General features: G+C 46.3%; 1 protein-coding gene across 1 annotated transcript; it reads left to right on the top strand.

The window, feature by feature from the left end:
- The first annotated feature begins 34104 nt into the window (after positions 1–34104).
- OLIG1 (oligodendrocyte transcription factor 1) lies at positions 34105–34947 on the top strand. Its single transcript, XM_057697947.1, has one exon. It carries the CDS (start codon positions 34132–34134, stop codon positions 34945–34947), a length of 816 nt encoding a protein of 271 aa, XP_057553930.1. The 5' UTR covers positions 34105–34131.
- Positions 34948–72089: the final 37142 nt, after the last annotated feature.

The following is a 72089-nucleotide window of genomic DNA, read 5'->3' on the forward strand; positions in this document are numbered from 1 at the left end:
ATTTAAAAATAATAAAAAAGTAAAAATGAAAAAGAGATGTGAGACCCACCCTAGTTGAAGGGGGGCTGGCCAACTGATCTTTCCAATTGGAATTGAACTTGGCGGGGAGGCAGCGGGGAGAGTGGACTTTAAAGTAAGGAAGATACCATTATTACAAGGATGTTGTACATTTCTCTTTGGAATATGGAAGCTCCGTAAATTGACATAATAATTTCACCTCCTTCTTCTTCTGTACTCCAACCTGACCCTGATGCTTTCGATCCCCTTACTGTGCTCACTTTCCTTTTCCCCGTACTATATATTTTAAAATTTGTTATTTTCATTGTTTATTGTCTGTAGATCTTTGTCCATCCTATCACTGGTATAGATCAGTGCCCAGCACATAGTACGAGCTCAATAAACAGCGGTTGAATGAGTGAATGAACGGGTAATGAACGCATACAGAGGATTTTTACCACCAAGCCCTTTCCTAACTAGAGCAGAAGAGGCAGGAAGCTTCCCTGGGACTCCCACATAGGAAAACACAAGCAGAATCTGATTCTGTGAAAAATAGTGCATTGTTGAACTCTGCCCTTCCCCAAATGCTTTTTAAAACACAGCCGAATCTTGGAGGCTGGTCTGATATTGGTCTTGGGCTAAGGGGCAAATAAGGGGTTTTCTGAAATAATTTATCAGTTAGGATCAACAAATTTACTAAAGCTGTAACATCTTACAAACTTACTAAAGCCTGTAACAGCTAACAAAGTTACTAAAACCGTACCATTCTCCACTGCTTCCTTGAGTCCCTTGGGTTAGTTTTTGAGCATAATTAGGATGCAGACCTCGAGGTCTCAGACCGACCTTAAAATTAAATGGACTCATAGTTGGACAATTTGTCCTGATCCTTTGGGAGGCGAACTCCTCGGATTAAAAAGAAAAAAATAAAGGGGGGTGAGTATTCAGTGTGATGAATCTTTCCGATGGGAAGCATATCTGAGAGAGGAAAAATATTTCCTGGTACATTAGCAGCTCCCCAAAACCATCCACATCAAAGGGTAGGAGGGTGGCTGCAACTTTTCAGTTCAGACAGTCAGCAAAAACCTTCACATTACATATCCGAAGGGGGTTACAAAAAAAAAACAAAACTCCTCAGTGGTTGTATTTATCCCAAATGCAAAACTGTCCCCTTTGTTGAGGTCGGCTGAACCAACTCGGCCAGGAGAACAATGTCGAGTCTGCTGGCGGGCCATGTGCTAATGTGCTCATGCATTACAGGCCGCAACAGATGGCTGTGAGAACACCCGGGCGGCGCCTGCCTGGGTCAGGACGCAGAGCCCAAAGCCTGCTTCCCAGTTCTGTCCAGTTATCAAAACACCGCTTCTCTTGGGAGAGATGATGGCTGTCCTGGGGAGGCGGGCCGGGCCCCTTCTGCTATGCAGGGCACCATGGGAGAGCAAAGGTGCAAAGGAATCATTATTGGGGGGGGGGGGGGAGGGGGGGGCAGTGGGCATTGTTGGCTTGTTTGAACTATGTTGCAGAATGGAAAAGTATTTTCATACAATTGAAAGTCAGAAGGAGAAAAACAAGTACCGTATGCTAACGCATATATATGGAATCTAAAAAAAAAAAAGGATTCTAAAAAAAAAAAGGTACTGATGAACCTAGTGGCAGAGAGAGAATAGAGATGCAGAGGACAGACTTGAGGACACGGCGGCAGGCGGGGTGGGGGGAGGCAGTGCGGGGAGGGGAAGCTGGGACGAAGTGAGAGAGTAGCATCGCCATACATACACTACCACATGTAAAGTGTATAGCTAGTGGGAAGCTGCTGCATGGCACAGGGAGATCAGTTTGATGCTTGGGGATGACCTAGAGGGGTGGGATAGGGAGAGTGGGAGGGAGGCTCAAGAGGGAGGGGATATGGGGATATATGTATACATACAGCTGATTCACTTTGTTGTACAGCAGAAAGTGACACAACATTGTAAAGCATTTATACTCCAATAAAGATCTGAAAAAGAAAATAAAACTAATAAAAAAAAAGTCAGAAGAAGGGAGACACATGCTATATTTTCCAACATGTTAGCTCATGGGTACTGCTCACATTTTTCATCTTCTTCTAGGCCCAGGATTTGGTGCTTTGCGTGTAGTTCTAATTTCTCTCCCCTTCCCTCCGAGGAGTCTGTCTTCTTTCCTTCCCCACACCTCAGTGAATCACTGAGGACAGAGAGTAACCCACCCCCCAAACAAACAAACAGACAAAAAACCCAGCTTTCTTGCAGCTGCAAAGAAGAGTCCAGAGAAATTCCTTTGGGAATGTAGCTAAGTAGGATGCATCTGGACTCCTCTAATGTCCATCCCTGTTTCTCTGCAACTAAAAAAGGAAACCCACACGAGCCATCATCTTCACTCTTCCCAGCCCCACCTTGAAGCAAAGGCTTGAGCAGGTTGGGCCGAGCTGACCTCTTGAGGCTCGCATGTTCCGGGAGAGGAGGCAGGACCCTCAGTGACTGTCTTGTCTCCCCGCCTGTGGAGCCAGGCTGAGCAGTCCCAGCAACCCTCCCCACGCTCCCGTTCATGTCCCCAGGGCTGGGGACCAGGACTCCCTCTGAGCAAGGCTTCCCGGGTTGAAAGTAGCACAGGGAGGGCAGTATCTCAGATTCACCCCAGATCCACACAGGGGCAGAGAAACACCTACAGGCACAGAAAGGACTTTAAACCCCTATCCTCCGACTCTCTGAAACAGGCAAGCAGGCTTACCCTTGCCGTTTGGTCTTCAAAGTTGGTTGGTCTAAGCGTCACGGTGTTCACGCAGGGAGCCCTGGGAAGCTGGCACGCACCCCAGCCTCTCCCCACCAGCTACCCGTGGTGCTCCGCATTTCTGTGCTAATACCAATGTCTAGATAAATGTGCTGTCTCCAGAAAGCCCTGTAAAAATGCCCATTGCCTGGGAGGGAATACACAGCAAACCATCAGCACAGGTCAGTCTATAAAGTATTATTAATAACACCAAGTAGGGTCTCGAGAGCCTGGACAGGTGAATCTACCTAGAAGGGAAGCAGGGGAGGTCACGAAGAGAGGGACTAACAGGCCCAGTGCCAAGCTGGCCACAAGCAGGCTTTGGGGAGGGATATTGAAGGGTGTATTTGTTAGGATACAGGTTAGGTTAGGTGCTATAGCCAAGAAAGCTCCAAGACAGTTAAAGTTAAATGAAGCTAAATGCAGGGGAGATTGTCCAGGGCTGGTCTGGAAGCTTGATGGTATCAAGGACCCAAGTTCCTTCCCCATTGGGGCTCTGCTGTCCTCAACACACAGCCTCTACCTATGGCCGAGAGGATGATTCCAAGTCCTGCCATCGTGACCATATTCTGGCAAACAGGACTGGGGAAGGCGTGGACCATCTCTTCCCTTTACACAAGTACATAAGCGGCACACCTCATTTCAGCTCATATTCCCTAGGGCAGAACTTAGCCGTGTGGTCACTTCTAACTGCAGAGGAGGTTGGAAATGTAGCTTTCCTCTGGGTGGCTATGTGCTAGCTACAACTCCTGTTACTAACGAAGGGAGACAGATATTAGGGGACACAAGAACAAGCCACGCGGGGCTGGGGGAGGAAGGTCCCAAAGATCTCGACATCTGCAGCATTGAATTCACCATATGCACCCGACAAATGTTTGTTGTGGACCAAACATGGGCTGGAATCCATTTGCTAAGGGAAAGGGGGTGAATTTCCACATGAGTGGTGGGGAAAAGAGAACTTTTAAATAAAAACAGGCCACCTCTATGACATTTGCTGGTTTGTAGGGCCTTTTACATTTTATACTCATTGCCTCATTTAAAATGAGGAGCCAGAAACTTCCCTGGTGGTCCAGTGGTTAAGACTCTGCGCTCCCAATGCAGGGGGCCCGGTTCGATCCCTGGTCAGGGAACTAGATCCCATACGCATGCCGCCGCTAAGAGTTCGCATGCCACAACTAACGATCCTGCACTCGGCAACGAAGATCCCGCATGCAGCAGCTAAGACCCAGTGCAGCCAAATAAATAAATAACTAAATACTAAAATAAAATAAAATGAGGAGCCAATGAAATGCACATCATCCATTATTCCCATTTCACAGGTGAGGAAGCAATGCTCTTGGGCTTGACACACTCACTCGGTGTTAAGGGGCAAAGCCCAGAGGTCTCTAAGTGACTCTCTTCACCCCATCAGGTGGACTGGACCAGCTCCCGTCCCCAGGGAGCTAGTCTCTTGTAAACGAACATGTTACAAGACCAGGCTTTTCGAGAAATCACCCTCCTAATCTTTGTACCTTCTGTACTTGAGCGGGGGTCAGACTCAGCCAGACTCAGAATCCACAGCCTATTTGGAGCTCATTACAGAAAACAACTTTTTCTTTCGGCTCACCCACGTGGCCTGTCACCCACCAAAAAGAGCCTCACTGCAATAGGACAGTTTTGCTTGTGGTGTGTTGGACAGAAAAAGGGGAAAAAACCCTATACCCCACAAAAGGCACACAGAATCCAGTGGAATCCAATCTCCCCCAAGTCAAGATTGAGGGAACTAGATGCAGAGGCTGAATTATGATGCTGAGATGTGTCAGTTTGTCACCCAAGCCTTAGAACGTGACCAGGCTCAGTGATGTTTGAAAGGGCTTTACCAAATGCCACTAAATTTATATTTGCCTCCATCACTGATAACCTAGAACTTTCCTAGTTCTGCCTAATAAAAAATTAAATGTGTTCCTTTCTTCCCTGATTCATATCCTGCCCCCTGCCCTCATTCATCGTTTTAAAAAGATTTATCATTGTGAGCTTTGTTCTGCCTAATGATTAATTTTTCCACCAGCCATTTCCCTAGGCTTCTTGAATTATCAGGTCATGGATAACTTGGTGCATGACAAGAGGTTCTGTTGATGGACCACTGCTCCATTGTGCCCTGTCGGGCAAGTTCCTGTCCTGGTGAAAGGTCTGGCTGTGCAATAGGAAAGCTCTAGACTCCAGCAGTGCTGCCCAGAGAACTTTCTATTGATACAAGGATGGAAATGTTTTATATATATCTGTGCAGTCCGATATGGTAGCCACTAGCCACTTGTGGCCTTTGAGCACTTACAGTGTGGCCAGGGTGACTGAGAAACCGAATTCTTAAGTTTATTTAATTGTAATTAATTTTCATTTAAATAGCCACATGCAGCGAGTGGCTACTGTATGGACAGTGACGCTCTGGAACAAGAGGCCACAGGACACTCTGGCAGTCAGACCTCACCAAGGGCATCATCAATCGTTGTATTTCCCCTGCCCAAACCAATGTAGTTGGGCCAGGCCCAAAATGAAGAGGCTTTCCTCAAGTCAGAAGTATGTTTTTTACCATAAAACATTATTTGCATTGATTTTGTTAGCAGAAAAAAACATCATTCAGTGCCAATTGATATCATCGGAACTTGGAAGGATCAGAGTTTAAAATGTTGACCAGTTTGTTGTAGACACACAAGTCTTGCATCGCTACTTTCCATCCTTTGCCTCCTCCCAAACCCACCCCAACACCCAAAACTCTGTTATTTTTTTACCTTCTTCTGTTTTAGCTTCCAACCTAAATCACGAGTTAGTACCTTAAGCATAGTCAAGAAAAAGCACATTTTTTTTTCTGACATCGCTATTTAGTTGCCCACATTTCCCCCTTACTCAAGTAGGTGAAGATTTGAGTTTCAAAGTCATTGTTTTAGAACGTATGCCTACCATCTACAGAAAGCTTTCCATGGTCTTCGGCAACCGTGATACGACGTCCCAGGTGGAGACTGAATTCAGTGCAGCTTGAATAAGAAAAGTTCACATTGATCGGGGCCTTTTACCATGTGCTAGACATCGTTCCAGGTGTACTGGTTCAAGCACTCCTTTGACTACTATTTTACTGACAAGCAGGCCCAGAGATCATAGAGTTAGTGAGTCGTGAAGGTGGGATTCAAGATCCCAGGCGTGTAGAGATGATGATATTACTGGCACATCAAAAAATACACATGCTCCCTCTAAATTTTTATGTTACTTAAAAACTATTGATATTTAAATTAACTTTTCACTTTGGAATACATTTATAGTTACAGAAAACGTGCTATGATATAGTACAGAGGGTTCCCATATACCCTTGTGGCAGTTTCCCCTAATGTTAACATCTGACTTAACCTTGGAGCATTTGGCCCAACTAAGAAGTTAACATTGTTACCCTGACATTAACTGAATCACAGCTTCTGTTTAGATTTCATCAGTTTTTCCATTAACGTCCTTTGTCTGTTCCAGAGAAGCGTGGAGGGTATACAACCCACGATACCACATTGCATTGAGTTGATCTTTATATTTAATTGTGTTGACCAATGACTTGCTCAAAGCAGCTCTAGATAATGCTTCTACGGAACATATCACACAAAAATTCCACTGTTGTAAAAAATGGACACAGAGAAAGCTAATCACCGCTGGATTAAGATTTGGTGGAAGGAGATTTGTAAGATTAGGGGGAAATCAGGTGAGCATGGTACACTGGGAGGAAGTATTAAAATCCTGCGAATGGAAAAGGGCTGAAACATCCTAAGGGACCACATAATTAAAGCACAACAGATGACAATTCCCTTGAAAAAAGGATGCAAGGAAAAAGAAGTGCCACAAAGACTGCTCAGAGCAGAGAAGGATCCGTTTTAAAAGTGACAAGAGAATCTCCTTCTTTTTCTTTTAACTTATTATTTTATATTGGAGTGTAGTTGATTAACAACAGTTGTGATGGTTTCAGGTGCACAGCAAAGCGATTCAGTTATACACATACATGTATCTATGCTTTTTCAAATTCTTTTCCCATTTAGGTTGTTACATAATGTCGAGCAGAGTTCCTTGTGCTAAACAATAGGTCCTTGTTGGTTACCCATTTTAAATATAGCAGTGTGTATGTATCAGTACCAAAGAGAATCTCCCTCTTAAAATCTCCTTCATAGGAGTCTAATTTCCACCATAACTTATGCTGCTGAGTGATTAAGAGTTTACCAGGGGAAAGTGCGAGAGGAGAGAACAGTGACAGGAGTCGATGCGTAGATGCATCTAGGTGCAGTTAGAAGAGTCAAGCCTATTTCAGAGTTGCCAACAAAAGCAACTGTACTTAGAAAGAGGCTGGTTGCTTTTAAATCTGCACTGTAAACATCCAGAATCCACTTTATCAGAGCCGACAGATACAGAACCTTTACTTGAAGACGTTACCAGCACACCTAGCTGAATCACCGAGAAGTTCGATAAAATTCTATTAGAAAGCAAGTGATAGGCACCAGATTTGTACACAGGCAAGATGACATACAGCATATCTCTCTCTCCAAAAACTCTCATGCAGGCATTCTCCTGCCCCCACCATATCAACAGTATCACTGACATTAGTATGATTTTTTAAAAGGACTATAAAATAATATCAGAGAAGAGGAGAGAGATCAAGAGATTGGAAAACCAAGAAACATGATAACGGTAGAAGCAGAATTTGTCCATCTGGCATATGACACTGCTACCCCAGCCCTCGTTTCCTCCCCCACCCCCAACACCCTCAACTCTCTCTTCACCTTTCTCCATATGTTCGTTCCCAGTTTGGAGTATCAGTTCCTTTCCTTGTTTTGTTTCTGGGGCGAGAGAATCTAATTAACAATGGGTAAGAAAAACATGACTCTGACCAGGAGAATGGATGTCACACAGTCTTTTCCAAATCAGAGCAGAAAGGTGCCAAGAACACATATCATTTGAGAAGTTTAACAGGTTATGCAACAAACCTAACCCTTCAGGCTAATGGAAATCACAAGGTATAAATGCACAGGAGATTTGCATGAAGGTGACTAAAATTAATAAACTAGAACATGCCCCATTGGAAAGGAGGGAAGAGCAGATGCCAAGTTAGCTGAACTGACAATAAGCAAAGCAATGATTAGCTGTGCTGTGATGGCTCGCTGACCTGGCCGACACATGTGAGAGTGATCCAATTGAAGTCAGTAACCATGGTGTCAGGGCAGGTGGGAGACAAGGATCGCCCAATGAAAGGCACACCCTTCTGGGAAGGCCAGCTAGAGAGCCAGCAGGCTGGATGATTACACCAAATCATGTTGTTCCACGTGTTCAAGGCAACCGACGCGTTATGGGTGATTTAGGAGGTGGAGAAAGCAAGAACAAACCAGAGGTCTGAAAGGTGGGGAAGGCTTCAGGAAGGATGGGGGACTTAAACTGGCCCTGAAGGATGGATCCGATTTGAGCATGGAATTGGGGGATGCTCACATTAGTCCACCCTTGGGTTTATTCTGCTCAGACAACTCTGGCATCCTTCTGACTATGAGAGAGCAAGCTAAACTCGTAGTAATGAATTAGACCTCCACCCTCAGGTCGTGGCTCACAAACCTGGCTGTTCATCAAAACCACGTGGGTGGTTTGTGTGTTTGTTCTGAACATCCACAACAGGGTCTGAACCTAAAACTACTGAGTCAGCATCTCCAGGGGCTGGTGCCGGGGAGGTGTGCATGTTTGTGATCACCAGCTGACTCTGACCCAGTGAGCTATTCCAATGACCCCATCCCAAAGATGAGGAAACTGAGGCCCAGGGAAAAGATGAGATTGGCCCACAGGATACATATAGTAAATTCTTTTGGCGGGTGGATTTCCAAGCATCCTCCCAACCGTTCTGCCCCTGTGCTGTGCTCGGAAACCCCACTGCAGGGGCAAGCAAGTGTTACCCTAATATCTCCTGGGCTGGGTCCTGACTCCCCCACTGGGTCCTGGAGGCTGTAGAGGTATATAGAAGCGTCCATACCTTGCAGTCACTTCATTCTTAACAACCCACTCACCTGGAAGAAAAAGAAGCATCTTCTTGATCCACCCCTGGACTCAGACCATTTGTCCCTGGCAAGGTGGGGAATGGTAAAAACAGAACGGCTGATGTTACAGTTTTGCCTTTTCCTGCTTTGCCTTTGACCTCAGGCTCAGAAGCTGCCCCAGCTTCAGACACACTGTCTCTGAGTAAGTAGGGGTGCTCTGTTGCCCCCTAGCCCGAACCTCATTTCCTCAGGCTGTCATCCTAGGGGTTCCTTGCAAATGCTTTTAGGCTTTTTTCTCATTTTTAAAAAGGATGTGTATAAACATGAAAGTCCTGCTCTATTTTAGCCAAAACAAACAGATTCTTGTTCCTAAATGCTCTCGTGCCTCTCCTGGCTCCTCTCATAATTTACTAATATGTCATCCCACCCCCGCCTCCAGATTTCTTTCCAGATACCTCTGAATCTCTAAGCCAGACTACGGTCAACTTCTGTCCTCCTGCAGCACTTCCTCCCACGAGGCTTTGCAGCTCCTGCCAGCCCTGCCCGATCTGTTGCCCAACTGTCTTCCTCATCTGACACCCAAAGCAGGCAGAGTTCAGAACAACTCTCAACCTGCAACTACTGGAGCCCGTGCGCCCAGAGCCCATGCTCCACAACAAGCGTAGCCACCGCACCGAAGAGTAGTCCCCGCTCACCGCATCTAGAGGAAAGCCCACGAGCAGCAACGAAGAGCCAACGCAGCCAAGAATAAATAAATAATAAACAAATAAGTAAATGATAAATAAAATAAATCTAAAAAAAACAAAAGAAACAAATATCTTTTAAACAACACTGGCCTTTTCTCTAGATGCCCTACCCTCCACCTCAGTCCTCGCCCGGCTTTTCTATTTCCAAAGAGAGTTTCTTACCTCTCACTCTAAAGGTGAATCCTCGACGGCAGGGATCTCCGGCCACCTGGCCCTGGGCACACCCTCTGCCCTCCTCCTGTCCCCTGCACACTGACCCTGACATCCCATCAGCTGTGCTTTGAAGGATGCTCTCTGGCAAGGGACAGAGGCCACTGGCGCAAGTGGGGTTTAGCGATCACACGATTTCATTTATCCTTCCTCCTCCTCAGTAACACTGAAAACCTTTGCAGCGACTCAGTAGCTCATCAAATATTTATGATGCGCCTACTGTGTACTGGGCACTGAACTAAGCCAGGGCTGGCTGGTAGATTTCTAAGTATTAAGGTTCAATACAAAGGTTTAGAAGATTATTCAGAAATTAATTCCACAGTTACCTAAAGAAATGGATCAGAGGACCCAAGTGACTCAAAAGTCTTTTCTTTTCCTCTTTGTAAGTGGACAGTTACCAAGAGACAACAAAAGACAGGTCCCGAAACTTGTGTGGGGCCCACAGACTTGGCTGTCTCATAAACGAGGTCTTAGTTACACAGCTTAGTGTGGTCCCATTGATTTAAGGACATTTATTAAGTGCTCCCCCGAGTTTAAGGGTTCTTCTTTTTCAGATGTCTGCAGCCCCGTGACTGTGGGGTCGTGGTGCTGGGGCTTAAGAGCCCAACAGGTGTGGGGCTTCCTTGGTGGCACAGTGGTTAAGAATCCTCCTGCTAATGCAGGGGACACAGGTTCGAGCCCTGGTCCAGAAAGATCCCACATGCCGCGGAGCAACTAAGCCCACATGCCACAACTACTGAGCTTGCACTCTAGGGCCCTTGAACCACAGCTACTGAACCCATGCACTGCAGCTACTGAAGCCCGCATGCCTAGAGCCTATGCTCTGCAACAAGAGAAGGCACCGCAATGAGAAGTCCACGCATCGCAACAAAGAGTAGCTCCACTCTCCACAGCTACAGAAAGCTTGCACGCAGCAACGAAGACCCAAAGCAGCCAATAAATAAAATAAATAAATAAATTTGTTTTTAAAAAAAAGGCCCAACAGGTGCAAAAAAGTTCTAACAATCTGTTTATAATAATATGAATATAGTTAATGCCACTGAACTATATGCTTAAAATGGTTAAGATATTGTATTAGGTGTTTTTTTAGCACAATTTTTAAAAAACCTAACAGATCTCTTCCAGCACCTCTCCCCTGAGGAAAATAATCCACCTCCCTGTGGACAGTGGCTCATAGGCAGGGCCAGAAGGGATCATTTCCGTGCTGGAAGGACTCACAGGGAGTGTGGGGTCCAAGGAGGAGGAGACTGCCTCACCCGTGTTGTGTCATAGGCACACAGCAAACAAGAGACAGATAAGCCACAAGGCACCACACCCCACCTGCTCTGCCAGGCAAAACGCAACCGCAGCCCAGGGTCTCAACATCTGGGCAAATACCACTCAAGGCTTTTATTTCTTGTTTCCTGGAGAAGGCAGGAATTTTCCATCTCTACTTCTCTCTCCAGAATTCTGATTGCTTCATCAATGTATAGTTCTTCTACAGAGTTTGTTCTCTGAACTGATAGAATCTTGAGTAAAAAGGGGAATGAAAAAGCCAGCCTTACACTTGGAATGAGAAAAGCACAAAAGTGTCTTTAGAACATGGCTGCCAGTGTTGGAGTTCTGCTGTATTCTTTAAGTTCGTCTCGTGTGGATGAACAAAATAAATTTGGAATCCGTTTTTCACTTCATTTCATCTCAACCAAGTATCTCTAGGTCATGGGCTGTATAAAAATTAGGATTTAATGTCACTTCTCATCTCCTCCTTCTCTTCCCTCGCCTTCCTACCGAGGACAAAAGAGGCTCTTGGCAGGGCTGGTTTCATGGGTGCGGGACCCCTGCAGTCCATTGCCCAAGTTTTCTCAAAAGAGCTCGGTGATTAGTTTAATATTTTGCTGTCACCCTCTTGAAATCCTTCATGATTTTTAAAGCACAGAACCCATACTTTCATTTTGCACCTGGTCCTGCAAATTACGTAGCCAGTCCTGCTCTTGGTGATGAAAAACTCTTTGAGGCGGTTTTCACAGTTTTTCACATGTAATCCCTCACACTGTCCCCACTTCCATGGACAGCATGACAGTCCCTTCCTGGTCATGACGGTAGAAGGAAAAATAATTTCTTCAGTCCTAGACTAAGATAAGGGGTTTTTTCCCTGTTAAAAATTTCACTCCATTTTAAAGTAGCAACACAAGTCTTAAGTAGGGGATACAGAAATTCAGTCTGATGTACTAAAATAATTTGGCTTTAAAGAAAAGAAAATTCTCCTTATGGGTCTCACTTGCACTAGAATAAGGGAAGGGAAGGCTATCTTAAGAAAAACATATTCACTCCTTAAACTCAAAGATTTGGGCTCCCGTGGAGTGTATGAAAACATTTCTGTTAATATTGAGCAAAATATAGCTTCGATCCCTAATATCCTAACTCATTCATGAAAAACAACAGGAAAACAATCACACGGAACATTACAGTCAACCAACCAATATGTGCCAAGAGCCTTCTCCCCACCACTCCCATCCCCACTCCCACAGTGGGATTTAAAGTATTTTTGTGAAAACAGCATTTGTTTTGTTTTTCAAGGGGTGGGGGATCTGAGTCAATTCTAATATATTTTGAATACATTCATCATCTTGCACTGAAAGCGAATTCCCATCTTGTGGTTCTCGGCGGAGAGTGACAGAGCCTTGTTTGTGACAGCCCCGGGCATAAGCAATCATTGTGTGGCTTAATTAGCTATTCCCCGTGCTAGTGTGAGGGACATATGTCTAGTCACCATAACAAACACCAAGAGTAGCCGGGCGCTTTCAGGCTTCTGCTATATGCAGATAAAGGCATCACAAGTGCAAGCTCTCCCAAGGACCTGCGGCCCCAGCCGGCCCCAGCATGCGCGGCCGGCTTTCATCGATTGGTTCCAGTTTATTAACAGCCTATGAACTTCTCATCGTATCCTAGACTGGTCAGGACTGTCACCTGCAACTGCCAGGCCAGAGCCGCCTCTCCAGCTCCTGGGAAACCGGACGCACCATGGTTTTCCACACAAAGAACGATGTACTCAGGGAGTTGCAAACTTCAAGAGAGGAAACGCAGATCGACTCTGAGGCAGTTCCAGGCAGGAAGGCCACCCCACGAGGAACAAGCAGCTCTAAGCTCACCTAGACTTGGCGAATCTTAAAAGCAACTTAAGTTCTTACAATGTCAGTGTTTAAATACCACTTCAAAATTGGACCTAGAGATGATCAAACTAAGTGGAGTAAGTCAGATGCAGAGAGACAAATATTACATGATATCACTTAGATGTGGAATCTACAAAAACACTACAAATGAACTTATTTACAAAACAGAAATGGACTCACAGACACAGAAAACAAACTTATGGTTACCAAAGGGGAAAGAGGAGGAGGAAGGGTAAATTAGGAGTATGGGATTAATAGATACACACCACTATATATAAAATAGATAAACAATAAGGATTTATTGTACAGCACAGGGAACTATGTTCAATATCTTATAACCAGCAATGGAACAGAATATATATATGTATATATATACATATATATATCTGAATATGTTGTAATATATAACTGAATTGCTTTGCTGTATATCTGAAACTAACACAATACTGTAAAAATCAACTACAGTTTAATAAAAAGAAGAAATATATATATATATCACTTAAAACTAATGAGAATGGGGCAGTACCAAGTTGGAGGAAGTCAGCCCATATCTCACCTTCTCTTTGAAAAAGGTAGAAAACGAAAATGGGGAACAGAAACCAGAGCATCCCTGGGTCCCCAGTGGTATTTGTCTCCTGTAATCATCTTGTGACCGTGGTCCTCTACCTCGCTCTCAGAAACACGTCCAATTTCTTTCAGCTGAAAAACTATCTTATGCTGCGTTTTGATTTCCTAGGGCTGCCATAGCAAAGTGCCACAACTGAGTGGCTTAAACAACAGAAATTTGCTTTCTCATAGACCTAGAGGCTGGAAGTCTCAGATCAAGGTGTCTGCAGGGTTGGTTCCTTCCGAGGCTGGGAGGGAGCATCTGCTCCAGGCTTGGAGATGGTCATCTCCCTGTGTCTTCACATCGTCTTCCCTCTATGTCTGTCTGTCTCTGAGTCCCCCTTTTTATAAGGGCACAGGCATATGGCAGTAAGGCCCATTGTAATGACCCCATTTTAACTTGATCACCGCTGTAAAGACCCTGTCTCCAAATAAGGTCACATTTTGAGGACCTAGGGGTTGGGACTTCTATATACCTTTTTTTGGCAGACACAATTCAATCCATAACACACAGTTGAAGGGACATAACAAGAAAGCCCCCTTTACTCTAACTGTACTTCCAGAATGAGATATCAGGGATTGGGGACATTAGGAAAATACAAAACTCAGATTTCCCATCCGCTGCCAAAGAACAGCCACACTGGAGAGCTGACCTTGCAGGTGCCCGGGCCGAGTATCCACAATGACCTCTAGGGTAACTATGAAATAAATCAATTTCCAGCAGAGAGGGGCACCTTCTCTTTTCGTTCCCTGCTCTTCCATAGGGGTTACGCTGGTGGAACCTAACTCTAAGACCATGGCGATTCTATTTCAAAGGATCAGAGCTTGAAAAGCCCTGATGGAGGAGTCGAACCCCTATGTGAGTGGACCTCGGAGATGTGATGACCGGAGGTCACCCAGTCAGTGGCAGTAGGACGAAGGCTACAATCCGGGGGTCCAAAGGCCAGCCCAGTACTCTAGCGAGGGGACAGGGTAGAGGTGGCATTAACTCCTCCGATGGCTCTGCAAAACAGTTGGGACGGCTTGAGTTGAGCCCCCCGAAGGCTGAGGAGCTCCTTCCTGGTCAGCCTTGGCAGGATGACTCTCCTCTTTTAGGAGAGGGTCTAGGGAGTCCAGGAATCCCCAGTCTGGATCTCTAAAGAAAGGCACATTGTCAATCAGCATCAGGGCAAGGCTTCCAATAACCAGACAGCTGTGGAATTAAGGTACCAAGGAGAGAGATGCGCCTGTGTCAGCTGAGAGTGGATATTCCAAGTTAGCAGTAGAGAGAAGAGCTGGGCTCTTGGAGTCAGGCAGCACCCACTCCTACCCACTGCGTACCTGGCACCCGCTACTCAATCTCGACTTTTTTCTGGAAAATTCCTGCCTCTCCCAGTCACCACAAGGGTGAGCTTTGATCATGCATATCTGTTCCTGGATAACAAGCTGACACAGAACGGACCTTGAAACGGATCCTTTTAAATTATTTTATTTTGGGGGCATGCAACATCTGGGATCTTAGTTCCCTGACCAGGGATCGAACCCACGCCCCCTGCATTGGAAGTGCAGAGTCTTAACCACTGGACTGCCAAGGAAGTCCCGAAAAGGGTCTCTTTTTATTTAGTTATTCTTCTTGGACAGAAATGGAGTGGTTGCATGGTGGTTGCAGGGATAGGATGTTGTCTTTACACAGATTAGAATAAAACTTTGTTTTCATCTTACCCGAAGTTCTTTCAGAGAATGAATAAACAGGAAGCAGCTGTCAAGAGAGCTGGGTGGCAGATATGTTTTCCTTCCCCAAGGTGTCACTTTATTCCATTCCCATAGGCTGTAAACTGTCAGGATGTATTAAGAACAATTTAAGTCAGCTACAGGGACTCCAGTGAGCTCCGTGGCCCCATCAATTGTACCGCTCTCCTCAGTCAAAGGAAAATGGATGGAATGTCAGTACAAGTATCCATTTCTACTAAGAAGATTCTGGCGAATTAAATCACTAGCCTAGAAGAACGCCCAGCATGTAATGAGGATCTGGTGTTTTATTTGTGTGAACATGAATCTCTTCCAAGGGGGCAGGTCCCTCTGAAGGCTTCTGTCGACGTTTCCCATAATCGGCACCTCCATGAGGTCAGCAGGGTGGGTTACCATCGCTCCAACATTGCAGTGGAAGAAATCAAGGCGGATGGGGTCAAGAGATTCCAGAATCATGTGGCAGAGCCAAAACTGAGACCAGGAGTAGTCCTCTCCCCTGTTCCAGACTGTTCCAGGCTATTCGACACTATTCCACACTGTTCTACACTGTTACACACTGTCTCAGCTGTACCTTGGGACCCAAAGCAGGGAAACGTGAATAACTGTGCCACTCACTCACTGTTTTCCAGCGTATTCCAACTGGCTAAGAGATTTGTAGAGCAATTTTATCTTTGCTATTAACGAGGGCGACCTCCCTCTGACCATTTTCAACCCCATGAATGTCTCTGGATCTCTTAGACACAAGGAAGCTGGGCAGCCCCCTGCGTGAAGTTATTTCAGAGGTACCTGAAGGTCCTGCATCTACTCACCTCCCAAATAATCATTTCCCAACTTCTTATTTCCTTGTTTATCTCAGATAGCCATAGAGCTGAAATGCAAATGTTTGTAGAAAAAAAATATTCAGTACAAGGCACCGCATCCATTGGTCATTCATTTCCCTCTGTGTGAGCGAATTGATTAGGGGTGTATAAGGCAGAAAGACCCCATGGAGATCACGGTGCAAACCCTCACTTCACAGGTGGGGAAACGGAGGCTCAGAGGGGCCACGGGCAGGACCGAGCCAGAGACAGCCTCTTCACTTTGAGTCTGGTGCCATTTCCAGAAAACAAGGTCCCTCCCTGGGCCTCTTTCTAGTAACAGGCGTGGGAGCCCAAGGCACAGGGCCCCAGCTGTGGCCAAGGAGCCGCTCTTTGTCCCCAGGGCTAGCAGATACTGCACCGAGAGTGAGTCTGCCTGTGGGCCAGGCCAGCTGGGAGCAAGTCACTTCTTCAAGCCTCAGTTTCCCCACCTGAGAAAGAAGGAATCGTAATAACAACAACAACACAGGACTATGGGATGAAACGAGGCTGTGTGGGTGCAAAGCTTAAAACAGGGCCTGGTGGGACTGAACCACTCAGCACATGTTCTCTCATGCCCTCCACACTCCTACCTGACTTGGAGCTGTCTAGCAATAGAAGTTGACATTTAAATTAAATCTCCATTCTCAGACACCCTGGGTTCCCCTAAATAATCCACAGCAAAGAGGAGAAGATTTTCTGCTCCTGGCTGACCCCTCTCCATCCATTCATGTCTGGGCAGAGGTCACCATTCCCCCGTGGTCCTGGCCACCCTGGGGGTCTGGCCCTGTTCCCCTGGGAAACCAACGGTCCTGGTGGCTCTGGGAAGGTGGACTGTCCTGTAGGCCATTGGCCTCCATACATGTCCCTGAAGATGGGGCTGTCCTTGGCCTCCTGAACGACTCACAGTCTGGCCAGCAGCCACCTCCAGCCCTCTGCCCCCAGCCCTCTGCCCCCAACTCCATCCCAGACAGCAGGGGGCCCAGCCCCTGCCCCTCCCCCTTTATAGGTCAACAAGCTCCCTGGTAATTCCCTTCATGCATCTGTGCAGTTAGTCTTTGACAATAATCTGTTTTCTCCAATGGAAGACCCACCCCTCCCCAAATTTTCTCCACCTTTTCAGGTGACCAACTGCCACAGGACTCAAGTCTGTGAGTTCCAGCTCTGACCCTGGGATTCTAACAGGGTTAAAAAAGCAAGATGCAAAGAGTGTTATTTGTAGGACCTTAATTTTGTGATGTAAACAACGGCCCCCACGAATCCCAGCATATATGGTTCAACATCACTGATACATACAGAAGCACATTAGAGCTTAGATTATAAGATACGGGATAGATTCAGTTAGATGGCGATAGACATTAGGTAACTTAGAAGAGCATTAGAGCTCTGTCTACTGTCTTATCACATAATCAAGTGACGTACTCGCGGTGCAGCCTGGCCTGAGACGCTAGCGCCATTAAAGCAGGCACAACACAGAACACTGAGGTCCAGTGCCAGGGCTCTCACTGCCCCCACCCCCAGGGCTGAATGGGTGGTCCCCACCCCCAGCTGCACCTTGGTCCTGTGGGCTGGTCTTCCTCACCCCTGCCGGGAGGGTCCTGTCACCTTGTCCCTCTCTGTATGCTCAGGACCACGGGCCGTCCAGCCCCAGGCAGGCCCTCCATACTCTTGTTGAGTGAAGGACATCTTGAGTCCTGGTGGACAAGGCTTGGGGGATGGATGGTCTTCGCAGCAACAGGTGCTGGGCGCTGAGAACAGAGACCTGCCCCCTCCCCCAGGAGAGGTTGGGAGCAGGAGCAGGGATCCCCATCTTCTTCCTCTGTTCACATGTTAACCCGGCTATGAGTACTCATGAGTCTTCTGTCCATCCCCACTCAGTGGCAGAGACCAGTTGAAAACACTTAAACCAGATTTAAACATATAAGAAGCCCAAGGACACCAGAAGGAAAAAAGAAAATAAACAAAATAGAGTTAATCATATGCAACTTGGGTTCCATGATATGGTACCATTCTGGCTGCCCTGGTGGTGGAGACCATCTTCCTTCTCCTTCCTCCTTCCACCCACTAAGACCCTTCAACACCTAAGGGAATAGGGGAGGGGGGCTTTCCTGCCTGCCTGCCTGTCTGAAGCTGCTTCTGGGTCCTAGTGTCCTGCCTAAGAAACAACTTCCTCTGAAGATTGAGAATGGGAGGGTAACCCCCTTCGGGGGGATCCCTCCAGGGTTGTGGCCTTACCCTGTGGTTTCCACAAGACAAGCACAATAGAATATAACACAAGGAGCCCAACATTCACCAAAAAAATACTATCAAATTCAAGGCAGGCAGTGGAGGGGCTGCTGCAGGATCAGGGCCCCTTTCCTCACTGAGTGTGTCTGAGAGGCGGATATTCACCCAGAGGGATGTGCACAAAGAGGGAGCCTGACCCCACAGGGGCAAGAGCCCTAAAAGGCTGTGACTGCTTCCCAGAGGGCAGCTGGGGTGGTAGGAGGTTCCTGGGGGTAGAGTTGAGAAAGGAGGAAGCTGCACAAGCAGGCTTTGTGGAGCCCATGAAGCGGGAGAGAGCAGAGGGGCTCCAGATAATTTCTGTAGCTGTCTGGGACATGGCAGTGCACAGCCACCCCAGGCTCTGTTCCCTCAGGCCTCCTCTTCTCTGCTGTCCCTGCTCTATCAGAATTCCATTTGGTCACCGATTAACTCCCTTTCTTCTTTGGCAACAGAATCTTGGTTTTATGAAGGGTTACAATGAACTGAGACATATGATTACATTCCCCCGTATCCCTTACAGCTAAGCACAGCCATGCAATTAATAAGTTCTGGCTAATAAGACCAAAGTGGAGGTATTAACTCAGTCTTTGGGGAAAGCAATGTAAAGGATGTTGATATAGCTGAGTGTTATGCTTTTTTACCTTCTGTCATTCCTTTTTCCTGCTACTTGGAATGCAGGCCTAATGACTGGAGCTCCAGCAGCCATCCTGGGGAGTGAGGTGAGCTTCAGGATGGAAGCCAAATATTAAGATTGTAGAGCAAAAAAAGCTAGAGGGACTCACCATAGCACCCTGGCACTGCCAATCCTCAGATTTCCTTTACAAGAGAGGAAAAAACCTATCTTGTATCAGCTACTGTTACCTGTGTTTTCCATTTTATGCAGGTGAACCTAATACTGATACACCTGGCCAAATCCACATCCTTCGTCTAAAGGGGACCAGAGCTCTTCTTATCGAAGGTGGTCAGGGGTAGGTCTGGCCCCTGGAAACATTTTTCCTAGTTAGGAAATGCAGACAAGAATTACGCACAAACTCATATGGGCTTGCAGCTGTTTCAGTAATATATTGTGGTAGAAAAACTATCTCCAAATGTAGTGGCTTGAAACTACCATTTTATTATTTCTCAAGATCCTGAGGATTAGCAATTGGTTCTCGGCCACCCAGGAGCACTAGCAACGGACTCATGTTGATGGTACGTCCAGCCAAGGATGGAAAATTCTCCCTGGTGCAAAAGTGAACAAAAGCAGTTTGCAGCATGAAAGCAATTGCTCAAGACTGCTAACAGCTCAGGGGGGATATCCAAAATGAGAAATGAGAGGCTGTCTAGTGTCCTGCCTCTCAGTGGGACTTACACAGGTCCAACAGAGGAAAGGGGAATGTTTGACCGCCTTCACGGCAGGCTGGAGCTGACCTCCCACAGGATTTGGCATCCAGTGGTAGAGGAAGGCTGGCTGCCGACGGGCACTGGCTGTCTGAGGCTCTGCGGTAACCCAGGAAACTGGGAAGAAAGAGAATAGTTACTGTATCCACTGTGGATGTTTAGTTTCCCAAAAGTCGCAAAGGTATCTGTAAAAAGATATACGGCAAAGATCTCTGTTTAGGCAGCAAAACAGTCTGAAGGTGATAAAGGGACATGATGACTGGGATTCAGTCATTCATTCATTCAGCAAGTACTTATCCAGGACTTTACATGTCCAGGCACAGACCTAGGCTCTGAGAACAAAAATATTTATAATATAATTTGGAATAGGAAAGAAAACAAAGCTCTCAGGGAAAAGGGTGATGGTCACCATGTGGTTACAGGGTTGGGGGGGCGGGCAGTGGGGATGAGATGACTGGAGAAGAAATTGGCAGACGTGTGAACACCACGAGGCTCTGTGGGAAAGGAGCTCCCAGGAGAGGAAACTGCAAGAGCAGTGGAGCCGGGGTGGGGATGAGCCTGAGAACAGCAGAAACGTCCACAGAGCCTGCAGGGCAGGGGTGGGGGGCGTGGAGGAGCGGCAGGACCGGAGGTCAAGGGGCAGGCCGACCCCATGGAGGTCCAGGCCTCTGTCCCCTGGGGCCGCTGGCACAGGCGCTGGACTTCAAAAATGCCAGCCGGTTGTAAAAATATCAAAGCTCAGGGGCAGGGTTGGGTGGAGCCTTTGGGCCCTTGGATTTCATTCTGAAGGTGTTAGGAAGCCTCCAAAAGCTTTTGAGTGAGAAGGACCGACTTCACCTGTTGACATTTTGTTAAGTATTAGGGGCTGGAGGGTCTCATCTTGCGTTCATTGGAAGAAGCTTGGGTGTTAGTCACTGGTCCAGAAAAAAGTAAAAACTGAACAGTCAGGTTGGCTTCTCCTAACATTGTGGGGCTGAGGAGGAAGAGCGGAAAGAAGGCCGAAGGCCTGCATCCCACTCCGCCCTTCTCCCCATCCCTGCTCTGCAGGCCTCATGCGTGGCGTGGGAGCGGGGCAAGCTCTGGGGGACACAGACATTTGGTCCTGGGCACTCCTCTGCCCATGGAGAGGGACAGAGCTGGAGCAAGACCCAAGCGGGGCCCCTAAAGCGTGGGCACAGGGCCCACTGCCTGAGTCTGAGCATCCAGACCGTGAGCTCAGGGAACTGGGGGCATAGAGATTTGACCATCAGGCCGTAATCTGAATGATCAATTAATTCCCCAATAGACAGCCTCTCCCACTGAGTACAGTGACTCCCACAGATGTGCAGCCATGGTGTAGCCTCAGCAAGGGGAGATGTTTCCAACACCCACACAACATCCCAGCAGAAGGCTCAGGGCAGCATGGTAAATGATGTGGACAGGATCCTACCCAGGGGTACTCGGTCAGGGACGAGAACCTATCTTAGGTACAATCTCCTTCCACTGATTTTATTTTATGTCTTATTTTTTAATTTTTTAAAATAAATTTATTTATTTTATTTGTTCATTGGCTGCGTTGGGTCTTCGTTGCTGCACACAGGCTTTCTCCTGTTGCAGCGAGCAAGGGCCACTCTTCACTGTGGTGCATGGGCTCCTCACTGCAGTGGCTTCTCTTGTTGCAGAGCACGGGCTCTAGGTGTGCAGGCTTCAGTAGTTGCGGCATGTGGGCTCAATAGTTGTGGCTCATCGGCTTAGTTGCTCCACAGCAGGTGCGATCTTCCCAGACCAGGGATCGAACCTGTGTCCCCTGCAAAAACAGGCAGATTCTTAACCACTGTGCCACCAGGGAAGTCCCATCTTTCACTGATTTTAGAAGAAGCCGGGTTTCGAGGCCCCATGGCTTGAGACCCAACCCAGGACCCCTCTCACCCTTGACCCCTTCCACCTCTCTAAGGCCATGTTGCCTAACAGCACAGAAGAGACAAGTAGGAACAGCCAGGAGGGTTGCTGGGTACGAGAAGAGGGGAGAGGGGGCATTAAGGGAAAGTAGGCACCAGCACAGGAGGCACCCACAGAGTGGACGCAGTTTGGGGTGTTGGTTGCCTGGCTCCGTTTCTTGGGACTAGAGTTGGCCTCTCTTATTAGTGCAATAAAATAAACAGAATTTTACTCTCCAGGAGTCCTGTTGGGGCAGGCAGAGCATTTGATAAGAAGATATAGAATGATTGTCTGCAAGGGTATGCTCAGATGAGAAGTATATCTGAAGAGGGTGAGTTCTGTTACAGGGAGGGCAGGGGGATGGGTTTGCGCAGACACGTTTCGGGCCTGGGGCTGGGTTTGTGTTGAGTGACCGTGTGTCATAATGGGAAGAGGAGCCAGAGAGGGGAACAGGAGAGAAAGAAAACAAAAATTAAAATCGGTAGTAGATGTTGGCTAGAAGTGGCTGGTGGGTGGTTCGGGGTGCGTGCTATTGAGGGTGATGTATGCAGTGCAAACTCAGACGTCTGGGAGCATCTCCTGAAGCCACACTACTGTGGCAGCCTGGAAATAGCCTATAGAGAAGGGGTGAGAGAGAATAGCTGCACCCCAGAGGGCATCCCAGGGCCTCTGGAGCAGCTGCAAGCCCCTCTGCTCCCACTATGGTCAGAGCAAGCAGGACCAGCAGGGGAGGAGACCAGGAAGAAGCCAGGGGGAACAGCCCAGCAGGCCTGAGCCACGCCAGGCACAGGAGACCACACGAAGCTACTGTCGTGATCCAGGCTGGTACCCACAGCACTGCTTTCCTGGTCCCTGCTCCTCTCAGCACCCCAGGATTTTTTAGACCTGAAGACTCATAGATGCCTCAATTCTTCCCTTGGATAAGGGGCCTATGAATCCCACTTTTTTGATGAGTGGGCAAGAATCTGAACCTGCAGGCAAGTCCCTGCTTTGTGAAAGCAAGTGAAAACTTGCCCTAAATGCCCTCCATCACTTTAAATGGATCCACTGTTAAAATTGGGAAGAATCAAGTGAGTTAATAATGGTTTATTGCTCTCCTTGCATGTCATTTACTACAATATAATACTTCCTGTCTCCTCATTTGCACACAAGCAGCTGCCATGCGCCAGGGAAATACAGGTCATAATAGGGGATGAAGGAGTGTGAAATTGGCCCTGACCTTAGTCTCCATGCGATGTGGGAAGCAGTGCCAGTGGCCACAGCTGCACCCCTTTCTCTCCCGTTGCTGGGGGAAGCCTTTGGAGGCCAAGCTCACCCTGGGGATATTCTAGAATATTCTGGCATTCCAGGGACCATTAGCCTAGATGGGGTCTGATTCTGGTGACCAAAAGCTCACCATTCTACACACATCTTAGGAGGTATTCTCTGATAGAAGAACTGCTGGTCTCCAATCCTGTCCACACGCTTAACAGGTATGAACATCGAGGCAAGAGGTACTGTGTGAAAGAAGCAGAATTCCCCCCTGTCTGTCTTAGTCTGGGCTCTGCACTTGGTAAGACTGGACTTGCCTCAACTCTCTCTGGGCCCTGGTTTCCTCACCTGCAAAACAGGCAGCTGCTCTCCCAACGTCATAGGGACACCATAAGGCTCAATGAGATAACAGATGTGAAGATGGTTAACAAAAAAATAAGAGCAAGGGGGAGTCCCCTGGTGATGTGGTAGTTAAGAATCCACCTGCCAGTGCAGGGGACACAGGTTCGAGCCCTGGTCCAAGAACAACCCACAGGCAGTGGAGCAACTAAGCCGGTGCATCACAGCTACTGAGCCTGCGCTGTAGGGCCCTCGAGCCACAACTACTGAGCCCATGTGCCACAACTACTGAAGCCCGTATGCCTAGAAGCCCGTGTTCCACAACAAGAGAAGCCACCACAATGAGAAGCCTGTGCACTGCAATGAAGAAGAGTAGCCCCCACTCGCCACAACTAGAGAAATCCTCTGCGCAGCAACGAAGACCTGATGCAGCTAATTCATTAATTACTTAAAACAACAAACAAACAAACAAACAAAAACCTTTCACAGTCTTTCTAAAAAAAAAAATTAAGATAAGGGGCAAGGGTGTCCCTGGGCAGGTCACACGGCCATCCCAGCTGGTTAGAACCGGCCATGCGGCCACTACTGCAGGACATCTGCCTACACATCCTCAGCTTCAGCAGCACCCTGCACAGACCTTGCTCTGTCACCTCCACAAGGCCCTGTTGGGCAACCTCAGGTTGCAACATTTCTGAAAACACGTTTTGGACTAATTGACAGACCAGAGGAAGGCAGTGTGCTGGTGTCTCAACCCTTCTACGAACTGCTTTTAAAAATAGAAGATTGCAGAGAGAGGGTGTGTGTCACCATGGCTGTGCCTGAGGGTTTTCTCTATTTGCTCCTCCCTTCCCCCCCACCCGCCTGGCTTGTCTTTTCATCCTGTTCCTATTCTCAATTCCAGCCCCCACGGCCTGTTTCCTGCCCCCCGTCCCACAGCTCTGCCTGTCCCGTCCTCAACCCGCAGTCCTCCAGGCTTTCCTGCTTACCAAACCTTCCTCCAAGAGGCCTCGGCTATAAACACCTGCTCCCTCTTCTAAACACTTAAAGCCTCACCATCCTCAAAAGCAGGATCCTCAGACCAGCAGCGTCTGCATCATCTGGGCACTGACTACAGCGAAGCGTCTCAGCATCCCGGGCTCCACCCCGGCTCCCGGGCCCGGACTCTGCACTGTAACAAGATCCTGATACTCCACGTGCTCTGGGCCACAGCAGCCCTGATTCCTTCCCAGCTCATCCATGCCCTGTAACCCGACATTGCTAGTCAGGTGTTCAGAGGTGTCTACCCCATGCCCTCAAGTGGGAGCCCACCGTTTCTCAAGGGCCCGGCACAGGGCTTTGCACATAGCAAGCACTCAGTGAACCTGGCCAGTCCGTCCAGGTTCGGCCTCTGCACACATTCATTCAAGTATTTATTGAGCACCTAGTAGGGAGGGGGCCAGCCCTGCTCAAGGCACTGGCGTAGAGCGGAGAACACCGCTCTCGTGGAGCCTCTGATCTAGAGTGGGAGCAAACAGACACGTATAAATACGTGGGCAAGTAAGCAACTGGGCCATTCTAGCTGCTGGTAAGTGCCACGAAGAGAAGAAAGCAAGGAGGAGCGACAGTGGGACCGGGCGGGAGGGGCGCCACGAGGGTGGGTAGTCTGAGAAGGCCCCTTGAAGGGGTCACCTCTGCACGAGAACTCAGTGGTGAGAAGACCTGGCAGAGGCTTCCAGCAGAGGGAAGAGAGAGGAGGGCAAGGGCCCCAGAGGATGGGCGTGGCCCAAGTTCCAGCTCACATTCTCTCTCCCTGCCCCGTTCCAGGCAATCACACACCCTCTGCATCTCATCCGTCCAAATGCACCCTCTTGGAGCAGGAAAACCCCCGGGTCTCAGGTCCATCCCTCTGATTCTGTTCACCTGGCCAATGTGCATCCTTCCGTGCTGTTGGGGAGGCTGCCCTTGGTCATTTCCTCATTCTTTTCTCCAAAGCCAAGTTTGCTCTTTCTCTAAGCACAGTTGAGACACCATCAAATATCCATCTGTATGCCCGAGGAACAGGCATGAGCAAAGAAGTTTTCTTTTCAAAACATTCTTCTTAAATCAGTTTCATTTTCTTAGATGGGACCAGGTGAGGCCATCAGGGCCCTTGGTACACACAAAGTGTGGTCCTGCAACTCAGCTGGCAGCTTCTTAGAAATACAGAACCTTGGGGCCCACCCCACCACCAACTGAACCAGAATCTGCACTTAGCAAGACCTCCAGGCAATCTGACCTGGAGCAGAGTTCTGCCTCCCCTCTCCACTGTCTCTAGAAACCTCCACACAAGAGGTTTTACACAGAACAGTAACATTACTGTGAACCAGGCACCCATCTAATTCTCACTTTACAAAGTACCTGTGAGGTAGACGTAAGCAAAATTATAAGCTTCATTTTGCAGATGAATTACCTGAGGCCCAAGGAGGTTAAGTAAACTGCTCAATTTCATAAGTGGCAGGCTGAGTTTGAGCCCCAATTATCTGACTTTGTATACGAGGGTGAGTCAAAAATTATCCGCCCTCCAGTTATATTAAAACTTCTGTTGGCTGCACTGTGTTATCAACACTTTCCGTTCAAGGCACGACTTCCGTTCAAGGCTACTGTCTCCCGAGTCTCTGCTGTGCAGGTGTGAAAGCTCTGCATCAGTTCATTTGTAACTGTGGTGCGAGCAGAAATGGATGCCCCACTTGTGATTTGGACAAAAGAAGAGCAACGTGCAGTGATTCGTTTTTTGTGGTCTGAGGGTGTACCTGGTGCCGTTATTTATCGAAGACTTTGTGTGCAGTATGGAGAAAGTGTTTTGTTGTGAAGAAGTGTGTATGAAAAGATAGAGAAGTTCAAGGCATGTCACATAAGTGTTAGCCATCAAGAAGGAGCCAGACGCCTGTCCACGTGAGGATGTGAAGACAGTGGTGCATTCGTGGCTTGCAGGTCAGCCTAAAACACTTTTTAATGAGGGAATACGAAAGCTTCTTGACAGATGGATAAAGTGTATTGAAAAGCAAGGAGATTATGTCGAAAAATGATGTATTTGTCTTTTCTAAAAGTTAATTAAAGTAAATTCTATACCCACAGTGCGGATAATTTTTGATTCAGCCTCGTAGAGTCTGCCCTCTGATCACCACGCCACATTACAGAGGAGGAGTTGGCTCAGAGGCTGTATCAATCAGCTCAGACTGTTGTAACAACGCACCGCATGCTGGGCAGCTGAAACAGCAGAAGTGTATTGTCTTCCAGTTCTGGAGGCTGGAAGTTCAAGATCAAGGTGTCCGCAGGGTTGGTTCCTTCTGAGGACCATGAGGAAGGAGCTGTTCCATTCCTCTCTCTCCCAGCTTCTGGTGACTGGTTGGCAATCTCTGGCATTCCCTGGCTTGTGGGAGCATCACTGGATCTCTGCCTACATCTTCACCTGGCATCCTCCCTGTGGATATTTGTGTCTAACCCTCCCCCCCACCTTTTTAAGGGCATCAGTCATATTGGATTAAGGCCCACCGTAATGGCCTCATTTTAACGAATTACATCTGCAGTGATCCTGTTTCCAAAGGTCACATTTCCGAGGAACTGGGGGTGAAGGTTTCAACGTAAATTTAGGGGGACCCAATCAACCCATGAAGAGGTTGATGAAACAAGAGTAACAGCTCACATTCTGCCACCAGTGCTCTAAGGGTATCAACTCACTCAGTCCTCACCACAGAACTTCTCCCTAAGTTCTATTTCCATCCTTGTTTTGCAGATGAAGGAAACTGGATCACTGACAGGTGACATCTCTTGTCCTAAGTCACACAAGGACCCTGTCCTAAGGAGCCAGGACCCAAAACCAGGTCATCTGGCCTCGAAGTTTGCACTACAGTTGTCTCAAGAGGTTATATTTATGTAGTTTCTTTAACAAGTTGTTGCTGGATTTTGGTTCAGGGTATTCAGGAAAGAGTCTCTGAAACAGAGCCCGGCATCCCTGGTGTTCAACGAGAACAGGGACAGAAGGAGCTAGAAAACCCCACATCCTCGGCGCAGAGAAAGCAGGCACTTAAAGCAAATAACACTGGAACATCACCACAGTCTGAATGAAAACCACCAAATAAGTGTCTTTGCGCGGTGCCTGGCATGTAGCCAGTACTCAGTAATAGTCGCTACCCTTATTTTACTAAGCAGCTACTGTGTGCCAGCCTCCAGGCAAGGCACCTTCCTCATAGTTCCTTCTAATCTTTATAACAGCCATAGGAGAGAAATACCATTATTCCCGTGTTATAATGAGGGAACTGAGGCTCAGATGAGTCTTACTGAAGCAACCGGGAGCTCCCATCCACCATCCAGGGATAGGACTCTGCTTTGTAAGACATAAATAGGCTGAGCCTTTGAGCTGAAAAGCCGTAGAATATTCCAGCGGAGGAGATTTGCATGTTTAACGCAGATCGTCTTCACCGGAGTTAATATTTCCAGGTCAGAGAGACTTCAGGAGAGGAAGGAGGTGGCCTCCCAGCTCCGGTCTCCTTCACTGCACCCTGGGAAGTCTGCACACTGCCTTTCTTTCTCCCCTCCGTGGTCTAATCTGGAGTCACATCCAGCCGCTGGCTCTCGCAGACGGGGAAGGACTGAGAGCCAACGGGAAAACAACAGGTGAGCTTCTGAACAGTCCCCTTCTGTGCCTCGGGCAGGGTGTCTGCCCGGGCGACCGTGGGGGCCGCACTGACTTCCAGAACCTTCTGTCTCTGCAGGTGTTTTAGGAACTTGGCCTCAGCGCTTCAGTGACCCATATTTTATTACCTTTCAGGTTTCTATAATTCATCATTCACTCCTTTCTGAAAACCTAGAATGAAAGTTTAGCAGCTCAGTGCCCCGGCCTCTCTCCATTCTCTCCCCAAACACATCGGCCTGTTTGTTCCCTTTCATCCACACTCTTCCTGTTGCATTCTGCCCGTTCAATGGGGAAAGAGTGAAACCGGATGGCTGGACCCAGTGCGGGGAAATGACTTCAGAGCCACCTTTGTTTCCCTCATTCCTTTGAGCACACTTGGCCCTGCGTCTCTATGAAAGGGCTTGTTTCAACCATTTGGAACATCTAGGGAGCGGGAGATGCTGCGGCCAGGATCACTCGCATCTTTTCAGGCTGCCTGAGACTCTGGGTGAAAGTGCCAAATTTTTGCAACAAAACTAACCATGACATTGGACATTGTGTTATAAATTAGCCACAGCCTTCCAAGCAAATTGTCTCTTTTCATTGTGTCAGTGTAAGCCTTTGGAACGTTTGGCTTCAGCTACTGACTTTGGGGAGACTGGAAGAATATTTTTGTTCGGCCTCAAACCAACCCTTCAGACACCAAGCTGTGTGTGCTAATATATGTATCTTAATTCACAGGTATTCTTATCACATCTACTCAGAGGATCCCTGTTAGTTATATTCCATTTCTCTGCCTAAAATTCTGTTAATAGGCTTTTAAGTTTTGATGTGGCAGGAAATATCACCATTCATCTTTAAAACAAAAAGATGTACTTTTTTTCTAGGCTTTTCACAATGATTATTTGAAGTTTCTTTTAAGGAAGAGTTCTCAGATCTACAGTAAGAGTATTAAAATGTGGTATTACAGAGTTCTAGGTGACATGTAGAATTTCAGCATTTGGTACTCACAGAAGCTGTGAAAATTTCTATTTCTGTTACATCACCTTGGGTTTCAAAACACACACACACACAAACACACACACACACACACACACACACACACACACACACACAGAAAGAAAGCATCTACCCATCAGTTTGAGCTATGTTACCAATAGTCAAATCAAGCTTATCTGAAAAAACCTCAGATGTATCTAATTTCTTTTCTTACTTTTCTTTTAACTTTTTTCCACAGAAAATAAGGCACAGGACAAATTTTGACTCAGAAATAATTCTTAAGTAGTAAACTTTATTAAAATCAGGTCCAAATGACATTTATGAAAAATAAAATAGCGGTCTTCCCTGGGGTCCAGTGGTTAAGACTCTGCACTTCCACTGCAGGGGGCACGATCCCATATGCTGCATGGTGAGGCCAAAAAAATAAACCAATTAATTAAGTGAAATAGAATAAAACATCTTATCATGTGTGTAAAACACATCCACTACACTCGATAATCTATAGTGTTTTAACCAGAACAGAGCCCCCTGCACTGCTGCCTTTGTCCTTCCACAGTGGAAGGAAGGACATCTGTGACCACCACAGGGCTTTAAAGCAACCTTGTAAATAACTAATAACATCACGTCAGTTCATAACAACTCGATTAACGTGCACTGCCTTTTGAAAATGAACAAAATGCACATTCCTTCTTGTTTTCCCAGTAGGAATCTTTATTTAATCTGAACTGTTTCTAACTCTGACTGAGAGTCTGTTCAGATGGTCCCCAACTGAGAGGGGACCAGATGTGTCCAAAGAGCTCTGCTCCACCAGGAACACTTACCAAAGGGTAAGCCACCTCCTCCTCCCCATCTTCTCTCTCTGCTCCTCTCCTCTACTCAGAAAGAAGTTCAGTACCCCTCCCTCTGCAGCTCCTCCCCTATCTTCTGTGTTCTGGACAGAGTTACGTGCGGATGGGATGGGGGAAGCTGATACAGCGCAAACATTAGATGCAACGGCCACTTCTCATAGCAATAGTGTAAGTTTCAACACCTCTTGGGCAATGGAAACCTTCTAGAGAATTTTGCCCTTCTTAGAAGAAAGCAGCACTTTAAAGAGAACTCTGTTCTTTCATTACAGGTCCAAGCTCCAGCCAGTTTCAAGAGCATGCTTCAGCAAAGACAACCTTTTACACTTAGCTGGCCTTCTGCAAGAAGACAGTCTCTCCAGGGACAATGGAGGGCTTTGCAACCTTTCTGTTTACAGAGGGGGTGGATGGTGCTGTACCCTCACTGAGGTGTCGGGGCCCCATTGTCTGCCACTGCAAAAGTTCCAGCTTCTCCACCCAAAGCAAGAGTGGCCAGCAGCATGGGGGGAGCAGGCGGGAGATGTGCTAGGTTTCTATGCAAGAAAAAGGAAGCCTGACACACATGCCTCCTTGGGGTGAAAGGAGTCACTAACACACACACAGACACACACACAACCCCTTTAAGCAAAGACAAGAGTGGTTGTTATGGTGGACGCAAGTTGCTCCCCAAGCATGTCCTGAATGTGGGAGGCCACGGCAGCTGTCTCGCCTTGAGCCGGCCCACGGGGCCCCTGCCAGGGGCGATAATGGCTTGCTGGCCCTTGCCAGCTGTCACACTTTGCATGCCGCTGGAGCTCCAGTCCAGCAGAAGGAGCATCCAAGTCACCAGTATCAACAAGTGCCAAATCCTGTGCCCATACTGGGCCCGCACGGCCGTCTTGGGGAGTTCTCCTTCCCCAAGACAGAGACTTTGGAAGGTTAAGGGCTTAAGAGAACCATCAGGGACACCTTCGGTAAAGAGGGGCCCTTTAGCAGGGAAGAGCTGTGTGTGTGCTTCCATCTCTGATTCCTGGGGCACAGCCCCTGACTATGGAGGGGGACGTTTAGTCTATTGTTCCAGGTTGAGCTTCTGTCTTTCTCATTCACTTCCTCTTCCTGCTGGCAGGGGAAGGCCCCAGGGCCCCCACCAAGGATGTGGGCAGAGGAGGAAGCCAGAGGATGAGGTGGCTGGGGTCCACCTCAATTTGGCATCTCAGTTACAAGACAGAGGGGTCCTCAGGGTGAGGGCGAGTTTTGCCAGAGGGGCCTGTGCAGGGTTCATGGAGGTGGGATCCTGGGAGCCGCCTCTTCATGGCTGAAACCCATCAACTCCCCAGTACTGGCTTGGCCTAGGCTGCCCCCTCCATCCTTTCATCCTGTCCTGAACCCTCCCCATCATGGCCCCCTTCTCAGCTTCCTGGAGGCCTGGTCCAGCTGGAGGGAGTTCTGGAAGCTGGCCACTGATGGGGCAGCTCTGCCTGTCCTGTCTGAAGGCACATTATCAATCCCAGAAACCCAGCACCTTCCCGCCCTCTTGGAGCCTCAGTTTCACCATCTACAGCAGGGTTTTTGTTTTGTTGTGTTGTGTTTTCAGATCTTTATTGGAGTAAAATTGCTTCAAACTGTTGTGCCAGTTTCTGCTGTACAACAAAGTGAATCAGCTGTATGTATACATATATCCCCATATCCCCTCCCTCTTGAGCCTCCCTCCCACCCACCCTATCCCACCGCTCTAGGTCATCACCCGTCATTGAGTTGATCTCCCTGTGCTATGTAGCAGCTTCCCACTAGCTATCTATTTTACATTTGGTAGTGTATAGATGTTAATGCTACTCTCTCACCTGTTCCAGCTTCCCCTTTCCCCCAAACTCCCAGCTCATAGGGTTCCCGTGAAAATCAAATGCAAGTGTCTGTTAAAATGCTTTGGGAAACAGGATGCTTTAACAAAAGGGGGAATGATTAGCGAGATCTTAAACTTATCCCCTTGAAATTTTCCTTGGTCGCTCTCCTTCCTGTCCCATATGGTTCTTCTTGGGGACTCAGGTCCTTCCTACTGTGGTCCCTTCCTCTCTCCCTAAGTGAATCCCCCAGCCTGCTAGGGGGTCCTACCATGACTCTTCCCTCTCTATGAAACCTGGGGGAAATTCTTGCATTAAAGCACTGCTGGGAGTTTGCACATTTCAGAGATGAATCTGTGAGCTAGTGGAGATTTCGCACCAATTCTTTTTTTTTTTCTTTAAGAACCTTTATTGAGATACAATTGACATATAATAAACTGCATATATTTAAAGTGTACAATTTGATATTTTTTTCTTATTAGTAATGTATATATGGCAACCCCAATCTCCCAATTCATTCCCCCCCACCCCCCCAACTTTCCCCACTTGGTTCACACCAATTCTTAGACTCCCCAGGGACACACAGTCGTTACAAAGCTTTGGGAGGATGAAGAAACGAACAAATGATTCCCACCCTCAAAACAATCACAAACGAATGCAGAGATGACCTCCGCATAACACAATCTAGGTTACGGGAAAAATACTACCAATGGTCTGCAGAGCGTGATGAAAGGAAGAAGATGAGAAATCACCAGGACTTTGAGACGAAAGGAATGCTGGAGCTGAACCTGAGGCCTGGGCAGGATGTTATAGGCAAAGCTGGAGGTCAGAAGCAGAGATCAGAGTGAGCCTACAGGGAGAATGTTGGTGGAAGAAAATGGAACAAAGCAGCCCTGAAATCAGCAAGCATGGCCAATGGGCTCTGAGAGCTGAAATCAGTCCCCATGATGACAGGCCTTTCAACAGCATCCCTCTTCTTACACCAAAGGGGACCATGGTGGAGAAGATCATTTTCTTTAAGTTAATGTCAACATCAGCGCTGTCCAACATCCAACTCACTGTAATGATGAAATGTTCCTTGTGCTGTCTAATAGATGGCCACTATAGCCACAACTAAGCACTTGAAGCAATGCTAGTGCAACCAAGGAATAAACTTCTACCTTGATTTTATTTTAATAAATTAAAATTTAACAGGCACAGTGGCTGGTGGCTACCATGTTGGATGGTAGAAAGTCCCTCTTCCTCATGCTTCTTTGCCATGTGATGAGGACAAGCTGCAGCAGTGTGTCCTGGTGCCGAGGTATAAAACTTGCACAGTCACCAAGTAATGGTCTTTTCTTTGGGGAAGAGAAAGGCTCAGTTCCACTCTGGACAGATACAAGTGTGGGGGTGAGTTGCTGTTTTCTGATTTTGTTTTTTTCTGATCAAAGGAGGATTTCTGTGCAAGTTTTTGCTTAAGCCTGAGTTGAGTCGCTGACAGAATGAATGAATGAATACATGTGCCTTTTGCGGAGGAAAGAAATCCAACCCCCAAAGCTCCTTAGTCCCTAAAGACCTTTTAATCAGCGAGAGGGAAGAGGGACAGGCTTGGAGTAACCATTCTAAAGCTACTGGTCCTTGAGCCCAGAAATTTAGTTCTCAAAACCTTGCAGGAAATCACATACTAAAAAAAAAACCTGTTACAACCATGCTCACAGCGGCATTATTCACAATGGCCAAAAGGTGGAAGCAACCCAAGTGTCCATCTGTAGAGAACTAGATAAATAAAACATACATATAATGGAATATTATTCAGCCTTAAAAAGAAACAAAATCCTGACACATGCTAAAGCATGGATGAACATTGAGGACATTATGCTAAACGAAATAAGCTGGTCACTAGAAGATAAATACAATATGATTCCACTTATATGAGGGACCTAGAGTAGTCGGATTCATAGACAGAAGGATAATGGTTGCCAGGGGTTGCAGGGGGGATGGGGAATTCTCTAATAAGTATAGAGTTTCAGTTTTGCAAGATGAAGAGTTCTGCGGATTGGATGCACAATGTGAATGCACTTAACACGACTGAACTGTACACTTACAAACGGTTAAGATGGTAAATTAGATGTTATGCGTATTTGACCACAATTTAAAACAAACCGGTATGCATATGCATACCAAAAAACAGAGGCAGAGGGCAGAAGCAGGTAGGAACAGGAGCTTTAGCTCACCATGCCACCAGTCCTCCAAGAACAGCCGCATTCCACCCGAAAAGGCGCCTCCCTCCCTCCCTCCCTCCCTCCACCCCGGCGTAGGGGGCGGGGGGGGGGGGGGGAGGACTGTCCTGTGATTCTCCGTCCGGCGCTTACAATAATCTCCTTAAGCGGTGCCAGCGGTACCTCCGCGCGGGCCTGAGGAGCGGGTGGCCAATGAGCACGCGCCTGCGCCGGACCTCGCGCCCCCATTGGCTGCGCCCAGCGGTCCACAGCGCCGCAGGTTCCCAAGCCGGGTTTAAAGGGGTCGGCGCGGGATACCGCTCTGCCATCCGCTCCCCCGCGCGCACGTCTGCGGGAGGGGCGGCCTGCTGAAAGGCCCACCCCGGGGCGTTCCTGAAGGCCGCCTCGGCCGCCCCCACACTCCCCCAGATGTATTATGCGGTTTCCCAGGCGCGCGTGAACGCGGCCCCAGCGACCATGCTGCGGCCACAGCGGCCCGGAGAAGTGCAGCTCGGAGCCTCCCTGTATGAGCTGGTGGGCTACCGGCAGCCGCCCTCTTCCTCCTCCTCTTCTTCCACTTCCTCCTCCTCCTCCACGACGGCCCCCCTCCTCCCCAAGGCGGCGCGCGAGAAGCCGGAGGCGCCTGCTGAGCCTCAGGGCACGGGATCCGGGCCGGGCGCGCACGCGGGCGGCGGCTCCCGGGCGGACGCCAAAGAGGAGCAGCAACAGCAGCTGCGGCGCAAGATCAACAGCCGAGAGCGGAAGCGCATGCAGGACCTGAACCTGGCCATGGACGCGCTGCGCGAGGTCATCCTGCCCTACTCGGCGGCGCACTGTCAGGGCGCGCCGGGCCGCAAGCTCTCCAAGATCGCCACGCTGCTGCTCGCCCGCAACTACATCCTGCTGCTGGGCAGCTCGCTGCAGGAGCTGCGCCGCGCGCTCGGCGAGGGCGCGGGGCCCGCCGCGCCGCGCCTGCTGTTGGCCGGCCTGCCTCTGCTCGCCGCCGCGCCCGGCTCCGTGCTGCTGGCGCCCGGCGCCGTGGGGCCGCCCGACGCGCTGCGCCCGGCCAAGTACCTGTCGCTGGCGCTCGATGAGCCGCCGTGCGGCCAGTTCGCGCTCCCCGGCGGCGGCCCGGGCGGCGGCGCGGGCAGCCCCGGCCTCTGCACCTGCGCGGTCTGCAAGTTCCCGCACCTGGTCCCGGCAGGCCTGGGCCTGGCCGCGGTGCAGGCGCAGTTCTCCAAGTGAGGGCTGGCCCGGGCCGGGGGGCGCGACCTCGGCCCGGCTGCCCGCCACCCAGCTTCTGCGTGTCCCCGCGCCCGGCGCCCCGCGAGAGCAGGGCGGAGCAAGGAGGGCATTTCGAAGCTTCTCGCCCAGAGAAGGGGACTGTTGGGCGTGCCCCCTCCTCGCTCCCACCCCGGGGAAATTAAAGTGACCCGAGTGGATGTTCGACAGAGCGTCGGGGCTGTTTGGGGTTCCGGGTGGATTCCAGCTGCTTTGCGCAGCGAGTGCGCGCTCCCACTGCCACTGGCACCCAGCGCCTGCCTCTCCCGGCTCCTGGAGTCGTGCGCGTTGCAGGGGTGATGTGGACTTGTAGGGCACCGTGCTAGCCCGGGGGGGAGGCGGCAGGCCAGGCCCAAAGGGACCAGGGGGCTGCTCTCTCAGGGCGGAGGATAGAGGTGGGAGCGTTTCCTTCTCCTCGGCCAGAGGTCACAGGCTCTTTTGTTTTCAGCAGCCAGTGCCTCTTAGAGGAGGCTGCCCGACCCCAGGAAGCCGAGAGACACCACTTAATCAGTGCAGACGGTCTCGGGCGTAGCAGACGGACCGATCCTCGGGGGCTGGACGGTGGGCATCGCGGTGCCGGGGGAGGGAGCGATGACAATTCCTGGGTCGATGGGTGTGCTGGGTTGCGAAGTCCGCTTTCATACCCCGACGATTACAATGCAGCTTTTGAGAATCGCATAACCGTGTGTTTTGTTGCGATTATTCGCTCTTAAATCCTGGGGTCTTCTTACAAGGGCAGTTTAGAACTCGAGATTCATCGTTTTGTCCCGCTTTCCCCAAAGGTAACCAACATCTGAGCTTGCTTAGAAACAACCACCTTTCCCGCAGACGGGGTTCCCGGTGTACTAAAAACTAGGTAACAGTGCGTTTCGCGGTTGCCCTCTTGTCAGAAAGCACCACCTCTAATTAACGTTCTGCCTCGTTAAAAGACACTGAGGGGGACCGGGAGCCCCACACCGCAGGCTGCTCGGAGGGTCCCCGCTGCGGTGGCTTCGGCGGGGTGGCGTTTTCTGCGCTGTCCCTTCGTGTGCGGGGTCTTGAACCAGCGCGTGGGGCAGGTCTTCGGGGCCGCTGTGCGACTGAAGAACTATCAATATATTGATTTGTTACAGACGTTAACAGATTACATCACCCACGATGATTTTATGATCTTTCAGCAGCTTGCTTTGGATTTTATGTTTAAGGGTTTTGGTCGTAGCCGAATTTAACTGGCATTTTATTTTTTTCTCTAACTTTGTTTCGTTGCTCTGTGACGAATCAACAAAATAAACATGTAAAGACTTTACATTTTTCGTCTGCTTTCTTTGTTAATAAAGGTGTCCTGATGGCCTGGTAGATCCAGAACCTCAGAACGAAAGGTAATAATTAAATGACGGGGGTCAAAAATTTTAAACCTGACTTCCTGATTTGTAAAATAATCCAGTCGACTGTAGGTCAAGTTCAGGCAACACCCGTGAACAGGTGGGTGAGAGGAGGGAGGGAGGAATTAGTTCTTGGGGGGGGGGGGCGTTTTTTTACCACTACAGTCTGAGAAATGGGTCATCAAATATACTTATGATCAAATTATTTTATATCTCAGAAATCCACCTTTTTCTGTCCTTGTGGACAGAAGCTTAAACAATATCTCACAGGAGGGGTTGATGGGGAGGAGTGCAGGCCAGATGGAATTACCTTCCCTACCATCCTGGCTAAGTGTCTATTTACTCACAGGGAGGGGCAGGAGAGGCCATGAGGGAAAGTAGCTCTATGCACCGACCCATTTCAGGGAAGAATTTCTCATTCTTCCTTGACTCTGCCATCAGAAAATTCACAGGCTTCTTTTATAACTAAATTTGAATTGTGGCCTTCTGTGTATTTAATGGCTGTCTTTGCTTACTTTGCATCTTGATGATGGACAGGAAGAAATGAAAATGAACAAGTAAATCAAAACCAAATCAGGCTTCCCTGGTGGTGCAGTGGTTAAGAATCCACCTGCCAATGCAGGGGACACGGGTTCAAGCCCTGGTTTGGGAAGATCCCACATGCCATGGAACTACTAAGGCCATGTGCCACAACTACTGAAGCCCATGCACCTAGAGCCTGTGCTCCACAACGAGAGAAGCCACCACAATGAGCAGCCCGAGCACGGCAACAAAGCACAGCCCCCGCTCCCCGCAACTAGAGAAAGTCCACATGCAGCAATGAAGACCGAATGCAGCCAATAAATAAATAAATAAATTTTAAAAAGTATTTCTTGGATATTAGAAATAAACAATTCCTCCAGTAGTCCTGACTTTATCACCTAGATGCCATCCTCACTTTGAAAACCATCTCTAAATGAAGCACAAAGCTACAAGGCAAAAAAGGGACGGGTGGTCTCCCTATTATCTCTGCTTATAAACTGGAGCAAGTACCAGTGCCTTATAGGAAAGGTAACACTACATGTGATTTTTTATTTAACTGAAAAAGCCACACCCTATCATGCTTTTCAGAACCACTAAAGATTATGAGTGAATTTCACAAGGATATGCAGGGTTATCTTGAGTATCATCAAAATATTTATTCGCTTGCATGTAGCATCTTATTGGCCCATGTGCCAAGCAAGATTAGCAGACCCCCTCCTTATAAGGAATTTACATCCCAAAAAATATCATCCGAGGGCATTCAGGAGTCCGGTAGAATATAAAAGGTAATTATATATGGTGTCCCAAATGCAAAGTTAGACCTCTGAACATATGTCTATGGGAGGGTAGTATATCCTGCAGACACAAAGTTTAAGCATAGACATGTACATTGTAGAGCAAGGAGCTGATTTTTGAAAGCTGCAGACAGGCTTTTTACCGAAGGAACAAGTTTGAGCTGGTCTTGGACGGGGTTGGGAATGCAGAGAGGGTATAAGACAGCCTCTTTGCAGATGCGGAGCAACTAAGCCCGTGAGCCACAACTACTGAGCCTGCACACCTGGAGCCCGTGCTCCACAAGAAGAGAAACCACTGCAATAAGAAGCCCACGCACCACAAGGAAGAATAGCCCCCGCTCACCACAACTAGAGAAAGCCCGTGCACAGCAACGAAGACTCAACACAGCCAATAAATAAACAGATTTAAAAAAAAAAAAAAAGGCTCTTTGAGAAACGTTCACCAAAAGAAACAAGTGGCTCAATGCTAAAAAAAGGTCCCTGCATCCAGCCAGCTACCAACTTGTGATCCCAGTGATGAGAGTGGACAGGACCTAAAGGGAAAATACACAAGGCCCCGAGAAATTATGTTGTTCTATGCGAGGGAGGCCAGGTGAGCAATCAGTAAACAGAGAGCAGGTTAAATGCACTGTGGGATTTCCCTTGCCCGTAGTGATGGTCTATTTACAGGTGTTCTCCTCTAAGGGAAACTGATTACACCAGGTATGAAAATACAACCTTGTAAAATGAGGTATAACTTAGAAGGTAAGTGTCCCCATCCAGAAAGAGGCTCCAGCCCCAGCAAGGAAAGTATTTCACTTTACCAAAGTGCTTCCATGTTGCCCGTCTAGCTCAGGGTCACCTGTCTAGTCTTTGCTGACTTCTCAGGTATGCAGGTGAGGCTGGGTCCAAGCTGGCAGTCAGTACTCAGTGTCTCAGCCTGCTAGCTAGACCTCGTAGGCCATAAAGGAAGCAAGCCAGAAGAAGGACTTTTTTTCTGACACACAAGGATACATTATGAACTTTCCAAGAAGGAGGTGATGGTTAAGAAGAGTTTTTTCTCACCATGGCAAACAGCACATCTATTGGGAAAATGCGTTTCCTCCAGAAGGTGTTTTCTTGCTAGCTCACTGCCCCTTCCCTCTTCTGCACACTCGTAAATACCAATAAGAAGATTACCACCTTCAGTGAAGGAGGTTCAAGGAGCAACAGATTGAAAAATGTCATGTTTTTCTAAGACACAGATTCACTTTTATCAAGCAGGTTTTAGTTGTAGGGAAATACTGTTTTCCAGCAAGGTCCCGCTTCTCTTACCAAATATAGGATGTGAAAACAGAGTAGCAAGTTAATCCTCAAGACCTAAACTGGCCTCTTTATTTATGGGTGTGTTGCAAATGACTTCTTCAGGCAGTTTCTATTCTGACCTTTTTAACTAAGCCCAGCATAAAAGCCAAAATGCCAGATCAGAAATTAATGCTCGATAAGAAATTTTTGCTCATGTGGAATTGGCCCCTCTGTCAGAAAACTTTCCCCTTTGCGTCTAGCTGATGTCGACAGGCCAGAGCTCAGACTCTGAGTTCAGGACAACCAAGTCCTTAAACATTACAGGTTGCTTGATGCTTGGGGTTAGGGGATGCCTGGATTGAAAGCAAAAGGAGTGATTTCTCCTTCACACTCAGCTTTCCTCAGTGACCACAGAGGACAGTGGACCACTGCCCAGGACAAAGGCCACAGATGCCAGATCATCTCTGAGTCCCACACAATGCCATTGGGGCAAGAGACCCTAAGGGTTATGTGTCCACCCTCCTCCCTGCTAATAAGGTGGGCCCTGGAAGGTCACGCCTGAAGCCACACAGGTAGTCAGAGGCAGAAATGCCAGGGTCCAGTACCCGCTCTGAAGAGGCAAAACTTGCTTCCTTCGTTTGTCCTGGTGGGACTGGAGTCTCCTGGAAACAGAAATCTTGGTGGGAGGTGAGGACATCCTTCCTGCCCCTTGGAAAACCTCCGGCCTCTGGCCCCATCCAGCCTCACTGTGCAGCCCTCAGTCTGTCCCTGCGAGTATTACCCAGAAAAGGCAGGCTCAGGGCCAGTCCCCTGATAGGTGACCTGGATGTAGTTGTCACCCGAACTTTCTCCAGCAGCATTGCCCCCAAGCCCCGAGGGAGGCCTAGATTAGTGACAGGAAGCGGCAGAGGCAAAGCAAACCCTTTGAGAGATCCTCTGATGGTTACAGGTTTGTCACTAGGGTTTCAAAAAGTGCTGTTCAGGAGGCAAGGGTATAGACAGCTGACAGACAAGGGCAGCAGGGCGGAGGGGGAAGCATGTTTTAGGGGCTTCCACTTTGGAGGCTGCCTTTTAGTGTTTCCATGGTGACACCGAATATGCTGACGCTGATGGACTGTGATTTTCTCAAGAGTGTGGGCATCCTTTTTTGCCAAGTGTTTTTCCTGGATGTGAATGTTTCTCCAAGAGGCTGCTTGGCAGTCAGTGGTGGCTGCCACAAAACCCCAGCACCTCGATGGGGGCCCTGCACGTGGAGCAACAGCCAGAGGTAGGTGATGGATGGGGCTGGGAGAAAAATGCTCACCATAGGCCCCAGCCCTGGGATCCAGAAGGGCTATTGTGTCCCAGAAGCTTCTAAGTAATGCGGGTAACTCCTTAGAAAATGCCAAAGTCATACAGCCAGGAGACTCCAAAATAACAAGATCAGGTGAGAACACATTGGTGGGGAGAGTAAGAGAGAGAAAAGCCACCTCACCTGGAGGCAGGCAGGTGGGAAAGTGGAGCAGCTCGTAGTGGGAATCGTAGAGCAGCACTAGTAGGAATAAAAATGACCTTGACATTGATAAGAGCTAGCATTGTGTTTATTGGGTGCCAAGCAGTGTTCTAAGCATTTTATGTGCATGACTTCATTTTGTAGGCACCACTCTTACCCCATTTTACAGATCAGAAAAACAGAAGCATGAATAGGTAGAAATTAAGGAAGCTGAGACTGGTGAAGGAAAGTCAGAGAACCAGACACTGAAAGAAATGAGGCTTTGTCTGGGGGAGGGGGAGCCCTCCCTAGATTTCCTTCCTGGTCCTCAGCTCTCAAGGTCCGCACTCCCACCGGCTCCTCTTCCGCTGGGCACAGGTCTGGCTCTGGTTGATCGTCTCAGAACATGTCTAATCAACGTGATATTGAGATCCCACACATCCCTGCACACAGTGAATAGACACTCCAGCTAATTACTCCTCTTTCTTGAGTTAGAAACGCCCTGAGATCAGTGTGGTTATTTTGGATATTTCACTTCTAGTTTTTCTGTTTGTTTCATTTGTTCTACTTTTTCTTTTTAATTTCCAGCATTTCCAGATCTGGTTGCTATAAGGAAGGATGGTAATAAGAAATTTGGGACTGTGGGTGGGGCAGAAGGCAGACCTCACGCAGCCTGCACCTGCACGATATTAAGTGTCCCTGGTCCTGCTGGTGTTCAGGCAAAAAACAAAACAAAAAACAAAAAGGAAAATAAAAGCTTTGAAGGTAGCGATCACTAGGTGTCCTCCCATTCAAATCTTAAATTCCAGAGTTGAGCCGATGTAGAATCCGTAAAGAAAACTTTGGAAGATGATAACGTTTTCTCTACCTAGGGAGTATTTTGTTGTTATTATTGAGACCGTTTGGCTTCGTTTGCTTGCTTTACGGTTTTAGTCACACCATTCCCTGTGCAGTCCTGGCTCTTCATAGCCTTTTACTTTATCAGAGACAGTTCCGGTCAGGAGGCAAAACCAACAATTTTCTCATCACCATTGGAGGAAAAAAAAAAACCAAACTGGACATCACAGCATCTCATTTAATAGACAGCTTTTGAAGTCTCTCATGACTGTGTAATCCATGGTTCTAGGGGCTCTGAGAGCATCATCAGGAGATGCCCTTTGTATTTTATGCTCACAAAGACCCAAAGTAACTCAAAGGGAGAGTTGTCAGCTCTGAAACAGAAACCATTCCTGGGGGAGGGGTGGGTACATGAGGAAGGGTTGTGCTAAAGCTGGTTGTTGGGCAGACCTGCACCCACGGGAGGGACAGAGATGGGGGAGAGTCCTTTCCTCTCCTCATCTCCTCCACCCCTGGAACCCATGGTACGCTCCAGCACCATCAAATACCAGTCTCCTTTCCCATCTCCTTTCTGCCCTCCTGTTCTTCTCTTCTGGTAGAGCCTTAGCTGTGCACTGCCCATTGGCTGTGCCTCACCATTGGTTACTCTACTCACTGGCCGCATGACCCTGGAGAGACTACTTGAACTCTTGGTACCTCAGTCTCTTCAACTCTAAGATCTAATGCTAGGAGCCCCCTCACTGGGGGTGAAATAAGGCAGTGCATGTCAACGGTTAGCACAGCGCCTATTGCAATGGTGGTTGTTTTCCCTGTGGCCACGCATTCAGTTTTTCCCATTGGCTAGAGATACGTTAGTTACATGATTATTTTACTGGTGATGGTCCCTTCAGAAAGCAGTGGTGTGCACTCAGTCTTTCCCATCTTCTCTTGCAATTCATGAATAGGGCTCATGACAGCATTGGATGGTGCCACATAAAATACTTTTCGAATGAGCAGAGCTGCCTTCCCAAATCTCCAGCTCCTTCTGGCACTGGCTCAAGCCCAGTGGTAGCTTTCGACGGGCTTCTCCTAGGGAGCCCTGCGCTAGGCTCTGTCCTTCCAAGCTGGCTTTCAGAGCCCAGCTCCGACCCACTGCTACTGTGGAGTCAAAATGCTTCTCCAAGGTAGAGGGGGCAGGGCACCGGGATTTTCCTTCTCCTGCCGATTGACTGGCAGACAATGGGTTCTTCAGAAGCCGTAACATTTCAGCTGTTTTGGCCACAATGGCCACAAGCTGAGTGGATGTCATTCTGTCCCAGCAGAGCATCAGCTCAGGACAGCTCCAAACAGTATAAACTGGTTTGTGGCCAGGGGCATAAACACCAGGCTGGCTGAATGAAGTCACTGCCTGAGTCATCTCTGCACATGGAGGCTGAAGAGCACTTAGGCCCACCGGGGCTCTGGGAAGGTGCTGGGGCTCCTCCCCACCACCAGTGAGCTCGGATTGGACGCAACCATCAAGGCTCTGTCCAACAAAGGAGTGGCTTCCTACTAGGTGGGAAACACCCTTGTTTCTTAAGCTGCGTTTGTGGTCATCTAGCCTCGGGGGATGGTGCACAGAGCAAGTGTCAGCCTGTGTTCAGGAATCTGCCTTATCAGAAATACTTGTTGAATGAGAAAGGAAGGAAAGAGGGAAGGAGGGAAGGAAGGAAAGGAGAGAGGGAGGAAGGGAGGGAGGAAGGAAGAAGGCCTTGTTACTATACAAATTTTAAATCATAGTTATATTCTGTTTCAAACTAATTAATTAAATGATCATCTTAAACTGGTCAACAGGACACAGAAGAAAATACTCTGATTAATTTCACTTGTCTCCCAAAGTAAAACAAAATAGATTAGATCTACTTTTTGGTACCCGGGTCTTAGGGAGATAGAGCGCACTGAAAAGCAAGTAGGGCCAGGCCTTGGGTGAAGCCAGTGAGGCACATCCTTAGAGACAAAATTTAAGGAGGCTCCAAAAACTCAGTTATCACAATAAAATTTTAACGCAATATGTTTCAAAAATCAAAATTGATGCAAAACTCCATGATGAACAAAATATCAAAAGTTTAAATATAGGCAGGACCAGTGTCACTGATTTTTCTCCCCAGACTCCACACAGCAATGGAGGAAAGCCCCTGTCCCCACCCCACCCCCACCCCCACTCCCAGTTCATGAGGGCAATTCCCATGCCACCCTCAAGGCCACAGTCGTCCCCTCCCCCACCCCCAGGTCCCTGCTCTCCCTGGCTGGGGAGGCTAGAGGGAAGCACTTCAAATGCTGATTCCAGGGCCATGTGACATAACAGGGGTATAAGGGGCAGCCCTCGGTGGCCTGGCTGGCATCAGAATTTTCCAGCTGCCCGCTCCCTAGCTCTGTTACCTTGCACAGCTTTACACAGAAACTCTTTAAGCCTTGATATCCTCATCTGCAAAATGGGAGGGGTAATGGTATTTGCCTCCCAGGATGAGATGACATCTGTGAGCAGAGCTCCTGGAGCCATCGTGACTGTAGACAAGCCCAGGAGCCCAGGTCTCCCTCTTCTTGGGAGCCCAGGCCGTGGGGCAGCAGTGCCTCTTGCAAAGGGAACGATTCCTGTTCCCTTCAGCTGTTTGCATGGAGACTGGAGTGGCTGCCCCTCCTGAGGAAGGCAGGATGGAGGACACACTATTTGTGTTTCTAAGGAACCTCTAAATGGTAGTAGTAGTGTTATAGCAACAATGGTGGTCCACACTGTTGCTGAGCATCTCATGAGGCATGTTATTTAGCGTCAAGCTGGGCTAAGGGCTTGGGGTCAACAAAAGAGGGCAGAGGAGGGAATCTGTTACTGAGTCCACGTTCACTGCTCTGCCGCACGACAGGCAAATGAATTGGAGATGAGGTGTTGAGGCAAGGAATATGACTTTAATTGGAAAGCTGGCAGACTGAGATGGCAGACTAGTGTCTCCAAAAAAACCATCTTATCAGGGTCTGGATGCCAGTTTCTTTTATAGAATCAGAGAGGGAGAGGCGGGGGAAGTAAAGTAAAAAGGGTTATCAGTCTTTCAAAACATCTCCTGGAATGACTAGCCTCAGAGAAGGGATATGTTAATTTCACAGGTGGGTAGGGTTCCCTGGGGTAGGCTGTTGTGTATGATTAAAGCAATGAAAAGCAGAGGTTAAAGTCAAAGAAACAGATCCAACATGGAGTCCAATTGAGCTCTTCCCTGTTACAAATCCAGCCCAACAAGCGGGAGGGTGGATCTTGTGCTCAGCCCTGCCGAGCAGAACTTCTAGCCTCAAAGTCTGAAGCCCTGGGGGACAAGGGGACCCCCTCTGCCAGGCCTGGGGCTTCATCTTCTCACCTGAGCAGGTGGTGGTGTCACCTGGGCCTGGAAGCTCGGTGATGCCACACAGGGAGCCTGGGGTCGCCTTATCAGAGCACACTTGGCAATTAAACATAAGGAGGCTTGGAACACGGTTCCATGTCACATTGAGGCCAAATTGGGTAAAATAAAGGGCTTTGTTTTCCAAGCAACAGCTGATCCTAGCGTACTGCTGCCCCTCACATCAAAATCTTAACCCTGGGGAGATGGTTCACCAAGACAAGGAACAGTTCTTTCCCGCTGTCATTGTCGTTGTCTGAAAGTCTTTGGAATGTCGTAAATATTATGCATGTCAGATTTTTAAAATCAATCCATTCATTTGAAAAATGTTTGCTGTGGCTTTTAAAAAGAGGGGTGCCTGGTTCAAGTGCACACAGGAATAATCGGTTACACTCAGTAGCCTCTTCAACTGGAATGATCCTCCCCTTCAAAGGAAAAACTCTAAATGTTTACGTTGATTTTTTTTTTTTTATTTTTAAATTAAAAAAAAAAATCCCACAGAATTTCAAAAGACCCCTCCTTATGAGAATTTGTTAAATATACTTGGTCATTCAAATGGCCTTCCCTGATTCAGCAACTAAAACTGTGTTAAAAGCCTTTGAACCAAGATTTGCAGACAGTGGGTCCTGGTCAAGCCACCCCACCCAGCTTTTTTTTTTTTTTTCCCCACCCAGCCTTATAAACAGCCTGCATAGATCAGGGATGCCAGGATGACTATTTTACTATACCTACTTTGGAACCGTTATGAAAGAAACAGAGAGGAAGACTTTGGAACTGGCTTCTATGGTGATTTTTTTAAAGAGAGATCTTTATTGCTTTCTGAAATAATAAAAGCATTAGATACTCTCATTGTAAACAAATCAGACCATTTCAAAAAGAATACAAAAGAAAATAGAAATTGTCTGTAATCTCACCACTCTGAGAAAACCACTGCTAACAATCCCCTGGTATAGACTGTTACAAATTTTCTTCTCTGCATATTTAGTCAAATATATGAAACAGATCAGAGTTCAACTAGACAGACTGTCTTGTAACCTGCTTTATTCCTTTAACAATAGATCCTGGGCAGCTTTCTATGCCAATACATATGTTCCTATGTCACCATTTCAACCTGGATTCTACTGTGTGCTGTCCTGTGATTTACTGAAGTAACTCCCTGTAAATGGACATTTCATCCTCCCCCTCAATGTCTTGCTACTGTTAAATCACACAGTAATGAACATGGTGTACATATATCTATGTGTCCTCTCTCAGTTCATCCTAGGATAAATTTCTAGAGGAAAGTTATCACATGGGTCAGGCTTTGATTACATTTGGAAACTAGGTTCCTCTAGGAAGGTAGGACCAATTTATACCCCCACCTGCAGGCCCTGAGAATGTGTGTCCTCAAAGTCTTCTCTGCACTGGGTATTTTTCTTTTGAAATATGTTCGTGTGTCTCTTTAAATTTTATATCTTTTCTTGATTATAGAAACAATACAAGATCATTGTAACATTTCAAACACATCAATTTATATCAAATAAGAAGTAAAACTCCAGCCTAAAACTTTCTATTATCACCCCACCCCCTCAGATGACCTGACTGTATTTTTTCCAAAATTTCTTTTCAATACCTATATGGAAAAAATTTTTTTTTTCTTTCTTACAAAAATGGTTTATTATTCAGATTGTTTTGCAACTGGCTTTTTTCTTTCTGTGTTTCTGTATGTACTGTGGCTTCCTTTCCATGTCAGTTATCAATAATTTATTTATTTACAAATAAATATAGGTCTCATTTTCAGTGGTTGCTGAGTGTTCCGCAGAATGGACATGCTATAATTCAGGGATGAACACTTTAGTTTTTTTCAATTTTTGAATGAACATCTTTGCTCATAGATCTCTGCATGTGTGTAGGACCTTCCTAAGATTATTCTTAGAAAAACACTTGTGCCAAAGGGTTTGCACATTTAAAATGTCAATAGCTGTTGTCAAATTACCCCTCCAAAGTTAACACTCTTGCCAACAGTATATGAGAGTGCCTGTTTCCATGAGATAAACAGGGTCTAGGCCTTCCCTTGGCAGGTGTATATTGTAGATATATTTTCTGCAGTGAGGAAAGAACCAGTCTGATAGGGCTTTGAGAATCCTTTGATATCTTTGCTCTCACGAGGGACCTCAGCTGTGCTGTCTCCTCACTCCCTCCTATCTCAGTTCATGCACACATCAATTTTCAAGGTTATGTTGATATTTTCAGCAATATTTATCACTGATGCATAAGAAAGATCTGTACGAATTGCCACATTCTCTACCCAAATCAACCAATTCAAATGGCAAATATATAACTCACTTTTATGCAACCTTGGGATTTCTGATTTCCCACGTCTGTAAGAGAAGAACACAATCCCTTCCTCACAACCCACCACTGGGAGATGGTTTGAAGACCCTGGCCATTCTTGAACTGCTCCAAGGCTGCATTGTTTAATACGGCAGCCAGTAGACACCACCAGCTATTGAGCACTTGAAATGTGGCTAGCCTGAACTGAGATGTGCTGTAAGTGTAAAATTCACGCTGGATTTGAAGGCTTAGTATGAAGAAAAGAATGTAAACTATCTCTTTAATAATTTTTATATTGATTACGTGCTGAAAGGATAGTATTCTGGACACACTGGTTAAATAAAATATACTGTTAAAATTAATGTTACCTCTTTCTTTTCTTTTAAAGTGGCAACTAGAAAGTTTTGAATTACATATATCTATATGTGTAGAGGAGAAAGTGAAAAATACAAGATTAAGTTTGGGTATTCAAAAATATTTTTAAAAGTACTAGGTTAAGTCTGGGCATTAAAAGAGGATGCTTAGTCTGAATGCAAGGAGACACTGGGAAACTAAAATGAATAAGGACAAGTGGTACGCTTGTGAGTTTCTCCTTTTCTTCCGTTTTGCCAGCCCTGCATCTATTCCTTATAAATACATACATACATACATACATACATACATACATACATACATACATCTGTGGCTCGAATTATATTTCTATTGGACGGCACTGCTCTAAGCTGTCTTTACACCTGCAGAAATTTACTCAGACTTTGTGTGTGGTCTCTTTCTCTCTCCTCCCTTCCTTCAACTTGGTTCAATAATCCAATTTACAGAAATCACTGATTATTTTCCTGGGATGGTTGACCTCTATCACTTTGGTTATCTGGTAAACTGACTCTCTGAAAGAAAAACAAAGCGCTGCTCTGTAACGTTTGCTCATTTCCGTGGTGTCAATACCCCCATCATTCATGGCCAATTCTAAGCTGCTTATGTGATGTCCTGGAACGTGGAGCTGGGAAGAGAGGCAGTGCACCTGGGTTCTGGTGAGCGGGTACAGCTGGCGCCAGCGCAACAGTGCTTATGAATCCTCTTCCTATTGGGGCTGAATCCCCAGCCACATGGAAAGTAGGACCCACTGCCACTCAGAAAGTCAAAGGTCATATGCGATCCCCCTCTCCAACCCTGGGCACCCAGAGCTTGGGCTCATGATCTAAGTGAGGCCAATCAGATACCACTGCACAAGATGCTGAATCTGGGGGCTGAGACAGATGGGCAGGGGGCTTGTTAGTGCGTACTTGTGGGGGCCACAACTGACTCAAACATTCATTGTGAGGCTCTTGTGAAAATACTGTCTGTGCCTGAGTCCAGGGGGAGAAATCCAGCTGGGGTAGCAGCAAGTGTCTGATGACAATGGTGACAACAGTGGCATCCAGAGTAGACTGCTCCTGTGGCAGGACCTTGCTTGTCCCAGTTACCCCTAAACCCAGTTTCTCAGCCTCCTCGTTGATGCAGCGAGACAGCCAATCTACCTCCATTAACCAGAGTCAAGAATGCAGACTAGCTGTTTAGCTATAACAATCAGGAGATGTGATATAACAGGTGACATGGCTGAAATACAGGGCAGAGAAGGGACTGTTTGCCACCAGATAAGAGAGTAGTTCTAAAAGAGGGGCACTTTTCTGAATCATCAGTGGACCTTTAAAAACAGGCATGTTTAGAATTAAAAGCAGGTAAAGAACAGGCAAGAGACAAAAAAAAAAAAAAGAATTAAAAGCAGGGACTTGAACAGATATGTGTACACTTATGCTCATAGCAGCACTGTTCACAATAGCCAAAAGGTGAAAACCACCCAAATGTCCATCCATGGATGACTGGATAAACAAAATGTGGTTTAGATATTTACACACACACACACACACACACAAGAAATAGTATTCAGCCACAAAAAGGAAGGAAATTCTGATACAGACAACTTGGATGAATGTTAAGAACATTATACTTAGGGCTTCCCTGGTGGCACAGTGGTTAAGAATCCGCCTGCCAAAGCAGGGACACCGGTTTGAGCCCTGGGCCAGGAAGATCCCACATGCCTCGGAGCAACTAAGCCCGTGCGCCACAACTATGAGCCTGTGCTCTAGAGCCCGAGAGCCACAACAACTGAGCCCATGCACTGCAACTACAGAAGCCCGTGCGCCTAGAGCCCGTGCTCCACAACAAGAGATGAAATGGCTATGAGAAGCCTGCGCACCACAACGAAGAGTAGCCCTCTCTTACCGCAACTAGAGAAAGCCCGTGTGCAACAACAAAGACCGAAAGCAGCCAAAAATAAATAAATAAATCTTTAAAAAAATTATACTTAGTGGAAGAAGGCAGACACAATATTATATAATTCCACTTATATGAGGTTCCTAGAGTCAGTCAAATTCATAGAGACAGAAAGTGGAATGGTGGCTGCCAGGGGCTGGTGGGAGGTGGGAACGGGGTGTTCCTGTTTCATGGATATAGAATTTCAGTTTGGGAAGATGGAAAAGTCAAGATGGATGGTGGTGATGGTTGCCCACTACCGGGAAGGTACTGAAAGCCACTGAACTGTACACTTAAAAGTGGTTAAAATAGTAAATTTTGTAATGGATATTTTCACAATAAAAAAATAACTTTAAAAGAACAGATACGTGACTAATTTCCATTACTAAAGAATTGTAGTCTAGGGTGGAAGCGGGGCTTGTGTGTGGTTTTTAGAACTCCACATGAGCACACCTGATGGAGCATGACTGGGGGAAGGTATGGGATGACTTGAATTCAAAGGGTTTGATTTCAGTGACTTTTCTGCCTATAAGTCTTCACTAGTCTCTAAACCAGAGGTGGCTTGAGTCGTGACAGCAGCTACAGATATGTGCTGTTTGTTTGTTTGTAAGTGAATTAGTAGCTGCCAACATTTGAAAACCAGGAAATTTTACATAAAAACCCAAAATTTGAATTTCTCTGGAAAAATTGCGAGATACAGCCATCGTAGCTCAGCTGCAGGGTGCAGTGAGTTAGAGCCGAGTCAGGATGACCCCCTACACCACAGTCTCCACCATTCCCTTCTCTGCTACCCCAGCTCCTCGTTTGGTCTTCGAGGTCTTTGGGCTTTCGACCCACACTCTAAATGAGCAAGCCGACCAGTGCTGAGAAAGCCAATCCCTTGAAACTGTGTCTTCAAATAGCTTATGAAATCATTCCCACGTTGACAGGTAAATACATAGGCAGCATTAGTTACATAAACCAAGGTGATATTGACAAATACCAAAAGCTCCAGCCTCATTTTAACTTTCTTACTGATTTTCTGGGATAACACTCCTTTGTTAAACTCTAAACTCAGGCTGGCTCTCCAACACTTAAGCTCTGCCTGAAATTTATTTTAAACATTTTTCCGTTTTGAATCGAATTCTCCCAGTGAATCTTGGATCTTATTTACGGAGACTTCCATTTCAAAGTAACCTGGAATACACTGATTTCCTGTGGCCTGCAGAAGGCGAGGTAGGTTGGCTGAGAGAGAGGATATAAAAACTGTGGGTTCTTTATTTTTTTTTCATAAAGCAAAACTTGGGCTCCCTCAAGCTCCTACACAATGATCTCAACTCCACAAGGAAGGGTGAGAATAGAAGCCTCTTCTGATCTGGGAGCCTGTCTTCGAGGAATTACCCTGGGAATATCTAAAACGGGTTCAGCTGACAATAGCTGAAATACTCCCAGGGTGGGGAAGGGAGCCACACTGCCTCATCATAGGGCTGATCAATGAAAAAAGAAGGAGAAAAAAGAGGAAACGAGGGGATAGCAAAGAAGTTAGCACCAATTTTCTAATTTTTATTTCTCAGCTGTCTCCCCCTTTTTTTTTGAGACATTTTTTCTTAATTGAAGCATAATTGATGTGCAACATTATAAAAGCTACAGGTGTACAATATAGGGATTCACAATTTTTAAAGCTTATCCTCCATTTACAGTTATTATCAATATTGGCTATATTCCCTGTGTTGTACAATATATCTTTGTAGCTTATTTTATTTTATTTTTAAATTTTTTAAATTTATTTTTTTATTAATTTATTTACTTTTTATTGGCTGTGTTGGGTCCTCATTGCTGTGCAGGGGCTTCCTCTAGTTGTGGCAAGTGGGGGCTTCTCTTCATTGTGGTGCTTGGGCTTTTCATTGCAGTGGCTTCTCTTGTTGCAGAGCACCGGCTCTAGGCACACGGGCTTCAGCAGTTGTGGCACTCAGGCTCAGTAGTTGCTCCGCGGCATGGGGGATCTTCCCGGACCAGGGCTGAGACCTATGTCCCCTGCATTGGCAGGTGGATTCTGAACCACTGCGCCAGCAGGGGAGTTCCTGTAGCTTATTTTATACGTGATAGTTTGTACCTCTGAATCCCCTGTCCCTGTCTCGCCAATCCCCCCTCCCCTCTCCCCACTGGTAACCATGAGTTTGTTCTCTGTACCTGTGAGTCTGTTTCTTTTTTGTCGTATTCACTAGCGGGCTGTACTGTTTAGATTCCACATATAAATGATGTCATCCAGTATGTGTCTTTCTCTGTCTGACTTACTACACTTAGCATAATGCCCTCCAAGTCCACCCATGTCGACTATCTCCCTTTTTAATATGAGAGCCCAATGCTGCTTTCGTATCTCACCTTACAGGTGAGGCTTATAAGACCTAAAAATAAATTGCTTTAGTCTGTGGGTACAAAAGTTGGTTTGTGGGTTTCAAACTCGTGTCAAAGATACCTCAGCTTCGAAACCCAATTGACCTCAAATGTCTAACTTGGTTTCCCAAGGTCTGCATAGCTCTCACCATTGGCCTGTTGGCCTGTGTGGTATCTCTGTAAACACACACACACACACACACACACACACACACACACACATTTATCCTCACTCCCCGCAGATGTGGGAGGGCCCCACACAGCTCGCTGCAGGGCTGCCAGGGCCTTTCTGATTCCATCTTTGGCTATCACTTGGGGTTCTAGTCTTGCAGGTCCTCTGAGACTTCCAGACTCCCTGTGGGCCCAGGGATGGTTTCTTTAGGGAAGCAGACATTATTTATATCATAAAAGCAGACTAGATCACGCAGTGTCACTTCAATGATATAAACAGACTCACGATAGAGTCAAAATAAGCTTCCAGCTCAGGAAAAGTGAAATGTTCTCTGTGGGTGTCCTTTACACTGTGTTGGGGTATAACATGTGAGTAACCCACACACCTAGGTGGTAGTTTCGCCATCTTCCTTAGGGAGCTTGGGAGCCCCTCAAAAAGGAAATATTCTGCCCAATATATGTTGCATTCTTTTGAGAGCTTTTCATTACCATTTATCAGGGTGATCCCTGCAGGATAGAGTCCCCAAAACACAATACTTCCCACCTCCTTGGCCCACTCTTCCCCTATTCCACCCTCTCCGTCAGGTCCCATCCTTGCCGACTCCACCCACGATTCATTCCCTCCCTCACACCGGCCCACACTTTGGGTTCTCCCACGTCCACCACTCCCTCCCACCACCTTGTCAACATCAGTGTCCCTGTCCTCCATCTGCTACAACCCTACAAGCTCTTCAAGACTTGGCCCCAATGCTGCTTCCCCCTTTACGCCTCCCTTCACCCCTCAGCACCCTCCCCCTCCTCTGCAAGTCCTCCCACACAGGGATCAGATCTAACTCCACCTTCTGCCTTCCAACATACAGAAAACAGGGCAAACCTGAGATGCATGTGGGAGGGAGAAGAGGGGAAGCGGGACGGGGTGGGAGGAGAAAGTGAAGAAGGGACGCTCTTAGAGTCAAGTGTACACACTGCTATGTTTAAAATGGATAACCAACAAGGACCTACTCTATAGCACAGAGAATTCTGCTCAATGTTATGTGGTAGCCTGGATGGGAGGGGAGTTTGGGGGAGAATAGATACATGCATATGTGTGGCCGAGTCTCTTTGCTGTGCTCCTGAAAAAATCACAACATTGTTAATCAGCTATACTCCAATATAAAATAAAAAGTTTAAAAAAAAAAAAGGACCAACTTTCAATCCTAATTGAACCCTCTGATCACCTGTTCAAAGAGAAACCAAAATCGCTCTAGAAATTAAGTGATTTCCCAGCTTTTTAAGGAATTTCTATCAGGAAATTTGAATGTTGAACACAATACTGATAGCTCCTCTGGCTACCAATTTTATGTTCTGAAATAAAGAAGTGATGGTGGGATGTTGCTTAGGAATCCCCAGGGTTACAAAATACAGAAGAAATGCGAAGGCATTCATGTTTCTAACACGATGAAGGGCCAGTTCCACAGAGCCATGTGGGTACCCAAAGGAGTTCTCATCTCCATGTTTTCTGAACTTCTCATTCATCTTTCTGTTTTCCTGGCCCTTGTTTTCGTTTACTCCTGTTAAGACATTCACTAATTGGCTTCCTCCTCCCAGAAATTAGAGGTAATAGCTAGAAATATCAGGGACTTTGCAACCAATTTAAAATCAACCAATTTAAAATCAATTCCAAGTATAGAGGGTGGTGGATGCAAGATGTACGTTTTATTGAACAGGCAAATTTTATTTTTTATTGACATGATATTAGGACAAATCTATGGGAAAATGTGATATTTTTAGCTTCTTTCTTCTATTTTCCTGCACAATTTTTAAAAAGTCTGCTTTTATAACCAATAAAAGCTTTTGGAACCTTTTTTTAAAAAATCATATGTCTAATCCCATAGCTTATTTAGCATAAAGTAAACTAAAGATTAAACAGCAACTCCCACTGAGTAAGAGAATGGTACCATCATCACTTATCAATAATTCAGATAAATTCAATTATAATAAGTTCACAGCAGCATCAAGTTCAAAATTCTACTGGAATCGAGCGCCCAGAAACACAGTGGTTATATCTGTAGTGTCAAACCCCACATCCACGTCAGAAAGAGAACAGTTTGGTGTTAGTTATAACTGCTTGTATCTCGTTTATGGTTTTGAAGCTGAGATCTCACTGTAGCAACAGGGGTTTTGATCCACCAAAAGACAATTTGCAATGGCTCCTTTTTTTTCCTCCTTGTTTTTATTTTGATCACCTTTCAGCCAAGTCCTGGGAGGCTCCTTGGCTGTCAGTGTTCCTGTTCAATACCCCACATGTGTACACACCTATCTCCTTGTGCGGGAGCCCCTAGGTAGCTACATGGCTGATTAAACAGAAGCTTGTAATCAGAGAATCAAAGCCGTGACAAGAGGTTGGTCTTTTCTTCTGAGAATCACATTTCCACCTTGTTCCCCCTCCACGTGCAGTGAAATTCGAGTTTTTTTTTTTCTGTAGCTCTTGTAAAACACCACTCAGGAAAGGCATAAATTGGGTAACCTAGACCTAACCCATTAATTCCACCTTTGAGGATTTTTCCTGAGGAAATGCTGAGGTATATTAGTTGCACCCTTTATTATTATACTATATTATATATTATACGTATTATATTATTATAATATTATACTAGGAAAAAATAATACAACAGAAAAATATAAATTAGGAAAAAATAACTTAGGAAAAAGACCACAATACCCTTCAAAATAGGAAAAAGCTGGAAAAACTTGTCCAAAAATATGAAATGGGGTTAAATAATTATAATAAAGTTATAGGATAGAATTGCATGGAGTCATTGGAAAAAATTTTGTTATAAGAATATTAAATATTAGGGGGAAATGTCATGATATAAGTGGGAAAAGCAGGTTGCAAACCAGTATGATCCCAAATGCATATCCACATGTTGACAGTGGTTATCTGTGGGAGGTTGTGTTAGCGCTTTTTGCTTGCTTCTTTATATACATTTTTTCGCTAGTGAGACTGTATTTCTATTGTAATTTTTAGAACAAAAGCTGAAAATGGTAACACCTGAACTCCTTTGGCTTGCACACAGGATCTCCTTTGCAGAGGCTGGACCAGGGCCCTCTGCTGATGCCACAGGCGTGGAGTGGACCCTGCCGGGGCACCAGGGCAGATGTGAGGATGCAGGGTGGGTTGCTCCTGGGTAAGGCTTCTCTCCAGAGGGTACCCTCCTCCTCCCCGTGACCGGAGCTTTCCTGGAAGCAGCTTTCTAATTACACACTATCAAAAATCTCCCCAGAACCTAACTCATTTCAGAGTCATGCTTGTTACCTTAGTTTCCTCTTAAAAAAAAAAATGACATTTTTACAAGAATGATGACATATGAGGATATTTATTTACATGACAGACAAAGCAGGTTAACAAATCGTATGCTCCTAACTGTGTATTTTTAATTACGTGTGTTTCTTGGTTGTGACAAATGTGCCGTGGTTCTGTAAAATGTTAACAACAGGAAAAGTGGGCTGAGGGTTAAACAGGAGCACTCTGCTATCTTTGCCACCCATCTCGCAACCCAAAATTATTCCAAGGACTTCCCTGGCGGTCCAGTGGTTAAGACTCCAAGCTCCCAATGCAGGGGGCACGAGTTTGATCCCTGGTCGGGGAACTAAGATCCCCCATGCCTCATGGCACGGCCTAAAAAACAAAAAGTTATTCCAACATTAAAAGTTTATTTAAGAAATAAGAGAACTTCTTATTAACTCTGTGGCACACATTTCTCAGAGCCGCAATTATTTAACATTTAATATAATAAAATCCTTTGGAAATTCAAAAAAATTATGTGTATGTATTTTTATGTAGATTACGAGTCTATTCACATGTAAGTTACCCAGGAAAAATATATCTGGAAAATATACCAATATGATAACGGCAGCTACATCTGTGGGATTTGGAATGGCTTTTACTTTTTCTTTAGTTTTTCTGAAGTTTTAAGATTTTTCTGTAATGAATATGATTAATTTTATATAATTATCACTTATATAATTACATATACACATCATAGATATATAATATATAAAAATAAAATCACTTTTATGAAGTTTCTTTCATAGTCAGAAAAAAACATTTCATAGGCATGTGGATTTCCCAAGAGCCCCCAGAGCAGCAGGAAGGCTGAAATTGTACATAGCTGGGCAAAGCTATCGGCGGACCTAGACGGTGATGTATGTGCTGCAGCTACTGTTCAAACTATAGGTGCTCTACGTGGTTAACATGAATTAGACTCAAGCAGCTAATAATACTTTTGGAATCACAAAGTTAACTTGGTAATGATAGTATTCCTAAATTAGAACAGTGAAGAGCTTAGCAACTATTGCCTGTCTAATGAGTGGGTGGCAGAAAGAAAAGCCTCTCTTCTTTGTAAAGCTCAACATTAAAATTAGCGTATCTGTTGCCCTAGGTGCAAAAAGGAAAGACAGAAGGCTGTTCATTCAACTGGTATTTTGCTCTCAGAGATCTAGGCTCAAGCAATTCATGGCACAGACAAAAGCAAGAGAGCCCAAAGACTCACCATCTAAAACAATAATTTTGGAGAAAATAATCTCAAGCTTTCAAGCAATGAATGGTACCTCTCTGGGGTCTAATCATTTTTCCCAGAGAAATGACGAGACAGACAAACGGAAGACAGAGAAAGTAACGTCGTGGCAATATTACAATTGATCCTGCGGTGGTCGTGAAAATGTAAATAACAAGACAGCCGTTTAAGAAGACCCCAGACTTTGACAAGAAACAAAATCTTCGGCCTGTTGTTGTTTTTATTGCAGGATTTTGAGTTGGAAAAGTAGTCCCACTTGTCAATCAGCTAAGTTGCAGGGGCTAATAGATTCTGGTGTTTAGGGGGGGTCAACACAGAATTTAATTTAACATCTCACAATACGCCCACATGCCCAGAAAATGTGGACAGCTTGATGGGGTTCACTGAGCCAAAGAAGCAAGACCCAAACAGTGCATTAATGTATAGGGGAAGAATGGTTGCAATCAGCCCCTTGTGAATTGGACAGAGGGCTTGGAGATGAAGCAATTATGAGCCATCGGGGATTAATAGTAAAGTGTGAATACCAAGCTGTATATGTTAGGGGCAGAATATGTTGCCTATAGAAAACAACAAAGGACGTTCCTTACTATTAAGTGAGATTAAACGTAATGGCCTGATTTAATCACAAAGGCAGAATTAAATTCAGATGGCAACTTCAAAGTGGACACATGAACACAGGCCACTGCTTACATTTACATATAGCTGGCATAGCTTGGCCTGTCACACAATAGGATAAAGTTTCTTTGGCCACTTAAACAATTTTCTATTCTTCACTTTTTTTGTGAACACTCACTGTATTTATTCCGCGGTTGCATTTAGTTAATAAGAAGGAGCTAAGAGTTCTATTTATTCATGGATGTTATAATTTTTAATTCTTTAAAATTATGAAAAAAAAATGGCAAAAGGTCAACAGAACAGAGTAGTCATAATCAGATTGACAACAAAATGAAGAAGCAAAAACAAAACAAAATAAAGCAAAAACAAATCTCTGATACGGTTATCCAGTGTCTTATTTTTTTATCTGCCTTCAACTTAGGAGAGCTCATCATTTGAGGTCCAAACTTAGCTCATGGGAAATGCAGCTTTTTCCCCACTCAGGCCCAGGTCTGTGTTACCATCATGGAATCCAAGCAAATTATTTTTCTTCTTTTTTTAAAAAAAAATTATTTAGTTTTTCTTCTTTTAAAAATTTTTTTCAGTTTGTTTTTAATTTTTTTGGAGTATAGGTGATTTACAGTGTTGTGTTAGTTTCAAGTGTACAGCAAAGTGAATCAGTTATACATTTATGTATATCCACTCTTTTTTAGATTCTTTTCCCTTATAGGTCATTACAGAGTATTAAGAGTTCCCTGTGTTATACAGTAGGTCCATATTAGTTGTTTTGTATATAGTAGTGTATATATGTCAATCCCAATCTCCCAATTTATCCCTCCTTCCCCTTTACCCCCTGGTAACCATAAGCTTGTTTTCTACATCTGTAACTCTATTTCTGTTTTGTGGATAAGTTCATTTGTACCATTTTTTAGATTCCACATATAAGCGATATCATATGATATTTGTCTTTCTCTGTCTGACTTACTTCACTCAGTATGACAATCTCTAGGTCCATCCATGTTCAAGAGAGTTATTTTTCAGTACAGGCTCTTCCCTTCTTTCTTCTTTGCTACTGAAGGCTTGCTTCCTTCTGCACTCCCACCTTAAAGGGAGTTCTCTTAAGAGGCTTGGAAGATATAAGCCCGTCACAGGGTTTAGAGGAGTTGAGGTCCTAATTGTTAGTGTGTCCCTGGGGAATTTCAAGTACCTGTAACTTGAATTAAAAAATTAAGTACAGTATTTTAAAGTCACAGTTGCTTCTGTGCAATGGCCAAGTCCATCGAAAGCTTTTGGGTTCATAAAAGTCCCAAGCAAATTTTATCTACATATGTAATACATAATTATTATTTTACCTATATGTGTAAAACAATTACATATATAATTTAATATACCTATATAAAATAATTTTAATTTATGATTACACATATTATAATGATCATATTGTAATCTATTATACATTATACAATGTATACATTATATATTGTATAAATGATTAATGATCCTACCCTTCAAGCCAGCAATCCTCCTTCAAAGAATTTATTCTAAATCGGCGTAGCACAAGGACTCAAAGATTTAGGTATGAGGACGTTCATCACAAAGTTGCTTTTAATATTAAAACCAAATAGGAGTTGACCAAAATGCCCATCCTTAGGCATGAGATTAAGAAATGCTGCTATGAATTTACGATAAAATTCCATGCAGCCATTCTAATAATCTGAATCTGAAATGATCTGAATTTTCTGAAATAATAATCTGGAGCTTTAGCTGATTAGATAGACAGGTAAATTAGAGAAAGATGTCATAACATATTGCAGTTTGTAGAATTTATGTACAATATGACCTTAAGTTTACCTGTGTGCGTGTGTGTATAAAGAAATGTTTAGGAAAATATTATTGGTGTTTGTGTGGTGGGATTTTGGTTTGTTTTCAGTTTTCTCTTGGTATTTATTGATTTTTTTTGGAATTTTTTTCAAAAATTATTTATTTATTTATTTATTCATTTGTTTATTTGTTTTTATTTATTGGCTGTGTTGGGTCTTCGTTGCTGTGCGTGGGCTTTCTGTAGTTGCAAAGAGCGGGGGCTACTCTCTTGCAGTGAGTGGGCTTCTTATTACAGTGGCTTCTCTTGCTGCAGAGCATGGGTTCTATGCACCCCGGCTTCAGTAGTTGTGGTGAGTGGGCTCAGTAGTTGTGGCTAGAGTGCAGGCTCAGTAGTTGTGGTTCACTGGCTTAGTTGCTCTGCAGCAAGTGGTATCTCCCTGGACCAGGGCTCGAACTGTGTCCCCTGCACTGCACCACCAGGGAAGCCTGGTGTTTATTGATTTTTTAACAATGAAGAAGAATTACAAGCAGAGAAAGAAATTTATTTTTGGAAAAGAATTATGTTTTTGAGATGATTTGGTAAACATTTGGAAGTGATTTTAAGGGCAGAAGATGAGATTTTCTGAGGCCAAAATGAAGCAAAATGTCACACAAATGTTTGGTGACCCCCTCCCTAATGAGCCCGGGTGTCTGGACCACAGGGTTCTCACCCTTGCATTCCTTCAAAGTCTTACTTTTGGTTTGGAGAATTTATCTTCCTGTTTTCAATGCCCCTTCGTGTTGACAGAGATTTTCTGAATTTGACTCGCCCTCCTTGAAAAGAATAGGTAGGTCATCTGGAGTCTGTTGCAATCGGATTTCAACCGGACAAGATTTAGGGACAAGGTGGGGAGAGGATGAGTCCCTGAGGAAGAGGCAAAGTCAAGGATGAAGTCCTCCGCCCTTAGAGAAAGCCACCTCGCAACCGTGCAGGGCTCTCTTCGCAGCAACCGGCAATCAACGTAAACGAATGAATGCGCTGAAGCTGGACGAACCGGAGTGTCTGAGCCTTGGTAACTTGCCCAACAGCAAGTGCAACTGAGAAAATGTCCCCAACAATAGTCTTCCAGGCCTGCACCACTTCACTCTGATCCTTCAACCAAACTCTCTGGCTCCAGTTAATTGCAAGGCGCCCCTCTGCTTAGAAGAATGAGGAAAATAGACAAGGTGGAAATGAACGAAAATGCACTTCCGGTTTCTAAGGGTTGCTTGTTACCGACCTAGCTTATTTACCGGAAGTGGAAGCAGATCCTGTCGGATCTCCCTCCCCAGGTGTGCGCTTCCTCAGGCACCTCTAGGCTAAGGGTCCTCTGGCTGATGGTACAGCTGGACCCAGCTGAATGGGGGACAAGTGAATGACAGCTCAGGAAGCTGCAGCATCCCTACTCGCTTCGGGACTTACTCTGCCCATACTCCAGCATCAAGTCAAAAAGAGAAAAACTGGCAAATCCAAACAAACTCACTAGATTATTCAGAGACAGGATGAGGCAAAGAAAACACGGCATCTCTCCCTTGATGCTCAGGTGGTGTGACAGCAAACTCCTTTCTCCGCCCTCTTTGAAGTCCTCTCCCAAAAGTGGAGTGGGTATCAGGTCAGAAACCTCTTCTCAGGCCCACCCTGAGTATGCAGAAAAACAGCAACTCCTTCATTTCCAAACAACATGGGAGCAGCGAGAATGCCTAGGCGCTTTAGTACAACTCACATAGAATATAGATGAGCATTTTTTAAAAAAACATTTAATGTTTCTTTCTGACTACAGAAAAAAAGTGCAGGTTCATGTTAATTCAAACAAATACCGAAATATAGAGAAAGAAAATACATGTTCTGTGAAATCTCATCTTCCAGAGAGAACCATTGTTAACACCTAGAAGTGTTTCCCTCTGGTTGCTTTCTTATGTGTATATATAGTTAGAACACATACTTTCATTTTTACGAAGCTGAGGTCATCTTATTTCATTTCCTCTGTTTTTATTTTAATAGTCTTTCAGAGCATAAGGAAACACAGTGCTCTGAGAACTCCTAGTAATAATAGTAGTGACATAGTAATCATGCCATAGTTTGTACTTTTTGCAGTCTGGATTATACGCAGGACTCTTCTCCAGGGAGCTGGGGGTATTTTTAACTTACTTTCCTAATGGACCTGGAGGAAGGAAAAATACACAGCTGAGCCTGTCTAAGAGATGAGATGACGTCTTAGAGGTGCACAGTCAAGCAGACCCGAGTCTCCACTACATCGTTGGGGACCAGTGACCTCGGGAAATCTGACATTCCTCTGACCACAGGCAGGTAATATCAGCACACAGCTACTACTTGGTGATGAGGGAGGGACACACACACACACATGCACGCGCACACACGCACACACACGAGGACTGCCGTCACCCCAGAGGTTGGGAAGGAGGGGACCACTGTCCTGGCTTCTCTTGCCGCTGCCCTCTCCCAAGGCTCTGTGACAATCCCTGCTGGCTTGTCACCCCTGCTGCACCCAGGGAGGGCTGACACTTGTAAGGCATCATCTGCGTCTTCACAGAAAGAGCAGGAAGACCAATTGCTCCACACAAAGGCCTGAAGTGCTCGTGTGAAAGGTCAGTAAGTACTGTCATCTGGGCCCGGGAGGGGACTGAGAAGGCGGCGACCACGAGAACAACAGAGCAGGGGCAGGATCTTAACCTCGGCCTGTGGCCTGGGCTGCCCGGGGTTAGGGGTGGAGGATCTCAAGTAGGAGCCGGAGGGACTTGGGAGTGAGGGCAGCCCAAGGGATGCCAGGCACCCGCGGGGCCCTCAGGCCTCCATGACTCTGATGGGTGGCTGGCTGCTCTCATTCATTCCCCAGGCTGGGCAGGTGGCAGGGTGGCCTGAAAGGAGACAGGAACCAGGATGACTAGCCCTGGAGACACTCCAGGCTCTGACAGAAGGCCCCATCTGCGACCCTCCTCCTGGGGGGTGGACGGAACCTGGGAAATCAGGGTGTTCTTTGGGGAATTGCGTGAAACACAGTTTCATGAAACCTGGAACTACTATTTGGTGTCAGATTCAACACCTTTTACGGTAAGTCCCCTATAGTTGAATGATTCTGTTCCGAGAACATGTTCGTAAGTCCAATTTTGTTCATAAGTCCAACAAGTTAGGCTAGGTACCCAACCAATACAATCAGCTATATAGTACTGTACTGTAATAGGTTTATAATACTTTTTACACAAACAACACAAAAAAAAACAGACACAAAAAATAGAAATTATTTTCACATCTTTGAAAGTTTGCAACTTGAAGGTTCGTATGTAGGGGATTGACTGTAATACCACATTTGGGTATATACATGAGGCAAAGAATTAAGAAAAAAATTGGAAATGTAAAACAGAACAAGGAAAAAAGGGCTGCTCGCTTGCCCAATCATCTCAGTGAGTTGGGGACGAGGACCACTGTCTGTCACTTCCCTTAGGGCACTCCAGTGTAGCCCATCTCACTGAAAGCTTGAGAGCTTTCCTCTCACAAACCTGGGTTCTTCCCCTCTTTCCTCATCTCTGTGGATGGAACCACCATCCAACTAGCTACACAAGCCTTCCTGACGACCTTCCTTCGCTCACCTTGGAACAAATTCAAAATGATCTTTCCATTGCATTAAAGTTTCATTAGCCTTTTCTTTGTTTTTGAAGGGTAGAAAGGATGCTATTTGTGTCTCAAATCTTAAGAAAATTCCAGGGCTAATGACATAGGATATAACTTGAATTTTTAATCAAATGCTTGGCATTTCCATGCTAAGGATTCTGTTAGGGCCATTATCCAAGGACTTATCTTGATTTTCCATAGTGACCCAGGGTTTATGACATTTCTTGGATCTTGATTTCACAGGAGGAGATAATTTATGGAAACCCCTCAAATCACTGTCAGCCCCAGATTGCCTTGTCATCCTTTCAGGATATAACCAACTGACCATGATAATTTCTGCAAATATTAAACCACATGATAATTACTGAATGAAAATAATAAGAATTTTGTGAGGTGGAAAAATGACAAGGAGATACATGAAATAGAATTCCTGGGGAAGAATAAAATAAGAAATCTGTCATTTACATATATGTTTAAAATTTAGGTATTATTTTCATCATTTTTTTTTAATCTATCTGAAAAGATGTCACCAGAGAAAAGAGGAAGTAAAAGGCATGATCAGGCCTAATTGTAGGTAGATAAAGAATAACACAGATGTCAGCTCTATGTTAAATGGGCTAAGGGAGCAAAGTTTATACTGTGCTAGGTTATTCCTTTTTGGGTCTATTGACCTCAAGGGGCTCTGGTCTAAAAGACTGATCATTTTCTCAGCTGCAAAGAAAAGACTCTCTGTTCCATGTAGACTCAAGCACTGAGTTTAAGTTATTGACAAAAAGAATAAGAAGAATAAGCTTTGGGTGTTTTGTCAAGATTTTGTACAAGTATTAGGCTCTTCCTTGGAATTTTTTCAGAATTAATTTATCTCTGTGATAAATAGCTGATATGTATCTATCATCTGCAAATGAGGAACAGTCTGGAACTTCATCAACCTGAGTTGGTCATTCACCTCACTTAAGTTCATCTTTGCCTCTTACTAGCTGCGTGACCTTGGGCAAGTTACTGAACCTCTCTGAATTTCCATTTCCTCATTTGGAAAATGATCATAATTAGATATACATCATAGGTGTATTGTTAGGACATACAAAGTACTTGGCATATTGTCAATATTAAATAAACATACAAAGTACTTGGCATATTGTCAATATTAAATAAATCTTGGTTTCTTTTTAAATTTTTTCCTTTGATTATAGTATATAAATTCTAAACATCATCCCTCTTGTAAATATTTTAAGCATAACATTGAAAACTTGCTAAGAAATGCCCGTAATGAAAGGAATCTTTAAAGCTTTACTATTTGCATGAAACTTTGCATGTTCACAGCATCTCACAACTGCAGCATGCCTCTTCTCTGAAGTCACATGGGTTTTCTGTAATTCCCTGAGGGCTGCACAGATCCCTGGTCCGGAAAGATCCCACATGCTGTGGAGCAGCTAAGCCCCTGCGCCAGAACTACTGAGCCTGGGCTCTAGAGCCTGAGAGCCACACATACTGAAGCCCGCATGCCTAGAGCCCGTGCCCCGCAGCAAGAGAAGCCACTGCAATGAGAAGCCTGAGCACCACAACGAAGAGTAGCCCCCGCTCACAGCAACTAGAGAAAGTCCGTGCACAGCAACAAAAACCCAACACAGCCAAAAGTAAAGAAAGGAAGGAAGGAAGGAAGGAAGGAAGGAAGGAAGGAAGGAAGGAAGGAAGGAAGGAAGGAAGGAAGAAAGGAAGAAAGAAGGAAAGAAAGAAGGAAAGAAAGGGCATCTTTATCCCCAAACCGACGGCTTCACAGTGGTGAAGCCAGAGCAGTTTGGGGCACCTGCATACACAGATCATCGGGAACTGGAACTTGCTCCTCCCCGACATAAAACATACTGGTTAGCTCAATTTTATTTGAGTAACTGGTTGCCCGGCTTACGTGAGTCACTAGTCAAAAAATTATTCCATTTGTGACAGCAGGGATGGATCTTGAGGGCATTATGCTAAGTGGAATAAGTCAGACAGAGAAAGGCAATACTGTATGATTTCACTTACATGTGGAATCTAAAAAGAGACAAAAACAAAAACCCAACAGAACTCGCAGATACAGAGAAAAGGTCGGTGGTTGCCAGAGGTTTGGGGAAGGGGAGAGGGTTGTGAAATGGGTGAAGGTAGTCAAAAGGTACAAACTTCTAGGTATAAAATAAGTAAGTCCTGGGGATGTAATGCACAGCAAGATGACTGTAGTCAATAAAAGTGTATTTTATATGTGAAAGTTGCTAAGAGAGTCGATCTTAAAAATTCTCATCACAAGAAAAAAATTATGTAACTGTGTGGTGATAGATGTTAACTACACATAAAGTAATTGTTTTATTATATATAAATATCAAATCATTATATTGTACACTTGAAATTAATATGCCAATTATATCTCAATTAGAAAATTATTCTATTTTATTTACTACCTGCCCCTCTCCCCCAGTAAGTAACCTTTTTTCCTTTCCTTCTCATCTTGAAATCACTATTGAGTAGTTGAGACCCTAAATGTCATGCCGGGCTGACTGTGGGAAACTGAGTTGGTTGTCCTTAAACTTTGCTGCACATTAGATCAGGAGAGGTTCTAAAACCCAGATACCCGAGCCAATTAAATCAGACTCTTTGGGGGGGTGGGACCTTGGCATCAGCTTTTTGTTGTTTGTTTGTTTAACTGTGCAGGTGACTCCACTGTGCACCAAGTTCTAGAAGCTGTGAACCAAGGGTCTCTTCTAGACAAGTCTGTCCTTCCCCCAAATGAGAGGAAAAATCAGTAGCAGTGACAACCTCTCAAAGGATTCAAGACTTTCTTTTAGCCAAAGACAAAACAAATACAAGAAGGACCAATAACTTGCAACCCCTCCACATCTCTCCCAGACTCAGCAATTCCTTCTTTCCGCTGAGGGCACTTGCGGGGGCGTCTCCAGATAACGCACAGGTAGCACAAGCCGTGCCCCTGCAGGTCCTCACTCCGCTTGGCTCCGGTCCACCTGCGAGGCCCCGTTGGCCACCTATGGCCACTCGGATTGGGGGAGGCATGGGCTGCGAGCATCAGCAGGCGGCCCGCAGCCCCCTTGCGCAGAGCCGGGACCCCTGTGACCCCCGGTCCCAGCGCCCCGGCTGCCGCCACGCAGGTTGTTACTCCGGACATCTGGCCAAGTGGCACCTCCCCCTGCCTACTTCCTCCGCCCTCCCGCCCCACCCCTCCCCACCCTTCCCTTGTTTGGGGCGGTAAGGTCAGAAGTGTTCAACAATTCGACGTGGGAAGTCTCGCCGAGGAAGTGCCGGGTCATAAATTTCATCCAACAAGAGGTCCCATCAAGCTCAGGCGTTAGGAAACCTCCCAGCCGCTAATCGCCAGCGCAAGCCCAACACTCAGGCTCGGGGGCACCAGGGAACAGGCGGGGCTGGGCTGGGGGCCCCAGAGCTGATGCGGTGCCCCTGCACCCAATGCCATGATCGTGTGTGTGTGTGTCCTTCTGCCTCTGGGTATGGGCCAGCTTTCCTAGAACCCTTTCTTTCCACACATTTTTGGAAGGGCAGTAGTAGAGATTCTCCCTACATTGGAGAGGTATGTTAAACTCCATTTGGATGGTTTCAAGCCTAAAGTTCAGACCATGTTTTCAGGACAGGAAACATTTGAATGAGTGTAATGATGTGTTGAGTGCTGTATCACATATCTTGCCATCTGAATGTACCGATGGTACCCAGCTACAACATACAGCCAAGGGTTAAGGACAGCTTCTAGTCCCAGCTCTTGACCCTGGGCCAGTCACTTTCCATCTCTGATCTCCATTCCCAGCTGTGGAATGAGGGAGTTGGCGGGCAGCGTGGGAGATCACTAGGTCCCCTTGGGGTGTAAGAGCCTTGTGGCCTTTGCCCCCCTCTTCCGTGCATCATCAGTGAGGCAAAGGAAGGGTCAGATCACATTCAGCCTCTGTCCTGCTGTGCTTTGCTCAAGGGAAAGCTTCCCACAGACTGGCACTCGGGCTTAGCCGGAAAGCCCGGGGTGTCCTGGGGAGTTTGGAGATTCACTCCTGGCGCTTTTGTTGCGTGCCCCATGGAAGTGCTCTAACCCATAAAGTAATGCTCCAGCCCCGAAGGAATCTGAAGACCCACAATGTGACCATAACAATTGCTATGACTCACGGTTCTAACCGCTAGGTAAATTAACTCACTTAAGCCTCACAACAGCCCCTGAGGTAGATACAATTATTAGCCTGGTTTTACACATGGGTAAACTGAGGCACGGGGCATTAAACAATTTGCTTAAAATCATACACCGCAGTTAAGAGGCAAAGCGGAGACTTGAACCCCTGTAGCCGGCTCCGGAGCCCATACTCCAAGTGGTAAGAGGCATAGAGAGTGGCCTTGGGCCCCTCTGCAGAGATAGCACTTCCTGTTCTGAGGACTGAACGAGATCTTTGAGGCATTCCCAAGAGCAGGAAGCCAGGACTGGGACGCAGGTTGGGCGAGGGGCCCAGCTGGCTGGCTGCCGGGCCCTGCAGGACAGGATGTGTCCTTGGGGCATCACGCCTACTTCAAGCTCTTCAGCTCAGATTTTCCATCAGGCCCCAGAAGAACCATCTGGGGACAGCACAGAGACCCCCAGGGGGATGAAAGATGCCAACCAGAGAAGCATCACCCTTCAGACCAAAAAGAAAAGTCCCCTTGGGGCCTGAATTATTTGGGAAAAGAGTTAGAAATACAGGCTATTGCCAGATCTTAGAGCACCCCAATGGGACATGTGGCTCATTTTCTGTAAATATAAAGGATCTTTAAAAGAATATGCCATTCTTGTCAGGGGGGTTGAGTTTTGAAGGCTTTTGCCTGAAACATCTGTATTCTGAGGACAAAATAATTCTTTTGTGATGAGCCGTCTGGATAACCATCAGATAGAAACTCCCGATCACCTTTCATCACTGACGTTCTCCGCTTTCCCTGACCAGTACGTTTTGCCTATGTCTCCACCAGTTGGTGGGAAATTTCTGCACTGGCGGCATCTTCCTTTTTCGGTGGGGTGCCGTGCTCAAGAAAGAAACCGTTTTAAACTCAGAAGAAGCAGCCATACTGGCCTGTCAAGTTTGCCGTGCACATCTGTAAGGAGCACGTGCTCCTTGCCGCTGTTGCCTTTTGAACGGGGCTCTATTAATTAGTCTTCTCACACCAAACTTCTGCCAGTTCCTCTGTTTTCTGTCTGCCCAGCCTTTCAGTACGGGCAAGGTTCTGCCCAGCTTATCTAGCAAAAGTTGTATGGATTTATTCCAAGTGGCAGAGCAAACAAAAGCTGCCTCTGTGGTCTTCGGATAATTCAGCCACGTTTGAATCTTAGTTAGAAACATCTCCACAGCCAAGAATACTTGCAGTAGATATCAAGGACAAATGCCTCTTAATCAAATGGTTCCTTGCATCACAGGGGGCGAGAAAAGATAGGACCACTGGTTGTTCCCACAGAAAAGCACTGGTGCATCAACTTATCTGGGTGAGACCATTTCTTTCTGATGTCTAACTGGGAGGCCTCCAACCGTTAATGTATCAGCTTCCCTGCAAAATTGGAAACTGAAGGCCTGAGCCTGTGTTTCTCCGCCCAGAATGTGGGACAATGTAATTCTTTTTTTTTTTAATTTAAAAGTATTTTATTGCTTAAAAATGCTAACCAACACCTAAGCCTTCAGCGAATTGTAATCTTCTTGCTGGTGGAGAGCGTTGCCTTGAGGTCTGCTGACAGATCAGGGTAGTTGTTGTTGAAGATTTGGGTGGCTGTGGCAATTTCTTAAAATAATCCAACAGTGAAGTTTTCCACATGGGACAATGTGATTCTAACTGGGGGATGTTTTCTGCACAGAATCATGCTACATAATGACTTGCTAAACACAGAGAAAGAGAGAGAGGGAGAAAGAGAGGGAGGGAAAAAATGAATAACTGGGAATAAAAATACCACAATCTCATGGCCTCAGCGCCAAACTGGTGCCCATCCAGTTTCTCCCGAGATGAATGGTGATGCTTCTGAATTCACTCTGGTTGCCCCTGAAAGCCCCTGCTTTTCCTGTGACTGCAGGAGGCTCCAATCGGGTGGGGAGAGGGTTGGGGGTGGGGAGAAGTGCTGGGTATTAAGCTCCATCCTGGCTTCACATAAAGGAAATAAAATCAAACCCCAAGCCTGGAAAAAAAAAAAAATCCTAAATTTAATTGGCTAGGAAACAGGATTCCTGGGGCCTCTGCTTTCTCAGCTTCCAGAGAAGGATTTAGACAGGGGCACTTCCCCGCCCTCAGGATAAAAAAAAAAAAAGGATTAAATTCAGGTTTGGTCTGGCCAGTACAAATTGCATGCAGAGCATACAGTTACTTTGCATATTGCATGTGCTTTCATGGAGAGGGAAAAGGGGGAGAGAGGGAGGGCAGGATATTGACGCGGGGGAGAGAAAAACTAAAAACAACTTGCTGTTTTCATATGGTGGGCGAAAACTGTTTCGTCTCCCTAACTGTGCAGAATGTCAATGGTGGGCCCTGTGTCATGACAAGATTTTTTTTTTTTTTAAGTTAAGCTAAACTCACACCCAAGCTGTAGCCACCCGAGGTATTGCAGCTTTAATTGTGTTCAGTATGATCTACCGAACAATATGTCTTGATCAATCTGAATGGCCATCCAGTTCACGGTTCCCCTTGGCATTGCTGCAAAGCCAGCCTCGCTTTAGTGAACCCGTTCAGGAATGTGGGTTAATTCCGCCGACCCTTTTTACCCCCACAGCTCTGTTTTTGTGAGGTTGGCAGAAACTGACACGTTTTCTTTTGCTTAATTAAGTTGTTCAGTAGAAGGCTGGTCAAACAGTTGCATCTACGTGGGGAGTCTGCAGATACACAGAAAGCCGTGGGCGTTTCCAACATAAAAAGGGGGATTCTGTTATTGTTTGGGTGTAGACGGGTCATTTTTTCAAAGTTACTGCTGCCTGAGTGACCACAACCCTGCACACAGCCCTGAAAAGACATTAAAGCTGGTTAAATACGACTACCTTGGGTTATAAAGTTTATTTTTAAAAGAGGGAGAGAGCAAGAGAGAAATGACATGGATTCATTTTTGTGGCATTTCATTTCTTTCTGGCCTTCCTCTTTTTAACAAAGGCAAACAGTGGGCTCATTTAATTAAGAGGTGCTGGTACGTTATGAATTACAGCTGGTGTGATGAAACTCCCTTTCCACTTGGTAAAACAAAACTGGTGCCCAGGGAACTTGCCTTGGCACTGATAAGTGGGATGCAGTCACCTGTCTGCCAGGCACTGGGACTGAGAAAATCCATCCACAGCCTCCCAGCTAATGCCATAACGACTTTCGTTCCCCACGGATGCTATGACAGCCTCAAACAATATCCGTCTCACAGATATTCAGAGGAACTGAAAACTTGCTGGGAGGCCTCCCTATCACGTCCCCATCCCTTCATGAAACTTCCAATCTTTCCGGTTAAAATCACCTTTTCATCTTTCATATTCGCACGCCCCTGGATTCTGTGAACATTCTGTCCCATCGAGAGTTTTCCTCATTGCACGTACTGTGTCATATAATTAACAGGAGACATGCATGGAACTTAAATTGGCCTTTGGGGTCCTATTGTTAAGGACGATACAACCCTGAGTGAGTTCTCATGGATGCCTTTGTACCTCAGTTTATCCATAACAGCAGATACCCAATGCTGGGTTACTTAGCAGGCATCTAATATACCTTTCTGAGCTAGCTTGCCCTCTCTCCCTTTGCAATGAGTCAATACCCGGAAAACCACTTTTCCCACAAGCCCTTGACACCATCATGCTATTATGGTGTCAAGATGTTTACCAGTTGGGCAGCCTTGGCTCTAGGCAATCTGTCGGCCCCCGTGCATCAGGGCCTCAGCACAGAGAACTTAGGTCTGCTTTAAAAACCATGCACTCAAATCTTCCCCCAGGCCTCAGAATGGCAGCTTTTGGGAAGCCCAAGGATATGCTTCTTCCTTCTAGAGAGGGAAAGACGGGATAGGCAAACATCTTAAGAGTCTTCACTGTGATTTTTTTTTACTTCTCTTCATATCCAGGAAAGAATGGGCAATTATTTGACTGATTGAAGTTGCATGAATGTCAAAATGATTCTTTAGGGAAAAAATATCCACTTTGGAGTCTCAATAATTAGGATCAGCAGTCTACACTGACGTCACTCACTTGTTCATTATGAGCAATGTCTGCTTAACCCCTGGGCATTGCCAGAGTTGCTTACAGACCTAAACGCAGGACACCGTGGTCCTATATGTAGGTGATGTATGTTCGAGTGCCCTAGACATGTCTTACGACATGTAAGTAGAGAGGGCAGAGGGCTTTAGAAGTCCTGGTTTGTGCAACCACTCCCCAAATGACTTGTTCTTCGAGAGGACCAAAGCCCAGCTGCACAAAAAATGCAAAATGCTTTCCCCAGTTCTGGTGGCGGATGTTTAAGGACCACATAGAACACTGGTGTGCAGTGTCCCTGCCTGACTCCTCAGTCCTGGAACCCAGGGCTTGTCCACCAGTTCTCAGTTGCAGGGCCTTGCTGGTTGGGTCACTTTGCTTACCTTCAAAAAGACCAAATTTAAAACTCCGTAGTCCCCCACACAACTTTGCAATAACAGCTGACTGGCTGGTCCCAGCAGCCCTTAAAGAGAGGGGTTGTCAGAGGCCAGCGGAGGCCCGAGCAGATGGGAGCCGGGATGGCCGGGCAGCCAGTGGAGAGTGAGAGTCGGGCCGCCTGGCAGCCTTCCCACAGTCTGGAGGTGGTGTGTGTGGCTGGCAATTTGGTTCCCACTCGAGGTGGCAGGCCCTCTCCCCCTTTCCAATTCCCTGACAGCCTGGGCAGATTTTTCTTTGGCTTTTGAAAATCCAGGACACACTACCGTTCAGAGTCGCCAAGTTCCAGCTGCTAGAGAGAGCCAGCCTTTTGCTGTGCTGCCCCACCACCAACACGATGTCTTTACACCCAGGGAAACAGAAGGCCTTCCTCGAGGCGGGCAAGCCCACAAGAGTTCGGATGCTGCCACTTGGGTCCTGGAGACAGAGGGGAGGACTCACAAGGGCTGGCCGGGAGCCATCCCACTACCCCTGGCACTCACAGTTCCACATGGAGCTCTGCGGCTCTTCAGGACAAAGAGGAGCGTTTTTATCAGCCCAACGTTCTGCTGACAAATGCATAATCAACTGACAGAAAGCGACCAGGCAGCATTTCCAAACCCCCAGCTACGGGGAGGCCGAGCCCGAGCGGGGATGGTCACTTTCTGCAGGTGTTCGGCCAGTGTCCCTTCATTTGCATGTATTTGCATATACTGTCAAACAGTTGGCTGACAGAAAGTCTGAGGAGGTCTGGACACAGCCCAAACCTGTCAGTGGCTTTCTCCTTGCCAGTCAAGGTTGGCTTGGGCTGCAATTAAAGCAGGAAACGAATACTTCTGACATTGCAATATACCCAGCCACAGCTGGGCGAAGTTCAACGGAAGAGTGTGCCTCATTTAGATGGACAAGATGCAGGCTGGGGAGTAAAAAAGAGAAGAAAGAAAGGGGGGCGGGTAGTGGTCCATGCTCAGAAAGCGACTCTCTCAATGCAATCTTCAAAGGGAGAGAAATAGGCTGTAATCCTTCCACGTTGCTGGGCTGCGTTGTTTGTTTGTTGTTGTTTGGGGTGAGCGAGCAGATTCCCCCTGGCAGTGTGAGGTCAATTCCGAGTGTGAAAG

The sequence above is a fragment of the Hippopotamus amphibius genome, chromosome 10, assembly GCF_030028045.1.
Source record: "Hippopotamus amphibius kiboko isolate mHipAmp2 chromosome 10, mHipAmp2.hap2, whole genome shotgun sequence".
NCBI classification, from domain to species: domain Eukaryota; kingdom Metazoa; phylum Chordata; class Mammalia; order Artiodactyla; family Hippopotamidae; genus Hippopotamus; species Hippopotamus amphibius.

Coding starts and splice junctions, on each gene's coding strand:
- OLIG1 (XM_057697947.1), top strand. CDS start 34,132: ATGTATTATGCGGTTTCCCAGGCGCGCGTGAACGCGGCCCCAGCGACC.